This window comes from Pinus tabuliformis, chromosome J, assembly GCF_031772625.1.
Source record: "Pinus tabuliformis cultivar Carrire ecotype Pingquan chromosome J, CPIR1, whole genome shotgun sequence".
In the NCBI taxonomy this organism is placed as follows: Eukaryota; Viridiplantae; Streptophyta; class Pinopsida; order Pinales; family Pinaceae; genus Pinus; species Pinus tabuliformis.
Genome location: NC_142295.1, coordinates 1,589,165,419 through 1,589,237,507, shown reverse-complemented (window position 1 = coordinate 1,589,237,507; position 72,089 = coordinate 1,589,165,419). Strand labels below are relative to the sequence as shown.

Here is a 72,089-nt window from a genome sequence, read left to right as displayed (position 1 = left end):
AAGGCCAAAAGGCATGACCAAAAATTCATAATGACCCTCATGAGTTCTAAATGCCGTTTTCGGAATGTCTTCAATCTTCATTCTGATTTGATGATATCCCGAACGAAGATCCAACTTGGTGAAGTAAATTGATCCATGCAATTCATCCAGTAATTCATCAATAACAGGAATGGGGAACTTATCTTTAATAGTGAGCTTGTTGAGCTCCCTATAATCCGGACACATGCGCCATGATCCATCCTTCTTGTGCACCAATACTACTGGAGCTGAGAAAGAACTTTGACTCGGTTGAATTATACCAGCCTCTAGCATTTCTGCAACCATATGTTCAATTTCACTTTTTTGGACATAGGGATATCTGTACGGCCTGATGTTTGGAGGAACACTTCCTGGAATCAGATGAATAGCATGATCATGATCACGCATAGGTGGGAGACCTTTGGGAGTCTCAAATACCTTGGAATGATTGTCCAGGACTTTTTGGAGATCTGGAGAAATAGATGATTCCAATGTGGAAACATCTAGCGAACATAATTGTGCAATTACACCTCTTTGCTCCTTTTTTAGAAGCTTTGTCATGCCATTAGAGCTGATTATCTTTCCTGGTTTCCCTGCAATACCCCTTAATTCAACTTCCTTTCCTTCCACAGAAAATTTCATGAAAAGTTCTTGAAAATTAAAAGCTATTGTACCCAAGGATTGTAGCCATTGGACTCCTAGTACAACATCAGCACCTCCCATTGGAATGGAAAGCATTGGGCTAGTCAATACATATTCTCCCATGGATAGCTTGATATTATGGCACTTTCCAGAACAATTTATTGTTCCTCCATTTGCAATCATCACTTGACACTCTGGTGCTGGATATAGGAAGCAATTCAATTCTTTTGCTACCCTACAATGAATAAAATTGTGGGTGCTTCCTGAATCAATCAACACTATTACCTTTTTCTTCTTGATTTGTCCTTCTATCTTGATGGTTTGAGGAGTGGTAATTCCTACCAATGCATTACAAGATATGGTCGGATTTATTTGTTCTTCATCTAGGCTTTGTTCCTGGAATATATCCTCTTCTTTTGACCTTTCTTGCTCCTTTTCTTCTTCCTCTTCACAATCTATGTAGAATAATTTCTTCTCAGCACACTTATGACCTTTTGTGTATTTGCTATCACAATTGTAACAAAGCCCTTTTGCTCTTTTTTCTTCCAATTGTTGTGGTGTCAACCTTGTAGGTTGTGGAAGACTATGGGCAACAACACTTCCGTCTTTATAGTTGTGAACGGTATGCTTCCTAGTTGCCATAATTTTGCTTTCCATTTTTCTTGCTAACCTGAATGCCTTCTCTAATGAATCAGGTTCCCAAAGGCGCACATCATGTTGGATATTATCCTTTAAAGACCCTATGAACACATCAATCCTATGCTCCTCTGGAATATCTTTTACCCTTATGTTCAATTTTTGGAACTCCTCAATGTGCTCCATTATTGAACCCTTTTGTTTGAGACTTATCAATTGGCTAAAAAAAGTGTTGCTTTTTGTATCCTCATAATGTGCTATCAATTCTTCCGTAAAAATTGCCCAAGTGATAAATTGTTTATGAGAATAAAGCCATTGATACCATACAAACTGATTTGGTTCCAAATATAAAGTTGCCATACGTACCTTTTGTGTGTTTTGCACATTATTGAGATCGAAGAATTGCTCCATCTGTAATATCCATGTGGCGGGATCCTTGCCATCAAACTTCCTCACATCGATTTTTGGAACATGGTGAGTCTTCGATCCAACATTAGAGTCTATGGAATCATGATTAACATTTCTTTTGTTCTCATCATGAGTTTCCTTTACTACCTTTTCACCATTAGTGACCCTTTCTTGTAGCAACTTCTTCAATTCATCCATCTTATCATCCATGCCATCAAATTTAGCGTCAATCTTAGCTTCCATGCCATCCATCTTAGCTTCCATTCCCTTTATCTTAGATTCCACGCCATTTACCTTAGATTCCACGCCACTTATCTTAGCTTCTGTTAGCTTTTGTGAGCGTGACATTTGTTGCACTTGTTCTTGTAATTTTGATATATCATGTAGCATTTCTTCCTCTTCTTCATGAGTCATGCTAGAGCTTTCAGGTTCCTTACTAGGTGTTTGCATTTTCTTTCCTCGGGGCATCAGTTACCGATAATAAAGTTTTACTATGCCCTTTGAATCCGTTGAACCAAGCTTACACAAAAATTAAAAAAAAAACTACACACCTTTTTTCACTTTATAGAAGCCTGATATTGAATCTGATGTATCTCTGTAATTTCGGATCCTCTAATTCTGAAATTGCTACCTGTAGTAGCCTTCTACGTCCTCTTTCCAATGCCACAAGTCTGAGCCAAATTGGATTCTCCAAGGAAGAGTTATGTGAAATCTCCCACAGTGACTTGCTTTTAGACTGGTTCAGTAGAGCGAACTTGTACGACGTGCCACGAGTCCCTGTTTCAACCTTTGAATCTAAAACACACACACAAGAAACTACAGTCCGTCCTCTTTCTGTACCTTTTTACGAAATTTCAATCCGATCCTCAGAGAGAGAGTTATGACGATTTTCCCCAGGTCACCTGTTTTGAATGTAATTCAGGAGTCTGCAAAAAGACCAACTTCCTCAGATTATATCTCCGAAAATATTGCGAGAAAAGCTCTGAAATTCGGACCCAAGGTTCAGCGCCAATTCTTCTCAAATGGGTTTTTTTTTCGACTTCTGAAACGTCACAGAAAAAAACGTTATAGCGAAAATGCCATGATGACCTGTTTGGAGCAGCGAAACCCTAGAATCCAAAGCTTTGATACCAAATGTTATGAAACCAGCTCACAAAAAGATAGAAAAGAGAGATCCACGCCTTAGAATTCAGCCTCTTCGAGGGGGAAACCTCCTTTACATTACATAAATGAACAATTCTTGGATGATACAAATGACAAAACCTCCTTTCTATATATAGGAGTCTAGGGAGTCACAATATAATCCAGCCGACCTAACAATAATAATATAAAGCCACAAAAATAACAATAGAGGGATTCTATGGGGCACAGAAATAACAATATGGGGGTAATAGGGGCACAACAATATAAATAAGGGGTATAACTATAATAGTAATGGGGTAATCACTAGTATTATAGGGACCCAACACGATATGTGATGGGCTTCGGACCTGAAATATATATATGTTGCGCTTAATAGTCCCGACGAGTCCACCCTATGGGATTTTCCTTTTAAATAACAGACCACAACACTTTATCGAAAACATGGGAATACATGAGAAAACTCGCATCCGACCATAAGGTTGGACTTGAGAAACTATATACTCGAATTCTTAGTTATTGGCGGGTCCGGTATATCACAACACACTTTATATATAACCCTTGGGTTCCGCTGATTGCTATATGTGATTGGGGGAGGTGGACCCAAAATATATATGTGTCACAATTATTAATCCCCTTGGGTTCGCCATATAAGCGTTTTCTTTGAAAACCCTAACCTCAATATTTTTTCGAAAAAAACAGGAATATACGGGAAAACCCGCGGCTGGCCATAAGGCCAGACTTCAAGCATTATGCATCTAGGCCTATAGTCATCGTCAGTTCTGGTAGATAGCAGTATGCCTTATATATAAGCCCCAAACCCCACCGATTGCAATATGCGATGGGGCTCCGGACCCAAAATATATATATTATGGTTAATAGTGCCATCGAGTCCGGTAGACAACGGTGCGCCATATATATATATATATATATATATATATATATATATATATATATATATATATATATATATATATATATATATATAGCCTTGGACCTGGTCAATTGCGATATGCGATGGGGTTCCTGACCCAATATATATATATATATATATATATATATATATATATATATATATATTATGGTTAATAGTGCCGCCGGGTTCGGTGTATAGTGGTGCACAATGTTGATTGCGATAGGCGGAAAAGGGTGAGTTATGCATATTTGTGGAGTATTTCTATTATCAAAGCATTGATATAGAAATAAGTATGCGATGGGAGGTTTTTGAGGGTTGAAACAGTCCCAGTGAAGGACATGAATGAAGGGCTAGAAAGGGTTATAGATGAATCATGTGGTAGAGATTTATTAAGGGGGCCTTAACCATCAAGAATTGAAGATGCGACTCGGCAAAGAGTTAAAGTCTCTAGGATAAAACAGATCATTTAGAGAGGTGAAAGATCAAATTTTAGGGTACCCATTCAAAATTTCTACCAAGGCATGTTTTAATAGAGTGGTGGTTTTGGCCACAACACAATCCACTGATGAATCTTGAAATCTTAGCCTTCTCCTCCTTGAGATATGGTACATACCTAAAAAACTCCAAGAATATGCTAGTGTACTCATCATTTGTCATAGAACCCATCTGTAGCTCATAAAAATCCTTAGCTCTATCATCATAGTACCTCTTCGATAAGTACTTATTCTTGAAGAGTTTCTAAAACTCATCCCAAATCAAATCATATTACCGAATTCCTTTGACATTTTTCACATCTTCCCACCAAATATTTGCCTTCCCTTTAAGACTGAAAGTGGTTATCTTAGATTTCATGTTCTCTAAGTAGCTATGAAATCTAAATGACTTATTCATTCCAAGCAACCATGCCTCTACATCTTTAGGCTTCTTCATCTCTCCATCAAATGAAGGAGGCTTCACCTTCTTGAACTCCTCAGGAAAATACTCCCTCCTCCTATAAGGATGATGATGGTGACGATTGTAATGATATCTCTTGGATGAGGAACTAGATTGATGTCCATACATACCAATCATCCTATCAGATGCATCTAGTGATTTTCCACCTTTAATTGTGTCCCCTCTATCCAACTTGTATCTAGACTGAGACCTGCTACCATAGGATCCATTAGTTTTCTCTTCCTACTCTTGAATGATCCTCAATTGTCCCTGTCTTTGTAACTCTGAAAAGCTCTAAAGTATTGCTGCATTAACCTCTACATGCTTCTCTTGAGCCATTGTAAGTATTTCCTGAGCCTCAACCAACCTATCATTCGCTGCTTTGAAACTTATGATCTCTACCCTCAAGCTTCTCAGTGTATCTTCTATACCAGGAGAATACTCTTCTCCTTGCTTCCCAACTGATCTATAGGGAGAGTCACAGGGACTGTAATCTACCATTTTACTTGTCATCTTGAATTCTAATCTTCCTCCAAGGCTACCATGTTAGATAGACCAAATAGATACGAAAATCAAATCTATACCTTTATGATGTTCAGGGGAGTCTTATCTCATTTGCAAGATCAATCCACATTAGCATGTACATGTATAATCATAAGCATATCCATGTAATGACATAACATCACAAAAATATCACGCATGATCATACCAACTATATATCTTGATCCCATGTGTGACAACTCTAACCTTCACAACATCAAACTTATCCAAAGAGAAGGAAACCATGCTGTGATACAACATTGTGGTATCATATATAACCCAAAGAGAGTGCAACCTGCTTTGGTACCACCTTGTAATGCTTCCTCCCACATTTACCCACTTTCAACAGATTTCTCATGGAAAACATGAAATGAGGGTCACTATGATATGACTCAACCTCTTATGTGACCTTAAGGAAATGGAGTCGACAACTAAAGGCCTTACTGATTTCCCTTAGGTACCACAAGACCTCCAGGAGTAACCCAACCCCTCCACGTGTCCAACCCCTAAGACAACTCACTTTTTACTTGACCTTGAGCCTCAATCGCTCCCTTGCCAAGGCCTCCATGTGACTATGGGTTCCTAGTTGTTCCCATAGACATGCATCAGTGCGACTGTGGCCTTTTTTTGCGAGTGTTGTGCCATCAACTGCATAAATTAAGACTACTTTCCAGGGTTGGGGCTAAGCCTCTGCCCATAAATCCATCAAACATAAAGAAATCATAAAAGATATAAAGAAAAAGCTTACAAATCAAAATTGGTACCAGGACTTTACTTGACCATCCCCAACCGGGACCAACATTTTGTCAAACACTTGGTAGATATGAAATCTAGAGGTCATGAATGCAAGTCTCAACATAAGGGATTGAAAACTTAACTGAGGTTTAACAAGAAGGGTCTCTACCTTCTCACATTAGCTGTCATATTATCAATTGGGTCTTGCATTCATTATTTATTCAGTTACAAGTAAAAACATGAATAGAGCCATGACTAAGAACTGTCATATAACCATGCTTATAATCAACAAATAACCAAATAAAATAAAAATAAGGGAAAAACCAATAATTCCACATAATAACTAGTACATTTTGATGGTGGGCTAAATTGATTTATTTTTAACCCTTTTTCCCTTCAAAACCATAACCTTAGACCTTTGTTTTAACCTTGCAAACCTCCTGTCAGGCGGAAAGAGTCGATTGTGCGGACACAACCAACCTCCCTAGGAGCCTAAGACTCTCTAGTGACAAACAAGACAAACAAGAGCAATCCTTCTCTAAACATGCATTTACTATATGGGAAATCAAGTGTTTAGATCCTACCTGTAGTCCAACGCTATTGTAGCAGCCCAGCTCCGCTGATCCGGATGAGCTCCTCCACTTTGAAACCTGCATCCACTAACAATCAAACGATTAAATATCACTTGATAATCTCATAAAATAAAACATATTTAACACATAGACCAAGGAGTACATGAAACAACTCATAAATAACAAGTTATTGAGAAGAATGGACTCATTTGCATTAATAGGTAACAAAAGGAACAAATACAACCTGAGCCTTGGTGTTGTGCAAGTCCCTCCCAGGGTCCATCAAGAGTTCTCCTTTACTTTTACAAAGTTCACCCACTTCCAAATAGAACAAGCAAAGATGGCAATCTCTCTTCACAAGCTTCTAAATGGGAGTCCTAATTCCAGCAGCATCTACCCTTATAAATGTTTAGCTTCCAACCTCCCCTCCTTCTGGCCCAATGCTTGTATTTATAGTGTTCAAGAGGAAATTAATCAGGTCCACCATCAATGGGATAATCTCCTCTTTGGATGGGATAGCTCCCTTATTGATGGGATAATTTCCTCTTTGGTAGGGGTGCATGAACCATCTGGAGGCGCTCAATACACGTCGAACAACCTTCTAGAATGCTCTAGAAATGACCACAAGTAACTTTTTAAAGATGAAACTTGTGCATTTTGACCTTTACAGGGGGACGCACCTGCCCCTTTACATACAGAGCGGCCAAAGACGCAGCTTTTGTGAACATTGGATGCGTACCCGCAGGTAAGGTTGAGAGAACCTGCGTACCCAGAGATAAATACATTTATAAAGAATTTCTCTCTTTTTGGAGTTTGACATGGAGAGCAGAGGCATAAGACTTGCCTAAGAGGATAGCATGACTGTTGATAGAGCCATACTAACTGTAAATAGTCATGGTGACATTTTTTAGTGTAACACCTCCCTATTCCTACACTAATCCAAGAATCATGCCTTTTCCTGTACTAGCTTTATATTTCATGTTTAAGGGTTATGAATGTGCTTAATTAATAATTTTCATAGATTTTATACCTTTAAATCTTTGCAACTAATATTTATCTTCCTAAAATTATTTGATAGGAAATGTATTAATTATCACGTTAGCATGGTCGAGCGCAGGTAGGATTCCTGCACCACTGACGAATCTTCAACTGTCGTGACATCTCACCACTCCATCCAGACACCGTGTTATAGAATGATCAACTCGAGCTGGGCTCGGGGCAGAGAGGAAAGTCGGGGATATGGTGGAGATTGGGTCTCCAACTGAATACCCAGAATAGCATTTTGTTATATCCAAAAGGCTTAGTTCGAACTATTATTGTTATTTTGTTATAGCCGAATGCCTCAGATGAGAACGCTTGATGTAATTTGGTTACGTCTGTAGGCCTGAATGCATGTATAAAATATAGGACTTAGAGAGAAAATGGTAGCTAGTGATAGCTATAACAAGGATATTGTGATTTCATTCTTCTATAATTTTGCTGGTATTGCCCTCATTTTGGGCTAGATTCGAACTCATGATGTATATTTGTTTATAATTAATAGAAAGGAACTGCGCCATGATTTCTCAATCTTGCATAGTAATTATGCATTGATGCGTTGATTAAAGAGTTGAATCTTTACGTTTCCTAAATAGGGAAACGAGTTGGTTGGCTAAAGCCCAACCAACCCAACTCGTTTTCCCTTGTGTTCTTCTTTTTTTATTAAGGTGTGTTAATTTATTTTAATGCAAAGTGTGAAGTAAATAGATGTTTTTTTATTCTTCTGCAAAGTTTAAATCTGATTTCATTACAGTGTGACGGATCTATGGTGTGCATGCTCAATTGAGCTTAATCTTATGATTTCCTTCTTAGAAGTTTAAACTCTTTTTCTGCCTGGATCAGGCCACCACGCATTCTTTCACTAGTGCATTTATAGTCTCGTCGATTGATTCCTCTGGTTCATTACAATAATAGTATTTTATTCTTATGTTATTGGTGAGTCTTAATGCGATTCCATTCTAAAGTGTTCTTGATATTTTGAATTAAACATACTTTTGATAATCATAAACTGAACATTGTTGTGACACACTTGCCTCTACCTGCACTTCATGTTGTTTAGGAAAGATCAGACTTTATTCGTAATTATTCTTGAAGGGAAACTTGAGTTATGAAGGTTATGAATGCAAATTAGTTCGTGTGAATAACTATTATAGGTTTGAAGCCTGTTGTCACAATTAAATGATCTTATTAGATTGCATGAGGAAGTTCTTTTGTTAAAGAAGAGTGCAATTTGACTTTCGAGATTAATTCTTGTTTTAGATATTAAGATTGGTTGAAGCATATTTTGTTTTGAGGAATTCATTTTGAAGTTTTGTTCACCTTTGCAAGTTCTTTTCCCAAGTTAACACATTCTTTATTTTCTTGTAAGAAGGATTGGAAAACTTGGTGCAGGAACCTCTGTCCCAATACAGGAATCAATTTCCTGATACAGGAACAGAGTGCTCTAGTCTTGAGGCTTAGAGCTCCTGCATAAAGACATAAATCTTCAGTGCATGTGTAAAATATATTTTCAACACCTATGCTTTGTTCTGGTACTAGTGCAAGCACATTGCAGAAGTACATGAATAATATATTAGTGCAGGGAGAAAGATCTATAAGGAGTCATATATCTTCAAGGGTCCAATTATTAACTTGGAACACAACTATACTGAATATAAACATAGATTTACATTTTCATTAGTCAAAGATTGTTTGCAAGAAGTTTGAGAATTCCTTTCATTTATTTTCCTACAAAAGTACTTTCTTTCACATTCCATCACTAGAATATCTTTGGTGTAAATTATCGGGTGATATTTTCTTTTTGATTCTACAAGATTACAATTAATGAAGTAGGAATATAGTTTGGAAAATTTCATATCATTTCTGGAATTTCTCGTGCTTCGTCTCTAAGTTTACAAAACCCTCGGGTTAATAATTAAGTGTTGAAGGAGTTTGCCTAACTGCAATTCCACCACAAACATTTTGGTGTCGTTGTCGGGGAGGCAATTTGAAATTGTTAAGAACTTTCCATTTTCTGCAATAGGGGTAAGTCTGCTATTATTTTTTTGTAGTATGCTTCTATTGTTTTGAGGATTTTATGAGTACTGATTCTTTTATTCATTGCAGCATCTAACATATTCTTTTTATTTATAAGGATTTTAATTTTGTTTTTTTGGATTTGATCTTCTTAAAATGAATGCCTAAGAAAGGTAGGGGTTGAAATCCCAATAAGGGTCGACAAAATATTGAAAAATAAGAAAACTATTCTCATATTGGACCTTCTTTTGTAGGTAGAAAGTCCAAGCAAACTCAGACTCATCATGCCGGAACAATCCACTTGGATTATGGAAATAGGGATTCAAGTGTGACATAACCTCAAAAGGGGAAGAAGGAGGCTAAAGGTGATTGGAAGTTCAATTCAACATTAGTCAACCTTCACCTTCTAAGTGGTCCGATTGGAGGCACAACAATGGCTGATCATGAGGACCATGCAGAGGGGATTGGTGGGAACCAGGTAAATGAACAGCAGTCCATTTTTGGATTTCCAATAGTGAACTTAGAAGAGAATGTACAAATGAAGAATATATCACCTTCATCTCTTCCACACTTTCATGGTAAGGTGCATGAAGACCTAGATTCATTTCTTTTCGAATTTGATATATTGTGTCAGAGTTATGATTATTCTTCTAATGCCCAGAAATTAAAGTTGATTCCTACAACTCAAGGATTCAACCTTGCGCTAGTTCATGGGACTAGGAGGAAACATTGTAAGTTCTTGAGACCAACTGAAGAGATTATTTTTGAATAAATATCAGGAATATTGTAAAACTATTGAAATGCAGGACGATATCTTCATTATTGTATAAGATGATTATGAGACCTTGGAGGATTACTTAGATAGATTTTTGTATATACTCCAAAGGTCCAAACACAAATTTGATTTAAGTACTATTCGAACCTTTTTCCTACGAGGACTTTCGGAGGATTCTATACATAATCTAAATTTGTTAGGACAAGGAGACACTGCTCATAAGACTTTTGAACAAATTTGTGACTTGTGCAGGAAGTTCATTAGAAATCAATCTAGATCCACTGGAGGAGGTCGAAGAAAAACTAACAAACTGGGGTCTATAGATGTTATGATCATTGGCTTGGAAAATAAAATGGACAACATGAAAATTGAAATAATGAATACTATTAGCAAACAAATAGACTCTTTGAAATTTCAGCAAAAATTAGAAAAAGAACAAGAGTCATTGTCTATTTTTTGTCCAAAGTGTAGAAAAAAAAAACTTTAAGAGAATGTCCTACTAATATGAAAGCTGCTAATAAATGTATGATTTGTGCAGAGAACCATGTCACCAAGGAGTGCCCCTCCATACTTGGATTAAAATTTGTACTTGAAGGAGAGCATTCCGAACCTGAGCCATTACATGCCATGGGAGCACGAAGAAACTGGCCACAGGTAAGTGTAGGTATGGCTCCTGAACCACATTTTTATGGCTATAATGCACCTCCATATTCCTATTATAATAATAATAATCACTCTCAACATTGGAAACAAGGATGGAGAGGGACAAACCATTCATATAATTCCTATCCCGCTTAGATGCCATCATATCCTCCTTCCTATGCACCACATCATATGTCACAACCATATTTTCCCTCTCTACCTCGGCAAAGTCAATCATTGCCACCATTGCCTTTGCCACCACCATTCAAACCACCTCAACTACCTTCTCAGCCAATACTGAATCCTAATAATAAGGCATTACAATTGATTTATTCGGTTGGACCATCCCCTCTTCCTACCTATTGAACCTTGCTGGTTCGGATAAATGGGCTTCAATTGAGATCAGGAAGGGTGGTTAAACCAGAAAAACAAAAACAATCCATGGTGATTATTGAGGAGAAAAATGATGAGGTAACTAATGATCATTCGAAAAACAATATCACCCTTCAACCCATTCCCGTACCTTCGTATTCACCATCTTCTTCAAAGCAACCCCCCTATCCAGAGTGGTTGGTCATGGAGAAGAGCAACCCCGAATCCACTATGGTTTCTGAATTAAGGAATCTTTATATAAAGGTTCCTTCACTTTAGTCTATCCAAGAAATTCCTATATGTACAAAGATCATTCGAGAATTATGTCTTACAAAGCCGCAGAGGAAGAGAGTAGAACCTTAGACCATTTAGTTTGTTGGTAGAGTAGTTGAGTTGATGATAGGATGCGTACCAATGGAGAAATACACAGATCCTGGAAACCCAGTTGTTTCTATCAAGATAGGTGATATCCTTGTCTCTAATGTATTAATAGACCTGGAGGCGCCCATTAATGTGATGACTAGGAAAACCATAAAACAACTTGGGTTGGGCCATATTTGTCCTATGCCTACCATGCTTGAACTTGTAGACATATCTAAAATCAAGCCCGATGGAGTATTGGATGACGTGGTTGTCTCTATAGATTCATGGGAATACCCCGTGGATTTCATTGTGCTTTAGCCAAAGAATCCAGTGGGAGGACATCCTTTGATTCTGGGACGACCATGGCTTCCCACGACTGATGCTTATATTGGATGTCGCTCTGGTGATATGTACATTCACATGGAGACTTTAGGAAAAAGGTCACCTTATACCCACTTGCTAGATCTATTCAGGAACTCAAGGATACCTTATGGTTAGATTATGACAGTAGTGATGAGGAGACCCAACCTATTTCTTCATTTCAACATCATACCGAGTCTCCTCTGGATGGTGAATTATGAGATTTCTTGAAAAATATACACATTATGCCTAGTTTTGATACACTTCATCAGATATTTAGTTTGGATTTTCAAGAAAACTCTGATTCCCAACCTTCCTTATGCCATACAGTGGCATCATGTACCTATACTCTTGAGCCCGAGACCACTCTTGTTGAAATTAGTATAGGTAAATCCTTACACATTAGTTCAGACCTGGATTCATCTCAGCAAGAGGAGCTTGTTACCTTGTTGTGAGATCATTTGGATGCATTCGCTTGGAGTTATGAAGACATGAAATGAATTCCTCCTGAGACTTGTACTCATCATATCTATATCCAGGAGGGAGCCCGACCTGTCCAACAACCCTAGAGACAAATGAATCCCGCACTAAGAGATATTGTTAAGGAGGAATTACAAAAACTCTTAGATGCTAATTTCATCTACCCCATTTCTGATAACCAGTGGGTCTCTCCATTAGTGATAGTCCCTAAGAAAGATGGGATATGACGTATTTTCATTGGCTATCGAGAATTAAACAAAGCCACTCTCAAGGATTACTTTCCCCTTCCTTTCATCGATCAGGTTCTAGATACCCTTGCCAGTAAAAAGTAATTTTCATTTTTAGATGGCTTCAGTGGGTATAACCAAATCCAGATCACACCCTTAGATCAAGACAAAACTACCTTTACATGCCCTTGGGGTACATTTGCCTACCGAGTGCTTCCTTTCAGGTTGTGTAATGCACCTGCAACCTTTCAAAGGGCCGTGTTGGCTATTTTTGTTGATCTTGAATGTGTTGAGATTTATATGGATTATATTTTAGTGTTTGGTAAATCATTTGGTGAAGCTCTTAAAAATTTAGAAAAGGTGCTTTTACATTGCCAAGAGGCCCATCTTTCTTTGAGTGATAAAAAATGTATATTAATGTGAAAAGTAAGGGTTGTTCTTGGTTATTTTGTTTCTGACAAAGGTATTCAGGTAGACCCAGCTAAAATGGAAGTGAGAGGTTTCCTGGGACATGCTGGTTATTACCAGAGATTCATCGAAATTTTTTCCAATATTTCTGTCCCACTTTTTTATTACTAACTAAGGATAGTGAATTCACCTGGTCCACAACTTGCCAATAGTCATTTGAAACATTGAAGGAAAAATTAGTACGAGCACTAGTGTTGAGAGGACCAAATTGGTCACTGCAATTTCATATTTCCTCTGATGCTTCATACACTACCATTGACGCAGCCTTAGGATAAGAGGAGAACAAACAATACTATGCTATTTACTACATCAGTGAAAATTTGCCACCTACCGAATTTAACTATACAGCGACTGAGAAAGAATTTTTAGCTGTTATTTTTTCTATTAATAAATTCAGACATTACATTACAGGATATGAAGTTTATGTGCATACTGATCATTCTGCTATAAGATATTTAATGAATAAACCTTTAACTAGCGGTAGAGTGACTAGGTGGTTACTTCTATTACAGGAATTCAATGCTACAATTATTGATAGACTAGAAAAGTCTAATGTTGTAGCTAATTATCTTTCTAGATTAAACAATCATGGTGAAGTAATTCCTATTGATGATGATTTCCCTGACGAGCATCTTTTTGCTATGTTAGCAAAATCTCCATGGTTTGCTGACATAGCTAATTATTTAGTCCTTGGAAAGACACCACCTCACTTATCTGCTCATGAAAAGCGGAATATTATTCAGAAAAGTGGTTCATATTCTTGGATATAGGGAGACCTCTTTTACACTAGACCATATTTTGTTATTCGTAGATGTGTAAGGGAGGAAGAAATGTTTGATATTTTAAAAGCTTCCCATGATGAGCCTTGTGGTGGCAACTTTGCTGACAACCAAATTGCATGAAAAATTTTACACACTTGCTATTTTTGGCCTTCTTTGTTTATGGATGCCAAACAATATGCTAGGAGTTATGAGAGTTGTCAATGAATGGGTCAACCTGTTCAAGCTAATGAAATGCCTTTATGTCCTCAAGTCATGATTGAGAACTTTGAAAAATGGGCTATTGATATTGTAGGACCCATAAATCCCACATATTTAAATAAAAAGCATATCTTAGTTTGTATTGATTTTGTTACTAAATGGGTAGAGGCTAAAGTTGTTTCTTTCACCACTAAAAGAGTTGTTGTTGATTTTTTGTTTAATGAATTTTTTACTGGATTTGGTGTTCCTAGAGAAATTGTTTCTGATAATGGACTGTAGTTTTTTCTAACTTGGTATAGGAAGTCATGAATCAATATAAGATTCAACACAGGAAATATACAATGTATGACCTACAAGCAAATGGCCAGGTGGAATCCATAAAAAAGGTGGTCGAATCCATCCTCACCAAATAGTAAACATGCATAGGAAGGATTGGGCTAGTCGATTGCCTAAAGCCTTATGGGCTTATCGAACCACTTGGAGGAACAACACATGGCATACACCATATGAGCTGGTGTACAGAAAATAAGTCCTTTCGCTGATTGAATTTTAGATAAAGACTTTCAAGACTGCAGTTCAGTTGGGTCTAGATCTCTCGGAAGCACAACAATAACATCTATTGCAACTAAACAAGTTGGATGAATTTCGAAGGGATGATGTTCAAAAAAATATATTGTTGCAGCAACAACGCAAGAAGTGGCATGACAAGTTTATTAGGAAGAAACAATTCCAACCAGGTGATTGGGTACTTCTCTATGAGTCTAGATTTAAACATTTAAAGGGAAGCTCCATACTCATTGGATGGGACCGTATGAAGTGATTCAAGTCTTCAACAATCGGGTTGTAGAAGCCAAAACTATTGATGGGTGAGATTCAATTTTCCTTGTGAATGGGCATAGGCTTAAAGTATATTTTCATCCCATCACAAAGGAAGACTTCATGCAGCAAGTGTAGCAACAATCTGAACTTCAATTGGTAGGTGGCTATGCCAGCCTATTGTAATATGATTTCTTCTCTCTTGAAATAAAATTTAAGGAAAATCCAGAAAAAATTATATAAATAATTAAAAAGAAAAAAATAAAAAAAAAATGAAAAAGAAAAAGAATTTTTTTCCTATGATTATGAAAATCAGTTCTAGTGACATGATTACAGAAGGATCAACCTAAACACCAGCTTGCTGGCAGGAAGATCAATTCTAATAAAATGGGAATGTTGCTTGACCTTTAGATGTGTTAACTATCACTAAGAAGAAGCAGGTTCAAGTACTGAACCAGGCCCTTATCCAAGTTTGGGATAGCTAGCATGGAAATTTTTATTCAGGAAACACTTAATTCCTGCTACATTTATTTTATGGATCAACACTATGCAGGAAGATGTCAAGTGAAATTATGCCTTTCTTCTATTCCCATTTTCAAAAAAATCCCATTACTTTCTTCTTTTTTATCCCAAAAGTTTACCATCCCTTTCTTCAAAGAAGTTTCCCCTATCTAATTTCGTATTTCCCTCTTTTCCCTTGAAAATTTTTCCCCAAGATCCATTTTTCGATTTATTGCTCTTGGTGGTTTCACTATTGAATTCCTTGTCGTAATTTCCTTCTCATTCTAAAAATTTACCCTTTTTCCCACTTCTTTTTTTCCCTCATGGATTGATTGTAGAATCTGATGTGAACTCACAAATCAGATCAAGAGGCATATGTTAACACCAAAGAATGGCGAATAAAACCTCCTTTGTATATTCAACAAATTTTTTAATCCAGCCTATGAATTGTATTCTATCAGAATTTTCTTTTGGTTCCTATTACACTAGAAATATCCCCGGTGCAAGAATGTGTGTTCAAGTGCAAGAAGATTCGGTGCAGGCATGGGTAGTGCAAGCATGTCTAAGAGAAAGCATGCTTAGTTCAGGCATAGTTGGTGCAAGCACATTCAGTATAGGAATCCTCATTGCTAAGTGAGCCCAATTAAAAAAAAAAACACACCTGGTGCAAAAATGCGTTTTGAAGCTTATCTTTTGTTTCATGAACCTTTGTACAGGCATAATAACTATACCACCTGTATATCATGGCATTCATTTATATTATGATTAACACTTTGTTTCATCATTTACTAAATTAAGAAGAAATCATTTAAGTACAAAGATATTTTAGGTTATGAAATCTTATCTTTTCAATGAGTACTAAGTACACCTTACGTGAAATCATGGAGTAAGTGTGGAGTGGTAAGATTTGCCCGAAATCCAATACTTACCTTCCCTTGGAAAACTCATCACCTGATAATAATTGCCTCAATCCATATCCAAAATTTCATGATCATTATGTGAAATTATTGTCTAAACCGCCGCCTCTTCCAATCATCATCGCCTACCTATACTTGCACCAATTCACATTCACATCAGTGTAATTTTAATAATGAAGCAAGATGTTGGCTTAGTGGGGCCTGATCCAGGTTCAGGGGTGATTTAGCCAAGCAAATCCCGGTACTACTGGCCCTTTCTGCAACAGTCCGCGGAGCGTGGACTGAGGTCTCACCCAAAGTAGTATGGGAGGGTACTAGAACCAGTTTTCTGCACCCTGAGGATGTCTGATATGATGGGATTGGTACGCGGTCCAACCTTCGTGCTCACTATGCTATGCACACTAGTGGGCACCTGCGGCCTACGATGCTGTCTTCACGCAGTTCTATTCACAGCGCGATCCTTGTTATTTACCCAAGTCTTTCATAATTATGCATTGTTAGTTGATTACTTAGATTGTTTTCACATATAAGTATTTTGAACCATACAAGCATTTACTCAACTACGTGCAGTAAATAAATAGAGTAAAAGTAATGCACAACAATGGGATAATGATTCAAGATTAGATGCATAGAATTAGGATAAAATTATCTTTATTAGCTTTTTGTCCCGGTTGCAGACTCGACTCCGCCCTACGCACTTAGCTGCAGGGGCCCGCGCACTCAACTACAGAATCTACTAGACCTCTGCACACTTAGCTGCAGAGCCGCTTCCTACTAGTACAACCCAAGACACTTAGAATTCTACTCTAAGCTCAAACTATTCCTTCACTACTCTCTATCTTCTTCTACTCTCATTACAACTTAGAGCCTCGCTTTATTTATACAATCCCATGGTCTGTGGACCATGGGTAGGCTGACTTTACACCACTTTACAATACAATGTTTAGGGCGAACAACCCTATGACTCAATTGTACACTTCACGCTCCGCGCCTGCAATTCGCGAAGTTTTGCAACATCTTTGACCAAAACATGGGTTTTGAGCCCCAAAACTTGCTATGGGGGACCCGATGCCCAACAGACCCCCAACACAATCATCGTGACTCATCCCAAGTCACTCTACTGTGTGGAGATCTTGGCACGGAGCCCTTCCAATGGATCCTGTGCTGCGTGGAGGACCGCAACGCATTGTTCTACAGTCTGTTGGATCTTCTCCAGTCTTTCGGCTGAAGTCTCACTGTCAGGGGAAAATCCCTATCTTAAGGCATGCATCACCTTCATCTATGTGAGCTTTCCTTTGATGTCTGTGGTGATGAGGAAGACCTTATCAATCCAAGGCTGGACAGATGCTTTAAGGATTTCCTCTTTCTATCGCGCGACATCCACTTGTTCCTTCAATGCCTTTACTTGTTGTAGCTTCGCAAGTCATTGGGTCAAGACAACTATCTGCACCATTCCATGCACATTATCATACTACACCTAAAGCTCCTATGCCTATGTTTCCAGGCATTGTATGTTGGGGTCCTCCTATAATTAAGTGAGGACCGCGAAGGATTCTTCCAACATAACAGTGCAGTTCTGGACAACCTATCCTATTTCCTCCAGCCGTTTTTGAATAGTGCCAGCATGATATTCCCTAACTTCCAGGGGTGTAGAGGACTGCACCTTTAATCGCAGCTCGACAATTTGAAGGCTGAGGTCTAGAAGTACCCTCATTGCTTCCTCTTTTGCCTCACAGAATCCATTGGCTAATTTGTGGATTCACACTCCAACTGGTAGGTCTGTCGTGATTTCTAGCTCTAGAATGTGGCGACATGCTTCCTCTACCATTTTCTCCATCTACTGATTCTGTGCAAGAACTTCATTGTGCTGTAGACTAAGCTGCTCAATGTTGATTCTCTGTTCGCTGAGCATTTGTACTACGTGTCCTTCCCTAGATCGGAGTTCTGCTGTCGCTCTGTCCTGTAGCTGATATAATGTATCCTGTGGAAGGGTAGCTAATTTTAGGTCAAGTCCCTTGATCCTGCCCACCGTAGCTTTGTCTTCCTCGCTTTCCACTTTTAGCGCTCCTTCCGGCAGCACTATGGTGTTGTCCATTTTTGCGCAAAGTAGCTTCTCCACTGCTGATGTACCTGCGACACCGTAGGTGGCTACTATTCCTTCCTATGGGGGCCGCACTTGAAGTTCCTACAGCTGTGCCCTGAGGGCCCCCAACACATTCTGTTGCTCCGTCATAGCTTCCTGGAGCACTTCCCGGGTGACCTCGCAAACTATGTCATCGATGTCATAGAGGTCACCCTTTGTCAATGTAATTGGCTCGATGTCAAGTTTGGAAGCCTTGGCCTTCTTTTGTGGACCTGACTGCTCCATGACATGTGGCCATTTCAGTTGAATGGACGTTGTGCTCGATTTCGCGCCTTCTGCTGTATTTGGTCCCTGCCTTGTAGACACGTACTAGCCTCCTTCCTCCTGCATCATGGTGGCCCCTGTTGCTTGTGTTGCGGCTACTCTTTCGGCAGCCTTTGCCTGTTTTATGGCTACCTTTGTTGCTTTGTGGGTGGCCCTTACCTCTGTGGCCGCTTGTTCGTTGTGCCTGGGCTGGGCCAACTTCGTGACACGCAACTTGGTTGCATCATTATGCTTCTGTGCTATTGTTCTATCCCTTTCTACCAGATCTAGGGTGCGCCACTCAGTAGGCCATGAGTCAAGTATGGAGAAGATGGCATCGTCAATTGCGATGAAAGGAATCTTTGTCTAGGTCTGCGCTGGATCCTTACGTGCCTTGATATACACATTGTGCATATCCGCCTTGAAATTTGAAAATCTCTGCAGGATATTGTACACTGTGGGGGATAGGCATGGCCTTCTGTTAATCCACATCTAGACGCTTGCCTTGATGAGCACCCAGAAGATCTTAGTCTCGTAGATCTGTGTGGCATCCTTTGTAGCCCAGAGCGTCACATATTTTGCAGCCTATGACGAGTCCTGTTCAATATGAGGGAACTACTGTCCTCAGGTAGTTCCCTTGTCACCAGTAAGATAGACAAGAGCAACCATGTGTAGTGGAAGGTATTTCCCTCCTCCTAAGCTTCCTTGCAGTTGGTTAGGAATTCTTCACAGAGGAATTTGACCTAGTTGAATTGGACCCCCTCCGTGCATTGTTCTGCCAGCGCAACGACTGACGCTGGTACCTCGTCTTCGTGGCATTTTATCATCACCTTCTTAGCCAGCAGTTGGGTGGCTACGTGCACCCATTTGTCTTTAATGCTACTGATTACGTAGCCTCTCTTCTTCTTTTCCAATTTGTACTTCTTCTTCATGGCCTCTGCGAGTGCCAAATCTCCGCTTTTGCCAGCTATCTCTGCGGGGTCCTTTCCCTTACAGGGAAGCTGGGAAATCTTGTGGATAAGCTTTGCTGTGATGGGAATAGGCTCCTCCAGCCATAAGTACCCATCATGCACCAGGCAAAGCAGCTACCTGATGACAAAGATCGTGATAGGTGTGCGGTGAAAATGTAGAATCCATAGTAGGTGGAGTAGCCCGGCCTTCTCCACACCACGCAACCATTTCTGTGGATCTAGCACTGTAAATGAACCTTCCCTACACTATTTCATGAGGTTCTCTGTCTGTAAATGTAGGAAAGTTTTGCTGTCCGCGAGGTCTCAGTCTTCAAATTTCATTGTGGGCATGCGGCCCAGGGCTGAGCCCTCAAACAAAATTCCATCTGGGAGGAGCAGGGTTTGGAGTTCACTCTTAGCGGCATCCAAATCCTTGGGTACCTTAGATTTCCCTTTCCATGGAGGAACGTACTCAGGAAGTTTTGCTATAGTGCGCATCGACTGGATGTATTCTTCCCTTTCTTCATCCACCTCTATCTCATCTACGAGAGCCCGGAGGTCTTCCTCCTCATCATCTATCTCAAGGTTGACAACCTTTCCCTTCTCTTCCATGGAAAATTTACCAAACCGTGGATTTCATGGGGACATGTGGACTGGTCCCACTGACTGTTTGTCCTTCTTGGGCCTCGACATTCAAGGTGATTTCTGGATTTCCGATGCATCCCCCACCTGCACCGTAGGGCTCTACGTAGCTTCCTCGATGGTACTCTCTACAAAACCCACACCTCTCCTGGTAGTTGTCATCTTGTTTGAACTGTCTATGGTTGTTCACGAACTTGGGGGCTCAAATACCGCTTGGTGCTCAACACTCTGTGCTCTTCGTAATAGCTCAAATCTCAAACGAAAAAGTGTTGTCTCATGGCTAGCCTTGGGAGTTTTATAGCATCTTTTGAATTTGAATTTGACTGTTCCCCCACTTCTGATTCATTAATGCATTCTTAGTGGCAGATCATCCCAAATCTAGCTCTTAATTCGTGTCTTAATTGCCTGCCGCCCGCTCCCTTTTGCCTTAAATTGGACATCTCGTCATGAAAAATGACATCAACGTTTACTTCCCAATTGACCTGCACGACAGCGCAACCCCCCGTGCGCAGGCATGAACCTTGTATCATGCTGATTCTGCACGCACCTCCTTCACCGCGCACTTCCCAAATAGACTCTTTTAGAGTCTTGTGCTCTCTTTCAACTCTTTGGTGTGCTAAGACTATGCTCCCTATGGATAGTCAGGTGGTCGCACCATCTATGTGAGACTTTAATTTTCCTTCCAAAATTGTCTGTGGACACTCCTCAATTGCCCTTGCAACACCCAGCACCGCATGTTTTATCTTATGTGGTGCACTTCCCTTGTTACTGCGTTTGGTAAGGTGCGGTCTCAGCCATGGTAACAGAATCATAAATTCTTGACAATAATCTTGCAATGCAGTGGTATGACCATTCGTATCTTGCCTTGTCATCCTTGGTTTATCGACGAGACATGCTTGCATGACCCCATTTTCTAGTCTTTTGATCTCATCATCCTTCAACATGCCATTCTTCCTCAATCGTACCCAATCTTCTTCGAGTTTGTGAAGTCTAAGGTTCCCTCATTAAATGGCTTCCTGAAGCCTTATACGGTCGTCCTCGTGTAGCTGTGTGATTCCTTCGTCCTGGTCTTCGTGCGCTACCATAACTGTGGGAGCTATTATGTGTGGATTCCTTTTGGTATCCCCTTTAGAAATCTCAGGTTTTACTCTGTTTCGCACCTTTGGAATTATCTCCGTGCTCAGGTTTTTGCACATGGTTCTATAAGCCCTTCAAACCACTGGCACACGTAGGTCCCAATCAGTTCGTCTCGTCTGGTGAATCTTGTCTAGTACTTCGCGCACCCTATGGAATGCCTCATTGTGGAGAATTGGTAACATGTGTCACCCTTCCTACGGCTGTGATTTGTTTCGATTCCCTAGGCTGGTGGCAGGGTGCACTTGTGCGAACTGTACAACATATGTTTGTACCCATCAGGAAAGGTTGGTGCGCAAGTTGTTCTGCCCTAGCTAATTGGCTTTTGTTTGAAGCTGGGGTTTTCCAAAATGTAGGCACATTATCCTTCTACATCCGCGCCAGTCTTCAAAAGTTCCTTGATGTGTACCCCACCATCGTGCGAGTGTTGCGCGCAGTGCCCACTTCAGCGCATCGAACTGCTGTTGTTTTGGTACTACATTTTTAAATTTACTCAGAAATTCATCCACCACTGTCAATCCATCATATGTCAACGGCTCCCTTGCCTCTATTGTTATGCAATGCAATGACCTGATCATAATGTTGTAGTTCAATGTTGTTACTTCGTGTAGTCGATTCTGCCATCGCTCTATCTCTTCGTCTAAATCCGAAGTGCAAGAGCTTCCACGCTCCCATGAAATCCTTCCATCTATAGCCAGATTCACCCAATCCTCGCCTTGTGAAGTTATCTTATAGATACAGTCAAGATCATCATCACTATCGTCGTCGTGCACCGGTTCAGTGTATCGCATTCCCTCGGCTGGTTCCAGTGGTACTACTACGCATAGTGACTTTTTCTCAAAGGTCATTTTGCGCTTCTTTAAATTTATGACTCTGTTCATATCGGTAGCCCAGTCTATTCCTAGTAGCGTGGGATAGGGATTGCTGTCACTGACAATCTCTATCACTTCAAAATCCACTTGCACACTCGCGCCCTCAATATCTACTATTACCCCTTGCAATCTTCCCATGGGAAAAATCTTCTGTTGGTTTGCCATTCGTAACTGAATAAGGGACTGTTGCAATGCTGGTTTGCCCATGCGTTTCCATGTTTGCTTTGGTAGTACATTCATGTCCGAACCCAGATCCAGGATTACCTGATCCATTTCGTACTCACCTATTTGTGCAGTCAACCTCATTTCCCTTCCTATGCACAATGCATGCTTTCCTAGTTTCCAAACCACACACGGTTCTCTTGACCCCGCGCACCTAGCGATAAGTTCCTATAACCCTTTGACTGCCTTGTTTTCGCGTAGCAGTTTCATGCATGTCTCCAGAAAGGTAGTGAGCATGGAAGGATCCATCCCTGGTTCTAGTTGATCCTTACTACTTGAAGTGGATGCCTCCGTGGAGCTCTTCTTAGCTTCCATGAATGTCTCCTTCGTGCATTCTAAATCAAACTCAGGTTCCTTTGTAGGATCCTTGCGAACCCACGCATTGTCTTCTGGCTGCTTCCCTTTATCATCTCCCATGGCCATGCCACTCCTGAGCATCATGTTTACATTTGGGTCTTCTTCATGCGGTTCGGACCTCATCATTTGTAAATTCTGGGTTGGAGGGGGCTAGAGTGACCCCTTTTCGCAGATCTTCGCTATCAGCGAAGGGAAATCTTCTACCTCATGATCAAACTGATTACAGTAAAAACATGATATCTTAGTTGGGTTCATACAATCGTGGGCATAATGCCTTGGCCCTCTGCAATTGTAAAAAATTATCTGGCCGCGACCCCTTCCTAGTCCCATTCCACCTCAACCCCCACCATGCCCCTAAAACCCAGCGCACACCATCCTTTCATTTGGGTCAAGGGCTCATGTTTTGGCCTGCACCCTATAGGCAGGAGTCTAATCCATCATTAGTTCATAGCTTTGGCAGGTGCGTTCGTCATGGCCTACCGACCTGCAGAAATTACAAAACAACTGTTGGGATGTCTACATATACTTTTGCAACAGATGACAATTATCCGTAGTATGTTTTCCTCCTATCTGGCAGATCACGCACCATAATGCAGACGCTGTGCTCGGCCCCACCTGTGCCTCCGGTCTTAATGGCATTGGCCCTCCTCTTGCCAAGTAGTTCGCAAACACTGGACAATGATCTTTGTCGTGGCCCTGGCCTTTGAATTTTATGCACCATACTTCCTTGCACACCCTTAGTCGAGGTGCCCTTTCCTGTTTCAGACTTTGCATTTCTAGACATAGATTCTGTGGATTTGTTGGACTCCCAATCCAGGGTCTTGTATAGGGTTCTCATGCAACCTCATTGCCATCTCCAATGCTTCGGCATGGGTGGAAAGTTTTTGCTGTGACAGCGCCATCCTTAAGTGTGGTGTAAGTGAGGCCACAAACCATGCACGATGCTGTGCATCCGTTAACGTCACATTGGCTTTGCGGATTGTACTCTTTAGCTTTTGGTCCAGCTCCCAGGGGGTCTCACCTAGGAGCATCACAATCTCTTTAAACCTGATGATTGATTGCGTCTCTGATTTTTGCCTACTAAATTTCCTGTTCAACGCGGTCTGGATCTATGGAATTCCTGCGTTCGGGTGGTCAATAGAATGCTTGATATACCACATTAATGCATGATCCTGCAGTGTACTCACCAGCATAGCCTTTTTGATATTATATTCCATGACGCCTTGTGCTTCCCATACTGCTCTTACTACAAACTAGAATTGGTTCGGATCTTCATTCCCTACTTCTCTGAGTACTAGTAGTTTGATTGCACTTGCCATACTGAACTGTGGAGGTGGCGGACTTGGAGTGTGTGGATATGGAGGTGAGGGGGGTGAAGCGGGTGGTGGTGTGGGTGGAGGTGGTAAACACGAAATTCACTGCCTTATCAAACTGACCGTGCTTCTCAGAGAAACCTTCACGAGTTCCTCGATTTCTCGCGAGGGTGAAATTACGGGATTGTTTTCCAACTCCTCACTACTTCCGCTTTTGTAGATATTTGCACTTCGCGTAGTCCCAAACATTAATTTATTCGCATAACCTGCTTTTCACACAATAACATCTTAATCCAAGTTTTCAAAGATTTAATATACTTACCTTGCAGTCCCTTGAGAAAACGTCGCCGGGCCTCACTGTAGCTGACAGTCGTGTCTACTGTGAACTCAGTGATAAATCCTCCTATTATTCGGTCGAGCCAGTGGTCCACAGCTTGCGCTATCTTATCTTTTGAGGCTTCTAGTCTGCACACTAGTTCTAGAGTCCATATTATTGGTTTTTCGAGCCTACACCTTCCTTGGATGTTTGCTAATTTTGCGATCCACTCATACAGCTCAGATGGAAAAGATGCAAAGAAAATTTCATGGATTTCAATTTACAAGTAGCGATCCAACCACTGTTCCTTAGATACTCACGGATTTCTATTTTCCTACGTCGTGAACTCGTGAATCGTCTTGTCCAACCACTCTTCAGTTTCTTTATTTGTAGGGTTCTAGTGGCATGACATTAGACATCCTCTATGCAAATCCCAGTCCTGGAAATGGAACCATTTGTTGGCTTAGTGGGGCCTGACCTAGGTTCAGTGGTGATTTAGCTAAGAAAATCCTAGTAGTACTGGCCCTTTCAGCAATAGTCCGTAGAGCGTGGATTGAGGTATCACCTAAAGTAGTATGGGAGGGTTCTAGAACTAGGTTTCTACACCCTGAAGATGTCTGATATGATGGGATTGGTACGCGGTCCAACCTTTGTGCTCACTGTGCTACGTGCACCAGTGGGCACCTCGCGGCCTGTGATGCTGCCTTCGCGTAGTTCTATTCGTAGCGCGATCCTTGTTATTTACCCAAGGCTTTCCTAATTATGCACTGTTAGCTGATTACTTAGATTATTTTCACATATAACTATTCTGAACCATACAAGCATTTACTCAACTATGAGCTGTAAATAAACAAAGTAAAATTAATGCACAACAACATGATAACGATTCAAGATTAGATGCACATAATTAGGATAAACTTCTCTTTATTAGATTTCTTTCCTGATTACAAACTCGACTCCACCCTGCGCACTCAGCTGTAGGGGTCCGTGCACTCAGCTACAGACTCTACTAGGCCTTTGTGCACTTAATTGCAGAGCCTCTTCCTACTACTACAACCCAAGACACTTAGAATTCTACTCTAAGCTCAAACCATTCCTTCGCTACTCTCTATCTTCTTCTACTCCCTTTACAACTTAGAGCCTCACTCTATTTATACAATTCGTAGGCCAACTTTACACTACTTTACAATACAATGTTTAGGGCAGACAACCTTATGACTCAATTGTACACTTCGCTCTCTGCCCCCGCAATTCATGGAGTTTTACAACATCTTTGACCAAAACTTGGGCTTTGAGCCCCAAAACCTGCAGTGGGGGACCCGATGCCTAACACATGATATTTTGGGAAATGGTTGATATAATGGCAGATGTATAGCTTGATCACCATTTGAGATCTTTTTGTTGTAATATATTTTTAGAACTTGAGACAGAGAGTGGGTGAATTCGAATAGACATGGCACCTCTAAGGATTGAGCCACGATCCATACAAGAGATGGAACAGACAGCTGAGTACAGGAATAGTCTTGCAATGTTGTAGGAATCCGGGTTCCTCCCGTTCCTGTAGAAGTTTGATGGATTTGACTCAGCTGTGGCAATAGCATTTTCCCAGACCTTCGATGGGAGCCGAGCCAAGGTTGGTTCATTAGAATTTGTAGTTACAGAAGAATCCATATCTCAGGCTATAGGGTTGCCAACAGTGGGGGAGCAATGGTTCAAGGAGACATTAGAAAAGAAACTATGGCACTCGTTTGCGGTCAACCCAAAGTAGAAGGTGGACAGGAAGAACGACCTCCAGCAGAACACTATGATCGCAAAGTGGAAGGATCTCCTGTATGTGTTGCATAAGTTCCTTACTTACGAGGGTCACTACTCACTAACTTTCCTCTATCACATACGCCTACTCTTGCACTTTGAGTCTGGTAAGCTCATCAATTTCCCGTATTATTTTCTCAGAAGTTTAGAAAATATGGCGAAAGGGGTTCAGAAAGGAAAATCCAATCAGGCAGCATACTAATTATATCACCATGGGATGATCACAATCTTAGTTAAGAAAGCGCTAGAAGCTAAAAATGTGACTTGGGAGGAATTATTGAAGGAGTTTAACGGCAGAGTGTAGAGAAGTTGAATCAAAAGAAGAGTGCACAAAAGTAGGCTCAAAAGAAGAGTGCAGAAAATCTGGCTCAGAATAAGAGTGCAGGGAAGTTGGCTTGGAAGAGGAGTGCACACAAGAATGAGAAATAAAAAATGATGACCTTGCATCCTACCGAGACCAGGAGGTCAACCAGGCGAAGAATTGCCTCCTAAAGGGTGGGTCATGTTTAGTCGACCTCTCTGATACTGTTGGATGACTCGCCACCTGCTTCACTAGGTAAAGACAATCTTTTGGTTCTCACTGAGGCAACGACTCATATAGTGGTTGATGGTGACTATGTGGAGAAGGAAGATGACACACCCTTGTTGGTCCTCTTTGGCAGAATGAAGAAAATAAAAGTGATGTTGAGTACAAGTAAGGACCCGACAGAGGGTCAGGTGGATGACAGGGCATAGGGTACTGAAACCCTCAATAATTTTGAAGAGCAGGGTACTGAAACCCTTGGTGTGATGGATGAGCAAGGTGTTGAAACCCTCAATGATTTTGAAGAACAGGGTACTGAAGCCCCTCGTGAGATGGATGAGAAGGGTATTGAAGCCCTTAATGACTTTGAGGAGAAGGGTACTGAAACCCCTGGTAAATTGAATGAACAGGGTACTGTAACCCATGATAGAGTAAAAATGTAGGGCATTGAAACCCTTGATGATATGACAATGCAAGAATTGGAAGGTGACCAAAAAACTTAAAAAGGCTCGAAGCAGGAAGGAAAAGAGAATGAAAGCAGGGATCAACATACAAGTTCAGAATTGAAGGGAGGCCCTTCTGTTTTGGTTTTCTACAAGTAGGTAAAGGTTGTGTGAGGACCCACAACAACTTAAGGAGGTGGGGGGGATATTGGTAGGCTAAATTTCTTCATTTTTAACCCTTTTTCCCTTCAAAACCATAACCTTAGACCTCTGCTTTAACCTTGCAAACCTCCCTATTCCCGCACTAATGGAAGATTCGTGTCTTTTCTTGCACTAGCTTTATATTTCATGTTTAAGGGTTACGAATGTGCTTAATTAATCATTTTCATAGATTTTATACCTTTAAATCTTTGCAACTGATATTTCTCTTCCTAAAAGTATTTGATAGGCAATTTATTGATCATATTGTTAGCATGGTCGAGTGCAGGTAGGGTTCCTGCACTGCTGGCGAATCTTCAATTGCCGTAACGGCTCACCACTCCATGCAGACACTGTGTTCTAGAATGATCAACTCGTGCTAGGCTTGGAGTGACGAGGAAAGTCAGGGATATGGTGGAGATTGGGTTGCTGGCTGAATACCTAAAATATCATTTTGTTATAGCCAAAAGGTGTAGTACGAACTATTATTGTTATTTTGTTATAGCTGAAAAGCTCAAATTGGAATGCTTGATGTAATTTGGTTACGGCCGCAGGCCTAAATGAATGTATAACATATAGGACTCAGATAGAAAATGGTAGCGAGCAAGAGCTATAGCAAGGATATTTCGTTCTTCCGTAATTTTGATAGTATCGCCCTTGTTCTGGGTTAGATTCAAACTCCTTATGTATGTTTGGTGATTATTAATAGAAAAGAACTGCGCCATGATTTCTCAATCTTGCATTGTAATTCTGTGTTGATGTGTTGATTAAAGAGCTGAATCTTTATGTTTCCTAAATAGGGAAATGAGCTGGTTGGCTAGGGCCCAACCAACCCAGCTCGTTTTCCCTCGTGTTCTTCTTTTTTGATTAAGGTGTGTTAATTTATTTTAATGCAAAGTGTGAAGTAAATAGATGTTTTTTATTCTTCTACAAAGTTTAAATCTGATTTCATTATAGTGTGACGGATCCATGGTGTGCATGCTCAATTGAGTTTAATATTATGATTTCCTTCTTTGAAGTTTAATCTCATTTTCTGCCTGGATCGTGCAAGCACACATTCCTGCACTAGTGCATTTACAGTCTCGCAGATTGATTCCTCTGGTTCATTACAATAATAGTCTTTTATTCTTATATGATTGATGAGTCTTAATGCAATTCTAAAGAGCGTGATTTTCATTCCGAAGTGTTCTTGATATTTCTAATTAAACATGCTTTTGATAATCAGAAACCAAACATTGTTGTGACACACTGGTCTGTGCCTGCACTTCATGCTATTTAGGAAAGATCAGACTTTATGCGTAATTATTCTTGAAGGGAATATTTTTGAGTTAAGAAGGTTATGAATGTAGATCAGTTCATGTGAATAACTATTACAGGATTGAAGCCTGTTGTCACAATTAAATTCTCTTTTTAGATTGCATGAGGAAGTTCCTTGATTAAAGAAGAGTGTGCTTTGACTTTGGAGATTAATTATTGCTTTAGATATTAAGATTAGTTGAAGCATATTTTGGTTTGAGGAATTTATTTTGAAGTTTTTTTCACCTTTGTAATTTCTTTTCCCAAGTTAACACTTTCTTTATTTTCTCGTAAGAATGATTGGAAAACTTAGTGCAGGAACCTCTATCCCAGTATAGGAATCGATTTCCTGATACAAGAACATAATGCTCTAGTATTGAGGCTTAGAGCTCCTGCATAAAGACATAAATCTTCAATACAGGTGTAAAATATACTTCCAATACCTAAGATTTGTTCTGGTACTAGTGCAAGCACATTACAAAAGTACATGAATAATAGCTTAGTGTAGGGAGAAAGATCTATAAGGAGTCAGATATCTTCAAGGGTCCAATTATCAACCTGACACACAAATATACTGAATATAAACATAGATTTACATTTTCATTAGTCAAAGATTGTTTGCAAGAAGTTTGAGAATTCCTTTCATTTATTTTCCTGCAAAAGTACTTTCTTTCACATTCCAGCACTAGAATATATTTGGTCTGAATTGTCGAGTGATCTTTTCTTTTTGATTCTATAAAATTACAAATAAGGAAGTAGGAATAGAGTTTAGAAAAGTTCATATCATTTCTGGCATTTCCTGTGCTTCGTCTCTAAGTTTACGAAACCCTGGGTTGATAATTAAGTGTTGAAGGAGTATGCCTAACAACAATTCCACCACCCAACACATTTCCTTACCAAAAGAAAGAGAAACTTAGCTTTTATTAAACATAGGAAAATATCGACCAGGTTCAGGACTTCCATGTTCCACTCAACCATAGATTGGCTGAGCCAAATCTCTTTTCATCTAATTTCTATCGTGCCATATTCCAAGCATAAATGTGGGATCTCATGGGATAAACCAATCCAAAGACAACCAAGGGAATCTAGAGGTTAAACCACCTCCACCCTCTCCATACCGTGATCACAGCTAAACTAGAGCTGAAATCATAAAACCTAACGGAGAATAGATGCCTCCGAATGTCTTCACCTTCCTTGAGGAATTTTCTTGTTTCCACACTCAAGATTGATTGTGTATTGGCCAAGGGATTCTTAGGCCTTTGGGAATTTTCCTAAGACCACCTTATCTTGGATTCCAAAACCATCCAACAATCCAAAGCTCAAACCGAGAACAATCCCATCACACCATGGCTATCTGGAAATGCCAAGGCTAGGCTAAAATACACTATCGAATCCTAGAAAAATCCATGCCATTGATAGAAAAAGAGCCATATACTAACATGCACATACAATGCATGTCAAAACCAACTAGGAAATCACACATGCAATCTATTACCTACAGATATTCCCACTCAAGATGCTTGATCCTTGTCTTCCTTTGCTTTCCTTGTCCTTCTTTTCATTCCTTTACTTTCCTTGCTTTTCCTTTCCTTTCCTTGCTTGCTTACTTTCTTTCTCCTATTGGTGCTCTTCTCCTCTTTGAAGCTAATTCAAAACTGAACTAACAAAAGGTATCAACTAATCCTTGGAAGCCTTTTTATTAATGAGCCCTCTATTTTCTCAAATTTTCCATTATTTTCCTTCATTTTCCTCCTCACATGCAACCTGTGATCTTTCACCTTCCTTTTCTCCTAATTTCCATTATTTTCATAAATAAAATGCCAATTAATGCCATTTTTCGTTTTCAAAGCCTTAGCCATTTCCTTTTCCAATTTCCCTTAGCTACAAAACACAAAAAGTGATGCCCACTAGGATATTTTGACCACATTCACCTTGGAATAAGTGTTCCTTACCCTTGGTCTTATTTTACCTTTATTAACTTTTATTACATGAGATTTTAACCTGGGATTGTTACACCATCCCCTCTAGAATTGAGTCACTCACTGCCAGGTCAACCATGCATATCATTCTCTAACAAGGGAAGTCGTCATTTTTCCTCTCATCTTGTTTCCTTCCATCATCATCCCTAGTGTCAGTCCATTAGTCACATTTCTATGACCCTCATTCTGTTGTTGAGGACTTCTCATTGCCTCACCTCTGGTGGGTCCTCTTCTATTGAAATCAACACATTTCTTACAAGAGAGTGGTCTAGAGGGTGGTGTACCTTGGTTCCAAGTTTCATCATTTTTCATTTCCTTGGATCAAGAAAAGGGAATCATAATTGCCCTTTGACTTGGTTGTTTCTCTCTTGCTCGACTCCAACGCATTATTGCATAATTGAGAATCATACACTTGATGGTACAGTGATCTAACAGATTGTACAAGTATTTCTCGGGTGTGTGTGAGATGTTCTAGACCTCATGAGAAGGTGTCCCTTCAGATAGCTTGTTATGCAACCAACTCACAAAATGGAAGAAGAGATAGATAAACGACTTCAAAATTAGCCTCTTCAAGGGGGAAACCTCCTTTAATTACACAAATGAACAATTCTTGGATGATACAAATTAAAATACCTCATTTCTATATATAGGAGTATAAGGGGTCACAATATAATCAAAGCCGACATAACAATAATAATGTAAGGGCATAACAATAACAATAATGGAATTCTATGGGGCACAATAATAACAATATGGGGACTACATGGGCACAACAATACAACAAGGGGGTTTCACTAAAAGAAATAAGGGTCTACACTAGTAGTATACGGACCTAGCATGCCACTCTCCTTCAAAAAATTGTTTTCCTCAATGCTTGAGTAGTTCTGGATGCTTTTGTATAAAATTATCATCCTCCCATGTAGAATCTTCAGTGATTAAGTTCTTCCACTTGATGAGATACTCTGAAATTGATCGATTTCGTAGCTGTTGGGTTCTTATTTCCGTGATTGCTTCAGGTTCGAATATGATTTTTCCATCCTTGTCAAGTTTCGAAAACATTGTTTGAAATGGGAGCTTGTCACCTATAACCTTCTTTAACCATGAAACATGGAAAAATGTGTGCACTTGGGAAGATGCAAGAAGCACCAATATGTATTCCATAGTACAAATATTTTGCAACACCTTGTAAGGACCATAGTAATTTGGTGATAATTTACTATCCTTATTAGCTTGCCTGAGGGACATTTGTGTGTATGGTTGTAGCCATAAAAATACCCAGTCACCTACATCAAAACTTCTTTCATAGCGATGTTGATCTTCCTGTTGCTGCATTCGATTTTGAGCCAAAGTTAGGTTATCCTTTAAGAGTTGGAGAAATTGTTGTTGATGCTCGATGTGATGTTCCACTGCTTGAACCTTAGAATGATTGTCCAAGACTTTTTGGAGATCTGGAGAGATAGATGATTTCGCTATCAGAACCTCTAGTGAACATAATTGTGCAATTATGCCCCATTGTTCTTTATTTAAAAGTTTTTTCATCCCATTAGAGTTGTTTAGATTTCTTGGTTTCCTTGTGATACCCCTTAATTCAACCTCCTTTCCTTCCCAAAAAAATTTCAAGAAAAGTTCTTGCAAAATTAAAAGCTATCAAACCCAAATATTGTAACCATTGGACTCCTAGTACAACATCAGCACCACCCATTGGAATGGAAAGCATTGGACTATTCAATACGTATTCTCCCATGCATAGCTTGATATTATGGCACTTTCCAGAACAATTTATGGTTCTTCCATTTGCAACCATCACTTGGAACTCTGGTGTAGGATAGAGGAAGCAATTCAATTCCTTGGCTATCTTACAATGAATAAAATTATGGTTACTACCTGAATCAATCAGCACTATTACCTTTTTCTTCTTGATATGTCCTTCTATCTTAAGAGTTTAAGGAGTGGTAATTCCTGTCAATACATTACAAGGTATAGTCAGATTCATTTCTCCTTTCTCTGGGGTTGGTTCCTAGTGTATATCCTCTTCTTTTGATGTTTCTTGTTCATTTTTTCCTCCTCTTTCTAATCCATGTAAATTAATTTCCTCTCAACACACTTATGACCTTTAGTGTATTTTCTATCAAAAATGTAACAATTCCCCTTTTCTATTTTTTTCCTCCAATTGTTGTGGTGTCAACCTTGTAGGTTGTGGAAGACTAGGAGAAACAACACTTCCATCTTTATAGTGATGAGTGGTAGACTTCCTTGTTGCCATAATTTTTTTTTCAACTTTTCTTGCCACCCTGAATGCCTTCTCCAATGAATTAGGTTCCCAAAGGTGAACCTCATGTTGGATGTTATCTTTTAAATTCCTTATGAATACATTGATATTATGCTCCTCTGGAATATCGGTTAACCTAATATTCAATTTTTGGAAGTCTTCAATGTGCTTTGCCAACGAACACTTTTGTTTGAGATTTATCAATTGGCTAAATAAGGTGTTGCTCTTTGTATCTTCATAATATGCTATCATTTCCTCCGTAAAAATTGACCAAGTGACAAGTGGTTTACAAGAACAAATCCATCTATACCATACAAAATTATTTGGTTCTAAATATAAAGATGCAATACATACCTTTTGTGACAATTGCACATAATGTAGATCAAAATATTGCTCCAGCTGTGATCCGAATTGGATCCAGAAAGAACTGTCGAAAGACCATGACTGTATCAGGTTAGGACAAACATCAAAGAATTCCAAAACAGTGATCAAAAACACCCTGAACCAGTGGCAATGGCAGCCAGCATGGAACAAAGAGGACCTTGGTCAAAGCGCACTAACCAAGGCCCATGGAGACTGCGCGGGAGGACGAATTAGCCCCTGGGAGGCCCGGATCGGGAAACAGAGGTGGATTTTGATGCGCGAGATAGGCTCAAAATGGGGAAGCCCCGAGCACTTGGTTGCGTGGGGAGTTGGAGAATCACGGGAAAAAGGAAAAAAATGTTAAAGGACAAAGGAGGGACCAGCGCTCTGGAAACCGGCGGTATTGATCGGGGCACCCTCAAATGGTAAGCAGTTTTGGATGGAAGTGGAGTGTCCCACTCAATGATCGATGTGTGGCAAGAGGAGGAGAGAGAAAACCACCGTCGATCGCGCGCTAAAGGTCGAGAAAGTCAACCACGTGAAACGTGTGTATGGCATTGGATATGGGGAATCTAGATCGGACGACTGAGATCACACCCGATGGGGGAAGCGGAATTGACGAGGGATCAAGCCACAATTTGTAAATATTTGAGGTCTGTTTTGACTGCTGTTAGCACCTAAATCTGCCTTAGGCTGAAGGAAGGCGAAATTTAGGGTAACCACAAACCACGCTCAGCCTCATAGCTAGCCCTACAAGGATGGGAGAGGGCTCTCTCCGGGTCACACTCAGTGAAAAATGGACGAACAGGGTCTGAGAGTGACTTAAAATGGATACTGATTTTAGGCTAGGTAAATAAATATGAAAGGAGTATTTTGATGAATGACTGAGTTTTCTGGGATGTATGGGACCAAGGAACAACATGAGCAGAGAATTTAACTCAAAGACGCAGATTACTTCGTGAGGCAAGATAGGTCGAAATTCTAGCAATTAAATTTGAAATAACATGAAATGGAGAGACTGTTTAAGAGGGTGAAAAGGGCATAAATACATGAATCCTTTTCAACAGAATAAAATATAGAACGTGAAAACTTTCCCAAGGTAGAGCAGTAAAACTGAATTCTACCTTTTCTTACTTAGAAGCTTTCACTGGAAATGAATATGAATGGACTATGAAACATTACGAAATACATATGAAACAAAAAGAAAATACATTTGTTAAACTCACACCACAGGAATCTCATGAACTAGAGCTGCAATCTTTCATTAATTCTTTGTCAAAATGTACAGTGAGTGACTGGGTTTCTCTCCCATAGTTTCCCAAAAATTCCCACCCTTTATAAAATGACTCTCAATACAATAAATAAGCTTTTCCATGACAAAGTCGATCAACCTAGGAAATGAAGAGCCAACCATCAACAGTTACATTTAGTTTTCTATGAGGACCAATTAGAAAAAAGCAAACATGAGCATAGATTTTCTGGGTGGTTGTTCGCCTTCATTTGGCCACTTGGATAGAAGCCAAAAATGTTTTTTAAACTTTTCCTTTGATTATGGGAAAAATGTTTTGTAAATGAGTGGGCCCACTTGGAGAAAATTGCGAATCAAAATTTCGCGAAGCGGGAGTGATTTTGGCCTTTGGGTCTCTGTGCGCCGCGCCAAAAACTGTATGCATCACGCCACTTTGGAGTTGGTTTTGAGGCACTTTTTTAAGTCCAAATTGAGTCCAAGTGTGCTTGTTGGAAAGCCCTGCCTGTCTACTTTCCAACCCAAGTGAAATTTCTGAATTTGGTGCCCATTTGCGCCTCCAAAACTGCAATCTACCAAGACTGCTTCCTTTGTGTCAAAATAGGGGCAAAGAGGTCACTTTTTGGGTGTTTTTGACCTCCTGAGGACTCAAAACTGGCCCAAACTTCTTGGCCATGCACCAATAGTCATGATTTTCCATGGAAAATCCAAAAATGTAAACTTTTTGTCATTTGGAGCTCCCTAGCGAAAGCGCGCGCCAGGGAGAAGAAACATGTTTCTTATGCACAAAAATTTCAAAATGCAAAAATGTGCTCCAAATATTTTGAAATTTGGGCTATACCTTCTCTATCACATGTCATGCTGGACCAACAAAGCCTCAGCCAAGATTCGGAGCCGATCTTGCTCTTTTTTCCTCTTTTGTCTTTTTGTCACCTTCCTCAATTTCGCCTTTAGGCTCCTGATTCTTTCTTTGGAGCTCATGTTTTGGGCCTTGGAACTCATATTTCGTGCCATGTAATGATGGGCTACGCAATTGAAATCACAATCCTTTGCTTTTGAGCTCCAGATAATTGGGTACCATGCTCTCTGAATTGGATATCAAATCCCCGAAAAGAGCAACCATGACTGAGGCATGTCACTAATAAATGTTGCCGCATTAGCAAGCTCTCCAGTAACCTGTATTTCCTCTGTGTTGCCCCATCTTTACCATATGCAATATTCTCCTTAATAGTGGTTGCAAAGAGAGCAGGTTCCTGGCTTACAAGTCCAATATTTTGCCTTATCCATTAAATTGATTGATATTGACACTATCTATAAGCACTTCACCAGCTTGTGGATCATAAAATCTATCTATAAGACTTATAATTGTGGACTTCCCACTTCCACTCTCAATTATAGTTGTAGTGGTACCTCTATAGCTGCAATGGTACCTCTGGCTATTTCTAGTGAGAACCCTGAAAATATGTGAACATCAGGCCGCGCTGGGTAACCTAAGTGTACATCTTTAAGCTCAATATCACCCTGAATATCCTCAAGTACCAATCCATTTGTATCATATACATCAATCTCTAGCTTTCTATAAATTGTCTCAAACATTTTGTAAGCTACAACTTGTCCAGCTCCAAAGGCATTTAACCATGGTGATGCCTCCATTTAGAACTGCAATTATGACATTAATCACACTCGTCTCCAGAATATCCTTCATGAATGATTAACCGTTATCCATACCAAAGAGTCAATGCAAAGGTGGAGAACAAAATAAAATGTAAGGACCCAACGCCCAAACTAGCTGCCAACCATTGATGAGCAATAGCCTTGTAAGCAATCGCAAGGGAATTTTCATAGTCAGTCACAACATTCTCCTCCCCAATAAAAGCAGCAACCGTGCTAAATGAACCAACTTCTCCACAACATTGCCGGCTTCTACATATGCTTGCTGGCCTCAACTTGACATCTTTGATATTATCATAGCCATAACACTTATTACGACATGCTTGATTAAGATCCCCCTTTGTGCTTCAGTTCAGCTCCTTCATGCTTGAATATATACTAGTGGAATAAAGAATTTATAATTTTGAGGAATATTTGAAAGAATTTTAGGCCTTTTTAGCCCAGTGCACCACGCCAGTGTAAATTTACACTGGAAAATTTCTCCCAGTGCACCGCGCCTCCCCAGTGCGCCACACCTTTTTCCAGGCAACTTTTGGAGGCCTTCCAGGTGTCCGAATTCAGTGCCGGATAGCTCATTGGAAAGGTCTTTGAGTATAATTTCCAGCTCAGATGGAATTTTTCAATTTTGAGTTCATTTTCCCTGTCAAAAATCAAATCTCCCAAGACTGGTCAAAATGTGCCAAATGAGGCTGCCTCAAGGTGCTGTTGCAGTCAACATTTGAATTCCTTCCTCAACTCCAAAGTGAGCTCATAATAGCTCATTGGAAATAAATTTGTGTCTAGTTATCATTTGATGCATCAAGAAAGTCATTTGGATAACCAATCTAGGAGACAACTTGATTTTCCGAAGGTCACTTCAGAGGTGCATCAATTCTCCCGAGGCAACTATATTTTTGACTTTTCTCTAAAACCATGACACTTGTGTAAAAATTGAAGGAGGTTTTTCTTCATTGGCTTGTTGTGGACAAAAACCTTTCTTAGGTTTTCCAAATGCATCTTTCCGTGCTCAGAAACAGCATTTGAGTAAAACCTACCCCAATGTGTGGAACAAGAGATTTGTCGAAATGAAGCGAAATGAAGGGGATAGGGAGCTTCTAAATTCTTGAGGAACTTTTGGGAAGTAGGTAGGGATGTTAGGAAGTAGGGGAAATTTTAATATCTGGAATTGAGTGAGGGGAAGAGGTCCAAAAGGGTAAAACACAGGCCATAGCCTAGAAAATAGGGTTTGTAGCAAGAAACTAGGGTTTGTGTGAAAATGAGGAATTTGGGGGATCTCAGTGATGGAAAATGTTTAATAAGGTACATTAAGGATAGGGGAAGGTGGATGAAAATCAGGATACAAGTTTTTCCGATGATTTGACCGTCCAAGAGAAATTGCCTTCAAAACCCTAGGAGAGGGAAATGACCTTACGTAGGCGCAACTGAAGCATGAACAAGGTGTAAAATGACCTAGTGGAACTTGACATGATAATGACAACCCTCTGAATGATGGTACACTCAGCTGAACGGAGACATGGACCGACATTTGGACAACTTTGATAGGAATAAAAGAAAACCCTAGATCTAATGCCTAGTGACCAAATTTTGCTTGAAGACTTACTGAAATGACAAAATTTGACCTTGACACTCTGAGACCACTTTGTAAGAGAATATTTGATCACTGGAGGAAGGCTGCAAGGACTGACACTAACATTGGCTCCAATGGGGATGGTAGCTCCAGCTCCTTGGAGGTGCCAAGAACTGCAGATCTTTGGGTGAGCAGATAGTGCCTTTGTCCATTGGGCTATGGAATCAAAACACGAAACTGACATTATGCAGATGGACCCTAACTAAAGACTCACACTGAAAACCATATTAAAACCAGACATGACTAAATCCTAACTAAGAAACTGGAAAGATGCTCATATTTGAGCTTATTTAGCAAACCTACCCCAATTACTCTTTCCACCACTCGATCAAGTGAGATGGAACAACCAATGCAACCAGGTAAGTATCATGGCTGATATTTGATTTCTTCCCAAATGCTTTCTGATGCACAGGAAAAGGGAAGAATCGAAAGGCAACTCCCATGGAAACTTGGAATCAAGTTCACTGCTAACAAACTTGCAAATCATGAATTGGCTGGATGACTTCAAGAATACTGCAAAAGGATCTTCATAAGCATCGCCATTGATTTCCATTAACACATTACTGTTCTGGTCCAAGTAATCTTCATAGCTGGATATTAAAATTTTCCTCACATCTGTGCTGTCTTTCTTTGGTGATAGTAGTAGGCTGTCAAAAGGATCCTGAATTTCGTGAAGAACCAAACTCTGTTGCTGATTCCAAATAGAACCAAAGCCTCCTTTATCAATCTCCTCATATGACTGCAAACTTTGATCTGAGCTTTGTAATGAAAAATCCGTTAAACAAGACAATGAAGGTGGCCTTGGAATCATATTATTATCAACATTCTCTTTTGTCACATGGTTGGCTGATGGAGAAGAATTTTTACAACAAACAGAATCTAACACATGAGCAAAAGGATCATCAAAAACTTGAGGGGACTGCTGCGATGTATCTATTGAAACTGTATGACATCCTATTGGCGGTTCATCTTTTTCTTTAGAGATATTACGAAGATTCTGCCTTATAAACTGAAATATTTCGAAACAAAAGGGTATAGAATCCTCTTGCATCATTAGGTCATGTACTTCGACTGCCACACCTTCATCTGTAATCTGACCTTCAATTGTATTTGGTGGCTGCGAATCTGGTGCTAGAGAGGGTTTTATATCCAAAATGATTTCGTCAATCATTTTAGGGGAAAATTTCTTATTAACAACTTGCTCAAGAATTTCGCCATCTGTCTCATCCTCAATATTAGAACTGAGAGATTGTTGATTTCCTATAGGCTGCTCATTTGAAGATTTACTATGCAATTTACCTCTCAAAAACTGAAATGATTCAAAACAGAAAGGTAAGGAATCTTCTTGTATCATTTGATCGCATGTGCCAGCTTCCATGTCCTCATCCGCAACTTGACAACTAATGGCATTTGGGGGCTGGAAATCTAAATATGAGAAGTCTGGCACTGAGTTTTCATCACCCTCAAGAGGCTCCAAATCAAGACTAGTCGACAGCTGATTTTTGATTGCACGGAAATTGTCTCTGATGAACTGACATGAATCAAAGCAAAAAGGTAAAGATCCTTCACCTACTTCCCAATTTGCTGCACTTTCCTCGTCATTGTCATAGCTGATATGTATTGGTTGGTCACTGTACTCGAGCTGCTGTAAGTGAACTTCCTCATCCCACAAACTGGCTACTAGTTTGTCTGCAAGATTAGCTTCTGTTTGGAGAACATAATCATCATCATCATACTGATCAAACTGAGGCAAATCGTCAGTATAAAACACATCATCAAGCATACATGTCATATCAACACGTCTTTCTTCCTCAAGATGATCTACAAAACAATCCTTATGACAACTGAGATAAGAAACAATATGTTTTTTATTAGCCACTTGTTCATGAACGTCATTTTCATTTTTTACAGTCATTTTCCGCACCATCTCTTCTAATGCACTCACCAAAATGTCAGGCTTTTCCTTTGAAGGTGTAGTTTTCTCTGGATCCACGTTTTTCATCTCTTCTTCTTTCAACCTTGCCCTTTTGATTAGTAAATGAGCATCTACATTTACTGCATTGTTCTACATCTCTTCAAGTGTTGCGACATTCTTTTCTCTCAGCTGAAACTCCATTTCCGGATCAAAGGCACCCGGGTAGTGCAAGAGAGCAGATCTAGGAGGGGGTCTTATATCAACCGGCATTGAATAATAAACTTGATTAAATCTGGCTGAAAACTATTGTACTGTCTCCCCTGGCAGTCTTTTCAGCTGATTATACTCTTCTACGATAAGGAAAAGGTTCTGTCCGATCCTCCACTTGTCAAGAAAAACTTTGATGAACTGCTGTAAATCTGTGATGCTCGCATCAGGCAGGGCTTTGAACCAACTCTTGACTTTGCCTCGCAAAGAAAGAGCAAAAAGCCTTATACTGACATCTTCTTCATCAATTTCAAAAAGGTCTAGAAAAGTCTCAACATTCTGCACATGTTGCTCAGCATTGACATTCTTACATTCACCGTCAAATCTTGGCAAGTATAGATCATAGTTTTTGGGGAAAGCATGAAGAACAGAAGGTAAAACAAGAGGTTTATACCTATCTGGGATTATAACAGTTGTAGGAATATATACAAGAGCTATAGGATCAGTTTTGTTTTCTTTAGGCTCATCACTTTGCAGAGAATCATCATAAGATGTAGGAAAAGTAAGGAGGCCAGGATCAAAGGGAAACTTAGTATTTATGCTTTTTGAATGGGTTGATTGAAGATTTTGATCACCTTTATCATACAACAAGTTCTGAAAAACTTTCAGGACAGCTTCAAGAAAAACAAAGAAGTAATTCACAAGAAAGCAGAGTAGGTCCTGAATACCATTCCACCTTGGATACCCGAACTTTGTGTAAGATCCTTCCATTTTCGCAGAGAAAGAGTTAGTCCTCTAGTGGAGTAACCATGAAGCACCGACTACTGGATTCTTCAGTGGATGGAGTCACCAGGTGAATGATTTCAGCCGTCTTCTGTCTGATCGTTTTCCACCATCAACCATCAGATTTGAACTTGAGATATGTACTGGGGCAAGACAATTTACAAGTAAACCACTTTTGTCCCCAATGGAGTCGCCACTATGTTAGCACCTATATCTGCCTTAGGTTGAAGGAAGGCGAAATTCAGGATAACCACAAACCACGCTCAGCCTCGTAGCTAGCCCTACGAGGACGGGAGAGGGCTCTCTCTGGGTCACGCTCAGTGAAAAATGGACGAACAGGGTCTGAGAGTGACTTAAAATGGATATTGATTTTAGGCTAGGTAAATAAATATGAAAGGAGTATTTTGATGAATGACTGAGTTTTCTGGGATGTATGGGACCAAGGAACAACATGAGCAAAGAATTTAACTCAAAGATGCAAATTACTTCGTGACGCAAGATAGATCGAAAGTCTAGCAATTAAATTTGAAATAACATGAAATGGAGAGACTGTTTAAGAGGGTGAAAAGGGCATAAATACATGAATCCTTTTCAACAGAAGAAAACATAGAACGTGAAAACTTTCACAAGGCAGAGCAGTAAAACTGAATTCTACCTTTTCTTACTTAGAATCTTTCACTATAAATGAATGAAACATAACAAAATACATATGAAACAAAAAGAAAATACATTTGCTAAACTCACGCCATAGGAATCTCATGAACCAGAGCTGCAATCTTTCATTAATTCTCTGTCAAAATGTACAGTGAGTGACTGGGTTTCTCTCCCACAGTTTCCCAAAAATTCCCACCCTTTACAAAATGACTCTCAATACAATAAATAAGCTTTGCAATGAGAAAGTCGATCAACCCAGGAAATGAAAAGCCAACCATCAGCAGTTACATTTAATTTTCCATGAGGACCAATTAGAAAAAATCAAACATGAGCGTAGATTTTCTGGGTGGCTGTTCGCCTTCATTTGGCCACTTGGATAGAAGCCAATTTTTTTTTTTTTTTTTAAACTTTGCCTTTGATGCCAGGAAAAATGTATTGTAAATGAGTGGGCCCACTTGGAGAAAATTGCGAATCGAAATTTCGCGAAGCCGGAGTGATTTTGGCCTTTGGGTCTCTGTGCGCCGCGCCAAAAACTGTATGGGTCGCGCCACTTTGGAGATGGTTTTGAGGCACTTTCTGAAGTCCAAATTGAGCCCAAGTGTGCTTGTTGGAAAGATCTGTCTGTCTACTTTCCAACCCAGGTAAAATTTCTGAATTTGGTGCCCATTTTCCCCTCCAAAACTGCAATCTCCCAAGACTGCTTCCTGTGTATCAAAATAGGGGCAGAGAGGTCACTTTTTGGGTGTTTTTGACCTCCCGAGGACTCAAAACTGGCCCAAACTTCTTGGCCATGCACCAACAGTCATGATTTTCCATGGGAAATCCAAAAATGTAAACCTTTTGTCATTTGGAGCTCCCTAGCGAAAGCGAGCGCCAGGTGGCACGACGCACAGGGAGAAAAAACCTGTTTCTTGTGCACAAAAATTTCAAAATGCAAAAATGTGCTCCAAATTTCTTGAAATTTGGGCTGTACCTTCTCTATCACATGTCATGCTGGACCAACGAAGCCTCGGCCAAGATTCGGAGCCGATCTTTCTCTTTTTTCCTCTTTTGTCTTTTTGTCACCTTCCTCAATTTCGCCTTTAGGCTCCTGATTCTTTCTTTGGAGCTCATGTTTCAGGCCTTGGAACTCATATTTTGTGCCATGTAATTATGGGCCACGCAATCAAAATCAGAATCCTTTGCTTTCGAGCTCCAGATAATCGGGTACCATGCTCTCTGAATTGGGTATCAAATCCCCGAAAAGAGCAACCATGACTGAGGCATGTTACTAATAAATTTTTCCACATTAGCAAGCTCTCTAGCAGCCTGTATTTCCTCTGTGTTGCCCCATCTTTACCATATGCAATATTCTCCTTAATAGTGGTTGCAGAGAGAGCAGGTTCCTGGCTTACAAGTCCAATATTTTTCCTTATCCATTAAATTGATTGATATTGACACTATCTATAAGCACTTCACCAGCTTGTGGATCATAGAATCTATCTATAAGACTTATAATTGTGGACCTCCCACTTCCACTCTCAATTATAGTTGTAGTGGTACCTCTATAGCTGCAATGGTACCTCTGGCTATTTCCAGTGAGAACCCTGAAAATATGTGAACATTAGGCTGCGCTGGGTAACCTAAGTGTACATCTTTAAGCTCAATATCACCCTGAATATCCTCAAGTACCAATCCATTTGTATCATATACATCAATATCTAGCTTTCTATAAATTGTCTCAAACATTTTGTAAGCTACAACTTGTCTAGCTCCAAAGGCATTTAACCATGGTGATGCCTCCATTTAGAACTGCAATGATGACATTAATCACACTCGTCTCCAGAATATCCTTCATGAATGATTAACCGTTATCCATGCCAAAGAGTCAATGCAAAGGTGGAGAACAAAATAAAATGTAAGGACCCAACGCCCAAACTAGCTACCAACCTTTGATGAGTAATAGCCTTGTAAGCAATCGCAAGGGAATTTTCATAGTCAGTCACAACATTCTCCTCCCCAATAAAAGCAGCAACCATGCTAAATGAACCAATTGCTCCACAACATTGCGGACTTCTACATATGCTTGCTGGCCTCAGCTTGACATCTTTGATATTATCATAACCATAGCACTTATTACGACATGCTTGATGAATATCCCCCTTTTTGCTTCAGTTCAGCTCCTTCATGCTTGAATCTATACTTGTGGAATAAAGAATTTTCAATTTTGAGGAAGATTTGAAAGAATTTTAGGCCTTTTTAGCCCAGTGCGCTGCGCCAGTGTAAATTTACACTGGAAAATTTTTCCCAGTGCGTCGTGCCTTTTTCCATGCGACTTTTGGAGGCCTTCTAGGAGTCCAAATTGGGTGTAGGATAGCTCGTTGGAAAGGTATTTGAGTATACTTTCTAACCCAACTAAAAATTTTCAATTTGGAGTTCATTTTCCCTATAAAAAATCAAATCGCCCAAGACTGGTCAAAATGTGCCAAATGAGGTTGCCTCAAGGAAAAGTGCTGTTGCAGTCAACTTTTGAATGCCCTCCGCAACTCCAAATTGAGCTCATAATAGCTCATTGGAAATCTCTTTGTGTCTATTTATCATTTGAATAATCAAGAACATCATTTGGCTAACAAAGCTAGGAGAAAACGTAATTTTCCCAAGGTCACGTTAGAGGTGCATCAATTCTCCTGAGGCGACTATAGTTTTGACTTGTCTCTAAAACCATGACACCTGTGTAAAAAGGGAAGGAGGTTTTTTTTTCTTGGAAGGTTTTGGACAAAAACCTCTCTCAGTTTTTCCAAATTCATATTTCCTTGCTCAGAAAAATCATTTGAGTAAAACCTACCCTGATGTGTGGAACAAGAGATTTGTCGAAATGAAGCGAAATGAAGGGGATAAGGAGCTTCTAAATTCTTGAGGAAATTTTGGGAAGTAGGGAGGGATGTTAGGAAGTAGGGGAAATTGTAATCTCTGGAATTGAGTGAGGGGAAGGGGTCCAAAAGGGAAAAACACAAGCCATAGCCTAGAAAATAGGGTTTGTAGCAAGAAACTAGGGTTTGTGTGAAAATGAGGAATTTGGGGGATCTCAGTGATGGGAAATGTTTAATAAGGTACATTAAGGATAGGGGAAGGTGGATGAACATCAGGATACAAGTTTTGCCGATGATTTGATTGTCCAAGAGAAATTGCCTTCAAAACCCTAGGAGAGGGAAATGACCTTACCTAGGCACAATTGAAGCATGAACAAGGTGTAAAATGACCTAGTGGAACTTGACATGATAATGAAAACCCTCTGAATGATGCTACACTCAGCTGAACGGTGACATGGACCGAAATTTGGACAAATTTTACAGGAATAAAAGAAAACCCTAGATCTAATGCCTAGTGACCAAATTTTGCTTGAAGACTTACTGAAATGACAAAATTTGACCTTGACACTCTGAGACTACTTTGTAAGAGCATATTTGATCACTGGAGGAAGGTTGCAAAGATTGACACTAACAAATGCCACAGTGGAGGAAAACTCATTCCACGAATGTAATTGAAGAATTAAACTCATGAAGCAGGCTGGCACTGTTTACAGGAGGACATGTGGCCACTCCTTGAGCACTGATGATGACGTTGAATAGGGAACTCCAAGCACAGTTGCAGAAGGAGATTCAATGGAGGTGGAAGAGGAACTGAACAATCTTGAGCTCGAATGGCTCTAAAGCCATGAACAGAGATAGAACGCAAAACAAACATAGAGAGGGACAGAGAACCCCAAGAGACAGAGAGACCAGAATCTCAAGAGGAGGATGAAATACAGAGAGAAAAGACAGTGAAGCAAAAGCAGTAGAAGACAGAGGGCCGAGTTGACCAAAGGTAGCATCGAGCACCTGAGAGCTTGAGAGATGTAAGCCATCCCTGAGAGGATCTGTCCAGACTGAGCACCACATTGGGCTCTCTCCATTGTAGACCAGAAGGTCACAGAGCTAGTAGGCAAGTGAGTCTGTGCACTCTAGTGGCTTGGGGAATCCAAGAACCACCCTGCCAAGCAAATTTGCTTCAGGTGACTCATATTGAGCTCCTGCATTGTAATTGTATGCTTAAAGACACAATAAAATAAGGCCACCACTGAAAGCTGGACCGGAGATGTAGCCCTGGAGGATAGGTTAAACTCCTTATTAGTTTCTTGTGTTCTTTTATTTGCTCACTGTGTTTCTCTGTTGTCTTTCCATTTAATTGTCTGTGTATTGGCAATCTGATCGATCTGTTGCTTAAATAACATAGACACACACTAGCACATGAGTCTGTAATACCTTTGTTCAACAAATATTTAACTGATGTCACTCATAGGGTGATTATCAAATCAAGTGGGTATCAAAGCTTTAGGCTGTAAGGTTAGACAAGCTTGTGTTGGTTTAGCTGTGAATGCTCACTAGATCAAAGCTCAAATTTGGAGAAGGAGAGTTGGTGGAAACTAATCCTGAAATTGGGATAGTCTATCCTTAGAAGACAATGTCAGAGGAAGGTTCTGTGGGCTAGACCCTTAATTCATAGAAATTTTCCTAGCTATAAAGTCTATGGTAGAAGAAATGTATAAGGACTTTAGAAAGCATAAGAATGAAGACTCCTCAGGTTCTAAACAAGATAAAGAAGAAGATGAGTCTCACTTCCATGACCACTCCAAAGGAAAAGGGAAAGAGGAAAGCTTTCTCACACCTCCTAATAGCCCTGTGCATAATAAGAAAGCATCTTTGATCAAGTTAGATGTTAAATTTGATTTTCCTATATATGATGGAGAGCTAAATGCTGAAAAGTTGGATAATTGGATTAGACAAATTGATGTGTATTGTAGGGTACAGAACATAGACTCAGACAAGAGTAAGATTCAGCTAGCAAGCCTATGCCTAGGAGGCACTACCTTGGTTTGGTGGGAAGGAAAAACCCAAGCTGATATGAAAAGACATGGTAAGACTATCTCTGTCTGGAGTGAGTTTTTTTATGCAATCAAAAAGAAGTTCTATCCATTGGCCTACATGCAACAAGCCATGATGAGTTGGCAAACTCTTCGACAGTTGAAAGGGAAAAGTGTGCAAGGGTATACTCAAGAATTTAGAAAGAGAGCATTGATGCTAGGTATCTCATTAGACTCACCAGAAACTCTCTTGAAGTACATTGGTGGTCTACACAGCTACATGAGGCATACCATCCTCATGTTTAATCCCACTAGTATAGATGAGGTATTTGTACAAGCTACTCATCTAGAAGCTAGAGGAAAGAATGGAAATCCAGAAGTTGGGGGACCATCCCAACCCACTGCAAGAAAGAGCAAGGAGAAAAGAAAGCAGAAGTGGAAAGTAAGGAAGGCTAACACTGCACAGAAAAGCAAAGCTTCATGCACTCACTATAAAAAGGATGTGCATGATGATGAGCATTACTAGATTTTGCATCCAGAACTAAGACCTAAGAAGTCTGAGGGCAAGAAGAAGAAGACTGCTACAACTATTTAGATAGATTTGGGGTCAGACTTAGGAGATGAAACAACTATTGCAACCATAGGCATAAAAGGTAAGAATTCTGAAGCATCTACTAGTAATTCTGCTCGATCTGTTATTGATCAAGAAACTGAGAGAAAAAGGCATGAGATTTTCCATATTCGAGTTGTTTCCAAAAATCTAAAGATTGATACTTTGTTTGATAGTGGCTCACAAGTAAATCTAATTTCTGAAGAAATTGTAAAGAAATTGGGATTAGCAACTACACCTCACAAGAAACCATACCCATTAGGATAATTGAATGATAAAGCATAACTATAAGTGACTAGATAGTGCAAACTCAAGTTTTCTTTTGGGTCAACATTTGTAGATGAGGTTGAGTTAAACATAATTTCTTTGGATATATGTGGAATTGTTTTAGGAAGTCCTTACTTGTATGATAGAAAGGCTATCTTCTATAGAGCTGAGAACAAGTATCTACTTGTTAAAGATGGAATCGAATACTTTGTAAGAGCTCATAAGCTCAAGAATAATTATACTCTCATAGACTCAAGGCAGATGAAAAGAATGATAAATTCATGCAAAAAATTCTTACTGATGGTTGTAAAGGAAAAGAAACCTGATAAAACCAATGTATTTGAGGGCTGTAATGATGAACAACAACTTGATATAGAAAAGGTTGTTTCAGAGTATGATGTCTTATTTCAAGAACCTAAAGGTCTGCCACCCAAAAAGGGAATAGTACATGATATTATTTTGCAGCAAGATGTTTCATTGCCTAACATTGGAATGTACAGGTTGTATGCTTTTGAGAATGCTGAAATCAAGAAGCAGGTGCAGGGGTTGCTCGAGAAAGGGTTCATCAGGCCTAGCACATCACCATGTGGGTCACCAATCGTATTGGTGAGAAAGAAAGATGGCTCGTGGAGAATGTGCATTGACTACCGAGCACTGAATAAGATAACCATAAAAAATCGTTATCCCCTTCCTTGCATAGATGATCTTTTAGATCAATTAAAGGAAGCTGTTTATTTAAGCAAGCTGGATTTGCACAGTGGATACCATCAGGTCAGGGTTGCAGAGTAAGATGCATGGAAGTATGCTTTCAAAAAAAAGCAAGGATTGTATGAATGGCTAGTTATGCCTTTTGGCTTAACTAATGCTCCTGCTACTTTCATGAGATTAATGATTGATGTACTCAGACATTTTCTTGATGATTTTGTTATTGTGTACCTGGATGACATTCTAATTTTTAGTAAAACATGGGAAGAACATTTAAAGCATGTAAGCAGACACTAGATGTTTTGAAAAGAGAAAAACTTTATGTTAAACTCTCAAAATGTGAATTTGGAAAAACATCTCTAAACTACTTGGGTTATATAGTAGGGGGAGGTGAATTGAAAATAGATCCCCCTAAAGTGGCAGTCATTGTAAATTGGCCTAAACCCAGGTCTGCTATAGAAGTGAGAAGCTTCTTAGGAGTAGCACAATATTGGAGGAAGTTTATTTCTATCTTTTCCTCAATTGCAGCTCCCTTACATTCTTTAACAGGATTGAACAAGGTGTTTTAGTGGGGAGGAAAACATCAAAAAACCTTCGACACCTTGAAAGAAAAGATTAGTACAACACCTGTATTAGCACTGCCAGATCTACAAAGACCATTTGAGATCCAAACTGATGCCAGTGACTATGCCATGGGAGTAGTGTTGACACAGCACCGTAAACCCATATGTTATCATTCTAAGACTTTTAATCCTATAGTAGTGAACTATCCTACATATGATAAAGAATTGTATGCATTAGTTCAGAGTGTGAAAAAGTGGAAACATTACTTAATGGGCAAAGAGAGTAATACATACTGATCATCAACCACTTCAATATCTACACTCCCAAACTAAGTTGCAACAATCAAGACATTATAGATGGATGGGTATTCTACAATAGTTACATTTAGTCATCAGATATAAAAAGGGCATACATAACAAGGTTACAAACATGTTATCTAGACCTATTATAAATGCATCTACCATACTTAAGCATAATTCTGTACTACATGAAAGTTACATTAAACAATATTCTCAGGATAAGGACTTCAAAGATGTATATGCAACTTTGAGTCAAGGAAAAAGAGTAGAAGAATTGGACTATCATGTAAAGGACCAACTCTTGTACCATTGTGGGAAACTCCGCATTCCATAAAATGAGAGAATAAAGATAATTAGGGAAGCACACACTTCTCTGATATTAGGTCACTTTGGGGTAAGTAAAATAGTTGAACAGCTGCAAAGATTTTGTTATTGGCCGAAAATGAATGAGACAGTTTCTAGATATGTAAGAGGGTGTGCTATGTGTGCTCAAAGCAAGCCTAGCAATAGAAAACTAGGCTTGTACACTCCATTGCTAGTTCCTTCTCACCCTTGGGAAAGTGTTTCCATGGATTTTGTTGGAGGATTGCCTAAATCTAGGAAAGGTCATGATTATCTATATGTTGTTGTGGATAGGTTCAGCAAAAGGTGTATTTTGATACCTTGTAATAAATAGATTACAGTTGAACAGATAGAAAAATTGTTCTTTGGACATGTATGGGTTCATTTTGGATTACCCACTTCCATTGTATCTAATCGAGACACCCGATTTGTGGGGAAGTTTTGGTCGAGTCTATGGGAACTGATGGACACCAAATTGAAGAAAAGCACATCTTTTCATCCACAAACTGATGGCCAGACAAAAGTAGTTAATAGGACAATGATCCAGTTACTGAGAGGATATTGTAGCAAACATCCTAAGCTTTGGGATGAACACTTGCGTTATGTGCAACATGCTTACAAGAGAGCAAAACATTCTTCTACACAGAGATCTCCTTTTGGGACCTGTTTTGGTTTCACACCAAAGGTCTCCTTTGGATTTTGTCTTTGGTAAAGATACCATGGTTGATGGACATAGTGATGTGGATAGGGCAACTAGGTTCATTGAACAAATCCAGGAGATCCATCAGGCAGTATAGGAATAGCTGGAAAGGGGCCAAGCAAAATGCAAGGCTAGGCATGACAAGCATCGGATGGAGCATAGTTTTCAAGTTGGAGACCAGGTCTGGCTGTATATCGGAAAGGACAAGATGCAAGGTGAAGGTAAAAAGCTAAAGCCTATCAGGTATGGACCCTTTAGGATACTTGAGAAGATTGGTGAAAATGATTTTTGCCTTGATCTACCAGCTTACATGCACATCTACTCAGTCGTAAATGCAGATTGCTTGAGATTGTTTGAACCTTCAATGATTGAGGACCCTGAAGAGAAAAGTCAGCTGCCTTCTATAGATGACTTGCTACCTGAATATCTTAATGAATTGCAGGGAGACATAGTGCTGGACAGGAAGGTGAGGACAACGTTCAGGGGAGATGTGGAGTACCTCAGGATTGGGCTCAAAGGTTCAAATCTAAGCAGTGCAAAGTGGATTGAGATTGGACAAGTGAGAAAACAATACCCTCACTTAATCGATGCTTGAAAACCAACTTTTGGTGGTCAAAAAAGCTTTTTCAGAGGGGAGGTCATGATCCGAACTGGATCCAGAAAGAACTGTCGAAAGACTATGAATTTATCAGGTTGGGGCAAACATCAAAGAATTCCAAAACAGCGATCAAAAACACCCTGAACCAGTGGCAATGGAAACCAGCATGGAACGACGAGGACCTCGGTTAAGGCGCACTGAACGAGGCCCATGGAGACTATGTGGGAGGTTGAATTAGCCCCTGGGAGGCCTGGATCGGGAAACAGAGGCGGACTGGATCTGGAAATGGAGGTGGATTTTGATGTGCGAAACAGGCTTGAAATGGGGAAGCCCCGAGCACTCGGTCACGTGGGGAGCCGAAGAACCACAAGTAAAAGATAAAAAAATGCTAAAGGACAAAGGAGGTACATGTGCTTTGGAAACTGGCGGTATTGATGGGGCGCCCTGAAATGATAAGCGGTTTTGGATGGAAGCGGAGCAATTCCACTCAACGATTGACATTTGGCAAGCGGAGGAGAGAGAAAACCGCCGTTGATCGCATGCTAAAGGTCGAACAAGTCAACCGCGTGAAACATGCATATGGCATTGGATCTAGGGAATCCAGATCAGATGATTGAGATCGCGCCTGATGTGGGAAGCGGAATCGACGAGGGATCAAGTTGTAGTTTGTAAATATTTGAGGTCTGTTTTGATTGCCATTGTTACATGGAAAAGTGTCTATTTAGAACTGCTCTATCCCACTAAGGTGTGAAAGCTGCCTTAGAAACAAACAGAGAAAAGCTACTTTTGTTTTTCCTTTATGAATTATAGATAGAGAGGAACAGAAATACCAACCTCTGTCTTGTGCTAATCTCTTGATTTGATCCCTCTCTTCTTTGATAGTCCTCAACTACCTGCTCCCTTGCACGCCCAGCTTCACAAAGTACCTGTAAGATCACAGAAGCATAACACTATACAAAGACATGGATCTATAATCATAAACAATCTATGATCAGATGTAAATTGACCATATAAATGTAACAAGCATCAATGATACAAAAGCATGGAGGAAAACTCAAATAGCTTTTATTGATAAACAAGAAAAGAGCCAGGAGGAGTTACAACCAGTTGTTCCGACCCAGCATCAACCTCCCAGCAAAGAAGCCCCTCTTCACCTCAAACAAAGCTTAGATCACCCAACAATCTGATGTTTGTCTCAAGAAACCAACAACAATTCCTTACAATATGCAAAATTCCAGCCTTTGGATCTCTGGGATGAGGGATCCATATATAGATATCTGTAAGGGGGATGAGTTAGCTTGTGATTTGATTAGTGTCTTCTCTCTGATAGTTCTTGCTTCCACTTGGAGACTGATGGTCTCTTACTCATCCTTGGTCGAATTCAGTGAGGCAAGTGTCACAAGAGAAGATTCTGGAAGCTTCCATTACCTCTCCACCTCGCGGAATGACACTGACATTTTTCATTTCTCGCCCATCGCACCCCACAGAAGGGAATTTTGAAATGCAACACACCCTTACAGTGTATTTAGGTGAGATGGAACGCACTTAGCCAGTGGAGCAGCTGCAATGATCCTGTTTTGACCAATTCTGAGTAGTTTCTCATGGAGAACTTCTGGGAGAAGCTGTAATCTGTTGACCTTGTTCCTTTAGGGGTTAGAACAACACTTTTAGGGACTTAGGAGCCCTTGGTTTATGGAAATTTCATGCTTGGGGTTGTAGGGCCCAAAAATGTCTATAACAGTTGCCCCCTAAAGTATGAAGCCGTTAATCTTTTGGTGTCGGGTGAAATGCTTTACTATGAGGATCTGAAGTTCTTTCAATGCTGGGAGGAGACCTGTAATAAGATACAATACAATACATTATCTTCATATTATTTTCATGATCTAGCTGAGGCAGGCATTCCCATGCTCAGCTTTATAAATTCATTTTCATGTACATAGGACAGACAATCGTCTGAGTGTAGACTGATGATTCTGATAGAGCCATCATCCTTTTGAGTGGATGATTATCTATGCTGCAATGATGTACATTTAATGTCTTTATTTCCCTGAATATATATCGCAACTCAGATGGATGAAACTAGATCTGGGGTCTTCAATCTCGTCCGATCTTCACTCGAAGTACAAGTCGATCCATGTGAGAAATGTTCTGAACTCGAACATGGAAAGACATTGCTTGATTACCAGTCAATGATGTAAACTGTTAACAAGCGCGAGAGGAATCACCGATAATGATAATGACCCTCAAGGTACTGAAGTACAATTCACGTGGTGTGAATAAAGGACTTGGCGTCGAACACCACGCAAAATCTTTCGGTCGAAGGCCATTGATGTAAACTTGTCGCTGGAAGTGAGAAACTTGCCATTGAGGCATGCAAGCTTCAAAGTACTAAATGGGGTGTTCCTAGATCAACTTCTTGGATAATGAGCTGATGTCGACAAGAAGTGATCCGTCACAAGAGGGCCTTAATGAATCCCACATCAATGACACGGAACGGAGCAAATGATTTTAATGGAGGTGAAAACGATCTGGTGATATATGTAGGAATTTACAGGGTAAGTTCCTCAGAAAGAACACCAAAAGGACACCGCTCACAACTAGATCACAGATCAATACACCAGTATTTTTGACGTGGTTAAAACCCTCAAAGAGGGAAACAGTCCACGTCCTGCGCCAACGTGGCTACTACAGGAAATTTATTAATCAAAGAATGAAAATTTACATAAGCTTCTCTCATGCACGGATTACCCTACAAATGACCCTCCATGCGCTTTAAATAGAATTCATGGACCAATCGGGTGTCAAGCCACGGATCAAGTGTCGGTAATACCGAGGAGAGAATGAACCGTTGGATCACTACATATCGTGACCGTCGGATTGTAAGTTACAAAATGTACAACGGTAAAGAAACACACTTTACCTAACTCTATACCTAACTCTACACTAGACCAAGTTGAACTTAACTATATCCTATGTGTCGGAATATCCTAACATCCCCCCTTAAGAACAACTTGGGATAGGATTGAAGGATTTACAAATATGACACAATAGGAGAAGGAAGGAGGCACTAGAGCCTATCCCCCCTTAGTGACAACTTCCTGAACTCCAACCATAAATTGAAGTTTAGTGAACTTCGCCTCTGTGAGAGCCTTTGTGAAGATGTCTGCAACTTGATCACCTGTTGAACAATATTGCACTTCAAGAACATGGTCGTGAATGAGCTTTCTGATGAAGTGCATGTGCAGTTCAATGTGTTTGTTGCGCTGATGTTGGACTGGATCTTTGCATAGCTGAATGGCACTTTGATTATCACACCAAAGTGTAGTCGGATGCTGCTGCTAAAAGCCAAACTCTGACAGGATCTGACGAAGCCACAAGGCTTCCTTACTAGCTTCCACGGCACCACGATACTCTGCTTCTGCTGACGAAAGAGAAATGGAAGCCTGTTTCTTACAAGCCCATGTAATAGGTCCTGAACCAAGAGTGAAGACATAACCGGCAGTAGACTTCTGATCATCAGGGTCACCAGCCCAATCAGAATCAGTGAAACCAACTAATAGAGGAGCTGCTTTGGCACTGTAATGAATCTCAAACTGTACTGTACCTCGAACATAACGAAGTATTCTTTTGGCTGCTTTCTAATGACTTTCACGGGGGTTTTGCATAAAACGAGCAACAAGGCCAACAACAAAGGAAAGGTCAGGACGAGTATGGGTTAAATACAAGAGTTTTCCTACAAGTTGACGGTATAAGGTAGCATCAACTTCAGGAGAAGTACAAGAGACTGAAAGTTTGACTCCAGACTGAAAGGGAGAAGGGGCTGGCTTATAGTCTTCCATGTGAAAATGACGAAGAATATCACAAGCATACTTGGACTGGGAAAGGGAAATACCCTCCTTGGATTGCAAGACTTGAAGACCGAGAAAATAGTGTAAGTGTCCTAAGTCTGTCATTTCAAATTTCTTTTTAAGGCTGGACTTCACATGGTTTATAAGGTTGGGATCACTACCAGTAAGAATAAGATCATCAACATAAAGAACAAGGATGATAAGAGAGTTGCCCACTTTCTTGGTGTAGAAAGTATTGTCAGAATAACACCTAGAAAAGCTAGATTCTAAAAGAAAGCTATCCATTTTGGCATACCAAGCCCGAGGAGCTTGCTTGAGACCATAAAGAGATTTCTTAAGTCGACATACAAGGCTGGAGTCTGTTTGGATGAAGCCAATGGGTTGTTCCATATAGATTTCTTCATGCAAGTCCCCATGCAAGAAGGCAGATTTAACATCCATCTGATGGACTTCCCATTTTAAAGAGGCAGCAAGGGAAAGAACAAGGCAGATAGAGTTCATTTTGGCAACAGGGGAGAAGGTTTCAGTGTAGTCAATGCCTTCAACCTGTGAAAAGCCCTTAGCAACAAGACGAGCTTTATGTTTATCAACTTTCCCATCTGGTCCATACTTGGTTCTGTAAACCCATTTACATCTAACAAGTTTGCGTCCCTTTGGTAGATGAACAAGATCCCATGTATCATTTGCCAACAATGAATGATATTCTTCATTCATAGCTGCTTCCCAATGTGGATGGCCTGAAGCTTCTGCAAAAGTGTCAGGATCATGATTTACTGGAGCTTGAGCCAGTAAAGAAGAGGCTCTTTCAAACTGAGAACGTGTACGTCGCTGATCTGTAGGATCACCGACAAGATCACCTGCTGCATCCCGAGTAGCACGGACCCATCTTGGAAGTTGAGGATCCTGAGAAGGTGGGGGAGGATTGTCATCCTCACTTCCATCATCTGAAGAAGAAATGTTTTCAAAAGTAGAAGAGATAGGAAGAGGTGGCACATCCACCGGACAAGGCTCGCAGGCCGATTTATTTTCATCAAATTTTACATCTCTTCTAATGATAACATTTTTGGAATTAAATGGAATAAGTCTATAACCTTTTACATCTTCAGAATATCCAACAAAAGTACATTTCTCACTCTTAGGTTCTAAAGCTTTATGCTTTTCATCTGGAATATGGGCCCATGCTTCACTTCCAAAAACACAAAAGTGACTTACATCTGGTTTAATGGAACTCCAAGCTTCTTCTGGAGTGATATTCTTTAGAACCTTAGTAGGAGTGCGATTGATTATATAATTTGCACAGTTAATTGCTTCGGCCAAAAAACTAAGACTGAGTCCTTTAGATTGCAGCATACAATTAGCCATTTCCTTTAAGGTGCGATTTTTCCTTTCAGCTACACCATTTTGTTGTGGAGTGTATGGAACAGTATGTTGCATTTGAATTCCATTTTCGGTGCAAAAGTTGATGAATGTGTTTTTAACATATTCTCCACCATTATCAGTTCTTAGCTTAAGAATTTGATGTCCAGATTGTTTTTCAACAAAGGCTTTGAAGGCCAAAAATGTGTTAAATACTTCGCTCTTGAGTTTTAAGAAGTATACCCAAGTGCGTCTGGAGAAATCATCAATGAAAGTTAAGAAATACTTGCAGCCAGAGAATGAAGCAACAGGAAGTGGACCACATAAATCACTGTGCACAAGCTGTAAAGGGGTTGAGGCGTGCCAAGAGGCACGTTTTTCAAAACTGTCCCGATGATGTTTTCCGAGTACACATCCGGAACAAACACCATCTCTGCAAGATACCATAGGAAGACCTGTCACCATATTTTCTTTACATAGATGCTGAAGGGAGCGATAGTTTAAGTGACCAAATCGCTCATGCCAAAGTTTGCTCACTTCATCATTATGAGCAACAAATACTGAGGGAAGATTTGATGACCCAAAGTTGTGAAACTTATACAACCTTGTGGAATCATCAGCAATACCAGTAGCTAGAATCTGTTTAGGATCTCTTAGATCCTTGATTACAACATCATGAGGTGAAAATTCAAAAATTTTACCTTCACTTGAATGAGTTATCTGATAGACAGATAGAAGGTTTCAGGATAAGGTTGGAACACATAATACATCATTAAACTGACCATTGTCTAGATGAACAGTTCCAGTCCCTACAACATTAGAGATCTATCATCACCAACATATATATTTTTGGTGTTACAATCATTTAAAGAAGAAAACATGGCTTGGTTTTTGGCCATGTGATAAGAGGCTCCAGAATCAATGAGCCACTCATGAGAATGAGAAGAGGAAGATACATTTAATGCATAACCAGACTGAGATGATTGACAACGACATGTAGAAAGTGCCATTCCTGAAGATGAAGTTGAAGTTGAAGTTGAAGAATGCTCCACATGGATGTTATGTTTCTTCATTGCGGCTTCCAAGGCTTCCATCTTCTTAAAGCATTTAGATTCTAAGTGGCCATCTCGATTACAAAAGTTACAATGTCTATCAGTCTTCTTCCATTTGTTTTTATTGGTCTTATCATTTTGCTGAAATGATCTTTCATTTTGAGGGTGAGTTTGCTTAGGACCCTTGTTTGGTTTAGGACCATTCTTTTTAGGATATGACTTCTTAGGATTCTTTGAATTTGGTTGCTGCTGGGCCGCTAACGCTTTCTTGGAAGAGTTTCCAAGATTAAGAAGACCAAGGTGTAAGAGTTTTTCTTGTTCTCTTATTAAAGAATCACAAAAAGAGTCAAAGGAAGGGGCCTTATAGTCTTTTCCTTGACAAATGGAAGCTTCCCTTGTAGAATGGAAAGTGGAAACAAATACAGAGTAGGCTGGTCCCAACTTAGTAAGGATGGAATAAATAAGGTTACTATCTTCTTTCTTAACCTTAACACCTTCCAAGAGATATCTAAGGGTCTTGAATTTGGACAAGAAATCTTCAATGCAAGAAAAATTATTAGGATCCAATGTACGCAACTCATTTTCAAGTTGATGGGCTCTAATTTCATTTTTAATCCCAAAAACTTTAGTGATTTGTTCCAATGCTTCATGAGGAGTTTCAAGTTCTGCAATATGGAATCTAAGATCAAGAGAAATAGACAACCCTATCAAACCACGTGCTTGATCTTGTCTATTTTCCCATTTTGCAGCCTTGTCTTCATCTTTTGGTTTCTTCTCTTGGCCTGTGGCTATTCTGTAGAGACCTTTACTTCTAAGTAAATCTTCCATGTAGGCTATCCATTGGAAATAGTTAGTGCTGTCAAGAATGACTTGGCATGGACTTTCCATTTTTTTAAAAAAACTGAAGCTGAAGATGCTGAAAGTAAGTGTTCCAATGGATAGATCTCGAAAAATTAGGTTGTTTTAAAAAAAACGGCTCTGAAAAAGGCTTCCGGATGAAGAAGTTATGGCTTTTTGAAAAAAAGAAATTGTTGAAGTTGCCGACAAAGTGTGCGAATGTAGAGAGAGAGAGAGAGAGAGAGAGGGGGGGGGGGCCTTGGTTTGCGTGCTTGCCTTGAGAAAGCTCTTTTTCCCTACAAAACACAAAACACAAAACCCAACACGGACATGCAAAGAGAACGAACCTTATGGCTCGAAGTTAGCTTTAGCCAAAAAACTAGATATTTTAAAAAAAGAACCTTGTGGCTCAAAGTTAGCTTTAGCCGAAAAACTAAATATTTTTCTCAATGTTTCTGATTTTCCGAGATCACACTAAGGTGCAAGGAAAAGAGCATACGCATGAGAAAAATCCTTCCTTTCTGTTTCTGATTTGCCCAGATCGCACAGAGTCGCAGGGCAATGAGCATACGCAGAAATGAAAGGTATAGATCCGGTTAAAAAAAAAGGCTAAATAAACCGAAACCGAAATAAGCAGAGAGAAAATAACAGTAAACTGCAAATAAAGACTGTATACCTCCAGATCTTAAAAATGACGCAGCTAGGGCTACCGGAAACCTTTTCGCGTGAAACGAAAGGGGTTCCTCACTGGAACAGATGCTCCGAACACAACAGAGTAGTCCTCTCGACCCGAAAGTAGTCAGAAACAGCAGATCTAGGAAACGGCAGTCGGATGCAGTTCTACCGGCTTCAGATTTGGATCACCAACGGACGCGGCCCTCAAATAGCTCTGATACCATGTAGGAATTTACAGGGTAAGTTCCTCAGAAAAAACACCAAAAGGACACCGCTCACAACTAGATCACATATCAATACACCAGTATTTTTGATGTGGTTAAAACCCTCAAAGAGGGAAACAGTCCATGGCCTGCGCCAACGTGGCTACTACAGGAAATTTATTAATCAAAGAATGAAAATTTACATAAGCTTCTCTCATGCACGGATTACCCTACAAATGACCCTCCATGCGCTTTAAATAGAATTCATGGACCAATCGGGTGTTAAGCCACAGATCAAGTGTCGGTAATACCGAGGAGAGAATGAACCGTCGGATTGTAAGTTACAAAATGTACAACGGTAAAGAAACACACTTTACCTAACTCTATACCTAACTCTACACTAGACCAAGTTGAACTTAACTATATCCTATGTGTCGGAATATCCTAACAATATAAGGTTCAGGGTGGCAGTCATGAAAGAATGGAGTATAATGTATGGTAGTGGGTGATACACAGGTGAATTCTCTGAATGACTTCTCTTGAACATATCGGCGACACTGATGTGATGGATTGGTAGCATTAACCCCAAATGTGGATGGTATGGCGTGACCATGGTGATGTGACCGGTGAATGAAACAACCCAACCCGACTCGGACACGGAGTGGAAGTGTCATGTTCAAGAGCGACTTGCTACCAACAAAGTTTCTTCAAGTTTTCTTCCCAATTTTCCCCAGTGGAGTCGCCATTTTGTTACAGGGAAAAGTGTTTATTTAGAACTGCTCTATCCCACTAAGGTGTGACAGTTTCCTTAGAAACAAACAGAGAAAAGCTACTTTTGTTTTTCCTTTATGAATTATAGATAGAGAGGAACAGAAAGACCAACCTCTGTCTTGCGCTAATCTCTTGATTTGATCCCTCTCTTCTTTGATATTCCTCAGCTACCTGCTCCCTTGCACGCCCAGCTTCACAAAGTACTTGTAAGATCACAGAAGCATAACACTATACAAAGACATGGATCTGTAATCATAAACAATCTAGGATCAGATGTAAATTGACCATACAAATGTAACAAGCATCAATGATACAAAAGCATGGAGGAAAACTCAAATAGCTTTTATTGATAAACAAGAAAAGAGCCAGGAGGAGTTACAACCAGTTGTTCCGACCCAGCATCAACCTCCCAGCAAAGAAGCCCCTCTTCACCTCAAACAAAGCTTAGATCACCCAACAATCTGATGTTTGTCTCAAGAAACCAACAACAATTCCTTACAATATGCAAAATTCCAGCCTCTGGATCTCTGGGATGAGGGATCCATATATAGATATCTGTAAGGGGGATGAGTCAGCTTGTGATTTGATTAGTGTCTTCTCTCTGATAGTTCTTGCTTCCACTTGGAGACTGATGGTCTCTTACTCATCCTTGGTCGAATTCAGTGAGGCAAGTGTCACAGGAGAAGATTCTGGAAGCTTCCATTGCCTCTCCACCTCGCGGAATGACACTGCCATTTGTCATTTCTCGCCCATCGCACCCCACAGAAGGGACTTTTGAAATGCAACGCACCCTCACAGTGTATTTAGGTGAGATGCAATGCACTTAGCCAGTGGAGTAGCTGCAATGATCCTGTTTTGACCAATTTTGAGTAGTTTCTCATGGAGAACTTCTGGGAGAAGCTACAATCTGTTGACCTTGTTCCTTTAGGGGTTAGAACAACACTTTTAGGGACTTAAGAGCCCTTGGTTTATGGAAATTTCATGCTTGGGGTTGTAGGGCCCAAAAATGTCTATAACAGCCATGGTGGAGGAAGAATCATTCCATGAATGTAACTAAAGAATTGAACCGACGAAGCAAGCTGGCGCCGTTTACAAGAGGACATGTGGCCACTCCCTAAGCGCTGATAATGATGCCGAACAGAGAACTCCAAGCGCAGTTGCAGAAGGCGATTTGACGGAGGTGGAAGAGGAATTGAACAGTCTTGAGATCGAATGGCTCTAAAGCCATGAATAGAGACAGAACGTAGAACACACACAGTGAGGGATAGAGAGCCCTGAGGGACAGAGAGACCAGAATCCCAAGAGGAGGACAAAATACAGAGAGAAAAAGATAATGAAGAAAAAGTAGCAGAAGATAGAGGGCTGAGTTGACCAAAGGCAGCATTGAGCACCTGAGAGCTTGAGAGATTCAAGCCATCCCTGAGAGGATATGTCTGTATTGAGCACCACATTGGGCTCTCTCCATTGTAGACCAGAAGGTCACAGAGCTAGTAGGCAAGCGAGTCTATGCACTCTAGTGGCTTGGGGAATCCAAGAACCACCCTACCAAACAAATCTAATTTAGGTGACTCATATTGAGCTCCTGCATTGTAATTCTCTGCTTAAAGGCATATTAAAATAAGGCCACCACTGAAAGAAAGATGGCTCGTAGAGAATGTGCATTGACTACCGAGCACTGAATAAGATAACCATCAAAAATCGTTATCCCCTTCCTTGCATAGATGATCTTTTAGATCAATTAAAGGAAGTTGTTTATTTCAGCAAGCTGGATTTGCACAGTGGATACCATCAGGTCAGGGTTGCAGAGTAAGATGCATGGAAGACTGCTTTAAAAAAAAAACAAGGATTGTATGAATGGCTAGTTATCCCTTTTGGCTTAACTAATGCTCCTGCTACTTTCATGAGTTTAATGATTGATGTACTCAGACATTTTCTTGATGATTTTGTTATTGTGTACCTGGATGACATTCTAATTTTTAGTAAAACATGGGAAGAACATTTAAAGCATGTAAGCAGACACTAGATGTTTTGAAAAGAGAAAAACTTTATGTTAAACTCTCAAAATGTGAATTTGGAAAATCATCTCTAAACTACTTGGGTTATATAGTAGGGGGAGGTGAATTGAAAATAGATCCCCCTAAAGTGGCAGTCATTGTAAATTGGCCTAAACCCAGGTCTGCTATAGAAGTGAGAAGCTTCTTAGGAGTAGCACAATATTGGAGGAAGTTTATTTCTATCTTTTCCTCAATTGCAGCTCCCTTACATGCTTTAACAGGATTGAACAAGGTGTTTTAGTGGGGAGGAAAACATCAAAAAACCTTCGACACCTTGAAAGAAAAGATTAGTACAACACCTGTATTAGCACTGCCAGATCTACAAAGACCATTTGAGATCCAAACTGATGCCAGTGACTATGCCATGGGAGCAGTGTTGACACAGCACCGTAAACCCATATGTTATCATTCTGAGACTTTTAATCCTACAGTAGTGAACTATCCTACATATGATAAAGAATTGTATGCATTAGTTCAGAGTGTGAAAAAGTGGAAACATTACTTAATGGGCAAAGAGAGTAATACATACTGATCATCAACCACTTCAATATCTACACTCCCAAACTAAGTTGCAACAATCAAGACATTATAGATGGATGGGTATTCTACAACAGTTACATTTAGTCATCAGATATAAAAAGGGCATACATAACAAGGTTACAAACATGTTATCTAGACCTATTATAAATGCATCTACCATACTTAAGCATAATTCCTTCTGTACTACATGAAAGTTACATTAAACAATATGCTCAGGATAAGGACTTCAAAGATGCATATGCAACTTTGAGTCAAGGAAAAAGAGTAGAAGAATTGGACTATCATGTAAAGGACCAACTCTTATACCATTGTGGGAAACTCCGTATTCCATAAAATGAGAGAATAAAGATAATTAGGGAAGCACACACTTCTTTGATATTAGGTCACTTTGGGGTAAGTAAAATAGTTGAACAACTGCAAAGATTTTGTTATTGGACGAAAATGAATGAGACAGTTTCTAGATATGTAAGAGGGTGTGCTATGTGTGCTAAAAGCAAGCCTAGCAATAGAAAACTAGGCTTGTACACTCCATTGCTAGTTCCTTCTCACCCTTCGGAAAGTGTTTCCATGGATTTTGTTGGAGGACTGCCTAAATCTAGGAAAGGTCATGATTATCTATATGTTGTTGTGGATAGGTTCAACAAAAGGTGTATTTTGATACCTTGTAATAAATAGATTACAGTTGAACAGATAGCAAAATTGTTCTTTGGACATGTATGGGTTCATTTTGGATTACCCACTTCCATTATATCTAATCGAGACACCCGATTTGTGGGGAAGTTTTGGTCGAGTCTATGGGAACTGATGGACACCAAATTGAAGAAAAGCACATCTTTTTATCCACAAACTGATGGCCAGACAAAAGTAGTTAATAGGACAATGATCCAGTTACTGAGAGGATATTGTAGCAAACATCCTAAGCTTTGGGATGAACACTTGTGTTATGTGCAACATGCTTACAAGAGAGCAAAACATTCTTCTACACAGAGATCTCCTTTTGGGACCTGTTTTGGTTTCACACCAAAGGTCTCCTTTGGATTTTGTCTTTGGTAAAGATACCATGGTTGATGGACATAGTGATGTGGATAGGGCAACTAGGTTCATTGAACAAATCCAGGAGATCCATCAGACAGTATAGGAATAGCTGGAAAGGGGCCAAGCCAAATGCAAGGCTAGGCATGACAAGCATCGGATGGAGCATAGTTTTCAAGTTGGAGACCAGTTCTGGCTGTATATCAGAAAGGACAAGATGCAAGGTGAAGGTAAAAAGCTAAAGCCTATCAGGTATGGACCCTTTAGGATACTTGAGAAGATTGGTGAAAATGATTTTCACCTTGATCTACCAGCTTACATGCACATCTACTCAGTCGTAAATGTAGATTGCTTGAGATTGTTTGAACCTTCAATGATTGAGGACCCTGAAGAGAAAAGTCAACTGCCTTCTATAGATGACTTGCTACCTGAATATCTTAATGAATTGCAGGAAGACATAGTGCTGGACAGGAAGGTGAGGACAACATGCAGGGGAGATGTGGAGTACCTCAGGATTGGGCTCAAAGGTTCAAAGCTGAGCAGTGCAAAGTGGATTGAGATTGGACAAGTGAGAAAACAATACCCTCACTTAATCGATGCTTGAAAACCAACTTTTGGTGGTCCAAAAATATTTTTCAGTGGGGAGTTCGTGATCCGAATTGGATCCAGAAAGAACTGTCGAAAGACTATGAATTTATCAGGTTGGGACAAACATCAAAGAATTCCAAAACAACGATCAAAAATAACCTGAACGAGTGGCAATGGAAACTAGCATGGAACGACGAGGACCTCGGTTAAGGCACACTGACCGAGGCCCATGGAGACTATTTGGGAGGTTGAATTAGCCCCTAGGAGGCCTGGATCGGGAAACAGAGGTGGACTGGATCTGGAAATGGAGGTGGATTTTGATGTGCGAAACAGGCTTGAAATGGGGAAGCCCCGAGCACTCGGTCACGTGGGGAGCCGAAGAATCGCAAGTAAAATCTTAAAAAATGCTAAAGGACAAAGGAGGGACCCATGCTTTGGAAACTGGCGGTATTTATGGGGCGCCCTCAAATGATAAGCGGTTTTGGATGGAAGCGGAGCAATTCCACTCAACGATTGACATTTGGTAAGCGGAGGAGAGATAAAACCGCCGTTGATCGCGTGCTAAAGGTCAAACAAGTCAACTGCGTGAAACGTGCATATGGCATTGGATCTAGGGAATCCAGATCATATGATTGAGATCACGCCTGATGTGGGAAGCAGAATCGATGAGGGATCAAGTTGTAGTTTGTAAATATTTGAGGTCCGTTTTGATCACCATTGTTACATGGAAAAGTGTCTATTTAGAACTGCTCTATCCCACTAAGGTGTGACAGCTGCCTTAGAAACAAACAGAGAAAAGCTACTTTTGTTTTTCCTTTAAGAATTATAGATAGAGAGGAACAGAAAGACCAACCTCTGTCTTGCACTAATCTCTTGATTTGATCCCTCTCTTCTTTGATAGTCCTCAGCTACCTGCTCCCTTGCACGCCCAGCTTCACAAAGTACCTGTAAGATCACAGAAGCATAACACTATACAAAGACATGGATCTATAATCATAAACAATCTAGGATCAGATGTAAATTGACCATACAAATGTAACAAGCATCAATGATACAAAAGCATGGAGGAAAACTCAAATAGCTTTTATTGATAAACAAGAAAAGAGCCAGGAGGAGTTACAACCAGTTGTTCCGACCCAGCGTCAACCTCCCAGCAAAGAAGCCCCTCTTCACCTCAAACAAAGCTTAGATCACCCAACAATCTGATGTTTGTCTCAAGAAACCAACAACAATTCCTTACAATATGCAAAATTCCAACCTCTGGATCTCTGGGATGAGGGATCCATATATAGATATCTGTAAGGGGGATGAGTCAGCTTGTGATTTGATTAGTGTCTTCTCTCTGATAGTTCTTGCTTCCACTTGGAGACTGATGGTCTCTTACTCATCCTTGGTCGAATTTAGTGAGGCAAGTGTCACAAGAGAAGATTCTGGAAGCTTCCATTGCCTCTCCACCTCGCGGAATGACACTGACATTTGTCATTTCTCGCTGTTGGGTCCCTATAATACTAGTGATTACCCCATTACTATTGTAGTTATACCCATTATTTATATTTTTGTGCCCCTATTACCCCCATATTGTTATTTCTGTGCCCCATAGAATCCCTCTATTGTTATTTTTGTGGTTTTATATTATTATTGTTAGGTCGACTGGATTATATTGTGACTCCTTAGACTCCTATATATAGAAATGAGGTTTTTTCATTTGTATCATCCAAGAATTGTTCATTTATGTAATGTAAAGGAGGTTGCCCCCTCGAAGAGGCTGAATTCTAAGGCGTTGATCTATCTTTTCTATCTTTTCTTGAGCTGGTTTCATAACATTTGGTATCAGAGCTTTGGATTCTAGGGTTTCGCTGCTCCAAACATGTAATCGTGGCATTTTTGCTATAACGTTTTTTCTGTGACGTTTCAGAAGTCGCAAAACCCATTTGAGAAGAATTGGCGCTGAACCTTGGGTCCAAAGTTTAGAGCTTTTCGCGCGATATTTTCGGAGATATGGTCTGAGGAAGTTTGCCTTCTTGCAGACTCCTGAATTACATTCAAAACAGGTGACCTGGGGAAAATCGTCATAACTCTCACTTTGAGGATCAGATTGAAATTTCATAAAAAGGTACAGAAAGAGGACGGACTGTAGATTCTTGTGTGTGTGTTTCAAATTCAAAGGTTTAAACAGTTACTCGTGGCACGTCATACAATTTCACTCTACTGAACCAATCTAAAAGCAAGTCACTGTGGGAGATTTCACATAACTCTTCCTTGGAGAATCCAATTTGGCTCAGACTTGTGGCATTAGAAAGAGGACGCAGAAGTCTACTGCAGGTAGCAATTTCAGAACTGGATGATCCAAAATTACAGAGTTACATCAGATTCAATATTAGGCTTCTATAAAGTGAAAAAAGGTGTGTAGTTTTTATTTTTATTTTTTTGTGTAAGCTTGGTTTAACGGAATTCAAAGGGCATAGTAAAGCATTATTATCGATAACGGATGCCTCGAGGAAAGAAAATGCAAACACCTAGTAAGGAACCTGAAAGCTCTAGCATGACTCATGAAGAAGAGGAAGAAATGTTACATGATATATCAAAATTACAAGAACAAGTGCAACAAATGTCACGCTCACAAAAGCTAACAGAAGCTAAGATAAGTGGCGTGGAATCTAAGATAAAGGGCATGGAAGCTAAGATGGATGATTCGAAGATAGATTTGAAGAGAGACATGGAAGATTTGAAGATAGATTTGAAGACAGATATGGAAGAATTGAAGAAGTTGCTACAAGAAAGGGTCGCTAATGGTGAAAAGGTAGTAAAGGAAACTCATGATGAGAACAAAAGAAATGTTAATCATGATTCCATAGACGCTAATGTTGGATCGAAGAATCACCATATTCCAAAAATCGATATGAGGAAGTTTGATGGCAAGGATCCCGCCACATGGATATTACAGATGGAGCAATTCTTCGATCTCAATAATGTGCAAAATGCACAAAAGGTACGTATGGCAACTGTATATTTGGAACCAAATCAGTTTGTATGGTATCAATGGCTTTGCTCTCGTAAACAATTTATCACTTGGGAAATTTTTACGGAAGAATTGATAGCACATTATGAAGATACAAAAAGCAACACTTTTTTTAGCCAATTGATAAGTCTCAAACAAAAGGGTTCAGTAATGGAGCACATTGAGGAGTTCCAAAAATTGAACATAAGGGTAAAAGATATTCCAGAGGAGCATAGGATTGATGTGTTCATAGGGTCTTTAAAGGATAATATCCAACATGATGTTCGCCTTTGGGAACCTGATTCATTAGAGAAGGCATTCAGGTTAGCAAGAAAAATGGAAAGCAAAATTATGGCAACCAGGAAGCATACCACTCACAACTATAAAGACGGAAGTGTTGTTGCCCCTAGTCTTCCACAACCTATAAGGTTGACACCACAACAATTGGAAGAAAAAAGAGCAAAAGGGCTTTGTTACAGTTGTGATAGCAAATACACTAAAGGTCATAAGTGTGCTGAGAAGAAATTATTCTACATAGATTGTGAAGAGGAAGAAGAAAAGGAGCAAGAAAGGTCAAAAGAAGAAGATATACTCCAGGAACAAAGCCTAGATGAAGAACAAATAAATCCGACCATATCTTGTAATGCATTGGCGGGAATTACCACTCCTCAAACCATCAAGATAGAAGGACAAATCAAGAAGAAAAAGGTAATAGTGTTGATTGATTCAGGAAGCACCCACAATTTTATTCATTGTAGGGTAGCAAAAGAATTGAATTGCTTCCTATATCCAGCACCAGAGTGTCAAGTGATGATTGCAAATGGAGGAACAATAAATTGCTCTGGAAAGTGCCATAATATCAAGCTATCCATGGGAGAATATGTATTGACTAGCCCAATGCTTTCCATTCCAATGGGAGGTGCGGATGTTGTACTAGGAGTCCAATGGCTACAATCCTTGGGTACAATAGCTTTTAATTTTCAAGAACTTTTCATCAAATTTTCTTCGGAAGGAAAGGAAGTTGAATTAAGGGGTATTGCAGGGAAACCAGGAAAGATAATCAGCTCTAATGGTATGACAAAGCTTCTAAAAAAGGAGCAAAGAGGTGTAATTGCACAATTATGTTCGCTAGATGTTTCCACATTGGAATCATCTATTTCTCCAGATCTCCAAAAAGTCTTGGACAATCATTCCAAGGTATTTGAGACTCCCAAGGGTCTCCCACCTATGCGTGATCATGATCATGCTATTCATCTGATTCCAGGAAGTGTTCCTCCAAACATCAGGCCGTACAGATATCCCTATGTCCAAAAAAGTGAAATTGAACGTATGGTTGCAGAAATGCTAGAGGCTGGTATAATTCAACCGAGTCAAAGTTCTTTCTCAGCTCCAGTAGTATTGGTGCACAAGAAGGATGGATCATGGCGCATGTGTCCAGATTATAGGGAGCTCAACAAGCTCACTATTAAAGATAAGTTCCCCATTCCTGTTATTGATGAATTACTGGATGAATTGCATGGATCAATTTACTTCACCAAGTTGGATCTTCGTTCGGGATATCATCAAATCAGAATGAAGATTGAAGACATTCCAAAAACAACATTTAGAACTCATGAGGGTCATTATGAATTTTTGGTCATGCCTTTTGGCCTTACCAATGCACCTTCAACATTTCAAGGTTTGATGAATTCAATTTTCAAACCATTCCTTAGAAAATTTGTGTTAGTATTTTTTGATGATATACTAATCTACAGCAAGTCTTGGAAGGATCATGTTGAACATGTTGACAGGGTGCTACAACTATTGGAGGAGAAACAATTATATGCAAAAAGATCCAAATGTTTCTTTGGAGTCCAGGAGGTGGAATATTTGGGTCATATTGTATCTCATGAAGGAGTTAAGGTAGACCCTAGCAAAATTAAAGCCATTAAGGAATGGAAAATCCCCACATCCATAAAGCATCTGCGAGGATTTCTTGGGTTGACAGGGTATTATCGCAAGTTTGTTAAGAATTATGGGAGAATAGCAGCACCTCTAACAACATTATTGAAGAAAGATTCATTTTCATGGACTCCGGAAGCAACAAAGGCCTTTGAACATCTTAAAGAGGCAATGTGCCAAGCACCGGTCTTAGCTACACCGGACTTCACAAAAACCTTTATTGTGGAATGTGATGCTTCAGGAAATGGAATTGGTGCTGTTCTAATGCAAGATGAAAGACCCATTGCTTTTGAAAGTCGTCCAATCAAGGGAAAGTTTTTAAGCAAAGCTATTTATGAGAAGGAAATGTTGGCAATACTCCATGCACTTAAGAAATGGCGACCCTACCTAATGGGAAGACACTTCAAGGTAAAAACGGATCATGATAGCCTTAAATACTTTTTAGAACAAAGATTATCCTCTGAAGAGCAACAAAAGTGGGTCACAAAGATGTTGGGTTATGACTTTGAAATCATCTACAAAAAAGGGAAGCAAAATGTGGTGGCAGATGCACTCTCAAGAAAGGATGAGGATGTGGAAGCATTGTTGTGTGCCATTTCTATTATCCAACCAGATTGGATAAACGAAGCAAGGGAGGAATGGAAGAATGACGAAGAAGTGTGGGCACTTATTCGAAAGCTACAACAAGATTCCAGTACTTCTGATACATTTAGCTGGAAAAATGATTCGTTATGGTACAAAGATCGCTTATACCTCTGTAAGAATTCCCAGCTAAAACAAAAGATTCTTATGGAATTGCACACTTCTCCCTTAGGAGGGCACTCAGGATTTTTAAAAACTTACCACAGGGTTAAGAAGGAATTTTTTTGGGATGGCCTTAAATCAGATATTCAAAAGTTTGTGGCGGAATGTTTGGTTTGCCAGCAAAATAAAGTTGAAACAATTAAGACACCGGGTCTATTACAACCTTTATCCATTCCAAGCCAACGTTGGGAGGAGGTTTCAATGGATTTTATCACAGGTTTACCCAAGTCTGAGGGAAAGAGTGTCATCATGGTGGTAGTTGACAGACTTACCAAGTATGCACACTTTTGTGCATTATCACATCCATTTAAAGCCAGTACAGTTTCTACTGCATTTATGGAAACAATTCAAAAGCTACATGGAAACCCAAAGATTATTGTAAGTGACAGAGATCCCATTTTCACTGGAAATTTTTGGACAGAATTATTTTCTTGTCTTGGTACTCAGTTAGCTCATAGCTCATCTTATCATCCTCAATCTGATGGGCAAACTGAGATAGTAAACAAATGTTTGGAAGGATATCTTCGTTGCTTTGTATCTGATAAACAGACACAATGGGTCAAATGGTTGCCTCTGGCTGAATGGTGGTATAACACTTCCTTCCATACAGCAACAAAAATGACCCCATTTATGGCACTTTATGGGTATCAACCACCATCCATCACATCATATTTAAGAGAAAATTCTAAGGTTCAGGCAGTGGAACATCACATCGAACATCAACAACAAGTCCTCCAACTCTTAAAGGATAACCTCGTGTTGGCACAAAATAGAATGAAACAACAGGCAGATCAACATCGCAGTGAAAGAAGTTTTGATGTAGGTGATTGGGTATTCCTACGGCTACAACCATATAAGCAAATGTCCCTAAAGCAAGCTAAGAAGGATAATAAATTATCACCAAAGTATTATGGTCTGTACAAGGTGTTGCAAAAGATTGGTACTATGGCATACAAATTGGAGCTTCCTGCAGCTTCTCGATTGCACCCAGTTTTCCATGTTTCATGTTTAAAGAAGGTTATAGGTGACAAGCTCCCAATTCAAACAATATTGCCAGAACTTGATGAGGAAGGAAAAATTATATTGGAACCGGAAGCAGTCACAGAAACAAGAACTCGACAGCTACGAAATCGATCAATTTCAGAGTATCTTATCAAGTGGAAGAACTTATCCGCTGAAGATTCCACATGGGAGGATGAGAATTTTATGCAGAAGTATCCAGAACTACTCAAGCGTTGAGGAAAACACTTTTTTGAAGGAGAGGGGCATGTTGGGTCCCTATAATACTAGTGATTACCCCATTACTATTGTAGTTATACCCCTTATTTATATTTGTGCCCCTATTACCCCCATATTGTTATTTCTGTGCCCCATAGAATCCCTCTATTGTTATTTTTGTGGCTTTATATTATTATTGTTAGGTCGGCTAGATTATATTGTGACTCCTTAGACTCCTATATATAGAAAGGAGGTTTTGTCATTTGTATCATCCAAGAATTGTTCATTTATGTAATGTAAAGGAGGTTGCCCCCTCGAAGAGGCTGAATTCTAAGGCGTTGATCTATCTTTTCTATCTTTTCTTGAGCTCGTTTCATAACACTCGCCCATCGCACCCCACAGAAGGGACTTTTGAAATGCAACACACCCTCACAATGTATTTAGGTGAGATGCAACACACCCTCATAGTGTATTTAGGTGAGATGCAACGCACTTAGCCAGTGGAGCAGCTGCAATGATCCTGTTTTGACCAATTCTGAGTAGTTTCTCATGGAGAACTTCTGGGAGAAGCTGTAATCTGTTGACCTTGTTCCTTTAGGGGTTAGAACAACACTTTTAGGGACTTAGGAGCCCTTGGTTTATGGACATTTCATGCTTAGGGTTGTAGGGACCAAAAATGTCTATAACAGTTGCTCCCTAAAGTATGAGGCCGTAAATCTTTTGGTGTCGGGTGAAATGCTTTACTATGAGGATCTGAAGTTCTTTCAATGCTGGGAGGAGACCTGTAATAAGATACAATACAATACATTATCTTCATATTATTTTCATGATCTAGCTGAGGCGGGCATTCCCATGCTCAACTTTATAAATTCATTTTCATGTACATAGGACAGACAATCGTCTGAGTGTAGACTGATGATTCTGATAGAGCCATCATCCTTTTGATTGGATGATTATCTGTGCAGAAATGATGTACATTTAATGTCTTTATTTCCCTGAATATATATCGCAGCTCGGATGGATGAAACTAGATCTGGGGTCTTCAATCTCGTCCGATCTTCACTCGAAGTATAAGTCGATCCATGTGAGAAATGTTCTGAAGTCGAACATGGAAAGACATTGCTTGATTACCAGTCAATGATGTAAACTGTTAACAAGCGCGAGAGGAATCACCGATAATGATAATGACCCTCAAGGTACTGCAGTACAATTCACGTGGTGTGAATAAAGGACTTGGCGTCGAACACCACGCAAAATCTTTCGGTCGAAGGCCATTGATGTAAACCTGTCGCCGAAAGTGAGAAAATTGCCATTGAGGCATGCAAGCTTCAAAGTACTGAATGGGGTGTTCCTGGATCAACTTCTTGGATAATGAGCTGATGTCGACAAGAAGTGATCCGTCATAGGAGGGCCTTAATGAATCCCACATCAATGACACGGAACAGAGCAAATGATTTTAGTGGAGGTGAAAACGATCTGGTGATATAAGGTTGAGGGTGGCGGTCATGAAAGAATGGAGTATAATGTATGGTAGT

At 39.9% G+C, this 72,089-nt stretch overlaps 1 pseudogene; it reads right to left on the bottom strand.

Annotated features, from left to right (window-relative positions):
- Nucleotides 1-42,803: 42,803 nt before the first annotated feature.
- On the bottom strand, nt 42,804-43,780 carry LOC149233554 (ABC transporter B family member 9 pseudogene; annotated as a pseudogene).
- Nucleotides 43,781-72,089: the final 28,309 nt, after the last annotated feature.